The sequence below is a fragment of the Labeo rohita genome, chromosome 2 (assembly GCF_022985175.1).
Source record: "Labeo rohita strain BAU-BD-2019 chromosome 2, IGBB_LRoh.1.0, whole genome shotgun sequence".
NCBI lineage: Eukaryota > Metazoa > Chordata > Actinopteri > Cypriniformes > Cyprinidae > Labeo > Labeo rohita.
The window spans coordinates 19,356,441-19,428,529 of NC_066870.1; the positions used below are offsets into that span (position 1 = coordinate 19,356,441).

The 72,089-nt window shown below is 35.7% G+C and overlaps 1 protein-coding gene across 1 annotated transcript; it reads right to left on the reverse strand.

Moving 5' to 3' along the window:
* Positions 1-9,217: 9,217 nt before the first annotated feature.
* Positions 9,218-49,035, reverse strand: cdh6 (cadherin 6). Its single transcript, XM_051092614.1, has 12 exons — positions 48,940-49,035; positions 32,839-33,175; positions 29,925-30,219; positions 28,081-28,200; positions 25,780-25,953; positions 24,967-25,154; positions 24,576-24,826; positions 21,436-21,572; positions 21,058-21,188; positions 17,008-17,125; positions 16,526-16,777; positions 9,218-11,303 (listed from the first exon to the last, which is right to left on the reverse strand). The coding sequence occupies exons 2-12, from the start codon at positions 33,049-33,051 to the stop codon at positions 10,798-10,800; spliced, it is 2,385 nt and encodes a 794-aa protein (XP_050948571.1). The 5' UTR covers positions 33,052-33,175; positions 48,940-49,035; the 3' UTR covers positions 9,218-10,797.
* Between the last annotated feature and the right edge of the window lie 23,054 nt (positions 49,036-72,089).

Sequence of the window (72,089 nt, forward strand, 5' to 3'; positions counted from 1 at the left end):
CCCTTTTTGACATCAGCTGTCTTCCAGACCACTCACTCTTCGACGTGCTGTGTTGTTCTGATGGGCAGACAGTGATTACCAAATACCTGTCATGTACCCAGATAAGCAGGGTGAAAGGACAAAAATGGAAGGCTCTGTGATGTGTCTAATGCCACAGTATTGTCTGCTTCTAGGACTTTGGTTTGCAAATCACAGTGGTGAAGGAAGTATACAAAAAGTACAGTAACCCTAATAAAATATTATTCCAGTAAACGTATATTTTACTTTAATAAAAATTCAGTCATTCCAACTTCATGCCGTTCCAAACTCGTAAGACCGTTGCTCATCTTCAAAACACAAATTAAAATATTTTGGATGAAATCCAAGAGCTCTCTTGACTCATAGACAGCAACAAGGCCCAGAAAGGTAGTAAGGACATCGATAAAATAGTCCACGTGACATCAGTGGTTCAACCGCAATGTTATGAAGCTACGAGAATAATTTTTTGTGTGTGAAGAAAACAAAAATAACAACTTTATTCAACAATTTCTTCTCTTCCATGTCAGTTTTCTCACTCCCAACTCGTCACATATTGACGCTTGGTCAGGACCCATTTGCGTCATTTTTTGATGCACAAGATACCCCTTTAGTGTCATTTTTCGACGTGCAGGGTCCTACATTGCTTTCAATATCAATAAAAAAAAATCATCAATATGCAGATGTGAAAGGTACTCAGAATTTTATCGCCATGATTAAATTATATATTGGAAAATAATATTGCCATTATTGCATATATGTTGGGGTGTGATTTTTGCTGACACAGGAATCAGCGTTCTGACATAGAACCCGGATGCGCTGACGTAGAAGACGCACACTGTACATAAAACGTCTTCGGAAACATGTCTGAAGATTTCGATAGAGAGGATGACTTGCAATTTTTTGCCCAGCCTTACTTATTTGAACCAGAATATATAGAAGATGAACTAAAAGAGATAGACGTTCTATGTCAGAACGCTGGCTACTGCGTCAGTAGCATCGCAAGCATGTGTTGTGAACACGCGTCGAAGACTGACACGGAAGAGAAGATATTGTTAAATAAAGTTGTTATTAACAATGTCTTACTACCTTTCTGGGCCTTATTCAGGGTCAGAAAAAAAAAAATCTTAATTTGTGTTTTGAAGATGAACGAAGGTCTTACAGATTTGGAACGACATGAGGGTGAGTAATTAATGACAAAATTGTCATTTTTGGGTGAACTATGCCTTTAAGTAACAAAACAATGACTGATGAAGCATAGTTTATTTTTTATATGCTTACTCCTACATGGCAAAAATTAAATCTGTAGAAAAATGGATACTGTTATCCATTACCAGTGCATTTTCTGTTAAGTTTTCTGTTAACAGACATTTTCCTCAACCTTCAAACACAACACAACGCAACGCACAATTCAAAATATGGGTAAAAAATAAACTACAACACCTGTAAAAAATCAGCATGGAAATTCCATCCTAGTACAGTGAGCAATATTTTTACAGACTTTACTTATACTGCTCAAAATTCAAACTTCTTATAAAATAGTTAGGTTTCCCTGTGAGATCAGATTGCAAAATTTACTTGAGAGAGGGGTCTAATGTCCTAAACTCATACATGGGATAGAGCTTAAATAGGTTTTATCTCAGTCTGACATTACTGTGAGTTTTTATAAATGGAAATAAGTACTAGAAAACTACCACAGTTGTCAACATTTAAGTATTTCAAACAATGAAATAAGTTGTTTGACCTCAACAGCAGATTTAGTTCACATAACTTAGTCATGTTGTAACCTAAATATGATTTTCATTTACAATAAACATTACATAAATTCATATTAAGCATCTTTTTGTACCATCAGTCTAGTTACAGTGGTTAACTAGAGACTTGCTTCATCCAGATCATTGAATCAGTTGTTGAGAACAACTTAAATTAGATCAGTTCACATATGAATTGTTTACTGCAATTTGTGAACCAATTCAATAGATTTGCCTGAAAGAATCAGCTCACATGAGTGATTTGTTCATGACTCAGATTTTAGTGTTCCGCCTTGGAGCTTAATTTAAAAAGAACAAGGAATGAGTCAAAAGTAAGGTATATTTTGGAATGAAGTAAAACTTTTCCAAAATGAAAATGCTGTCATAAGGGAAAGTCTACCTGCAAAAGGCACTTAGATAAAATTACTTTATCCACCACTGGCAATTCATAGCCTAAAAGCTATGCAACACCTGTCATATTTTCATTATGCGTTTTCTAAATGGTTTAATTTTTAACAATTCATCAGATTCACATACAGTTTCGTGTAATTTTCCCCACTAGCTTTTAATCTAATCAGTTTTATGTATCCGATACCAAAAAAAAAAGAAATCGTGGGTGATAAAGATCATGTTGCATTAATGCTGACAAGATTTTTTTGCTTCAGAGACTCAAAGGATTTTTATTTTATTTTTTATCTATGTAGGCTTATATTAGACTGAGAAGTTCAGAAAGTTTGGACACTTTTGAAACATGAAATGTATTGGACTCTGAGAAAAGAGACTTCCCATCAGTACCATTCGGAGAAATGCGCAAGAGTCCATATTAATTAGAATAATCCATCAAAAGCACTCACTGTATCCGAGTCTAATGATGGCTACGTAAAGTTTTAACAGTCACTGTTGCTTAAACTGTTGAACGATGGTGTACGTATCACTAAACATGCTGTTCGGGAGATTATTTTGAGCCATAGCTAAATGTCTTTTGTATGGCAAATAAACAGCCTATTGCTTGTTAAATGAGTCAGAACTACAACAAGTAACCAAAATGAGTGTACAAGTGACTGGGACTCATTCGGTGAATGACTGGAAAATAGGCCATGACACAACGCATTCAAAACAAAATCAGGAGCTCTTAGATAACACAGACAACAGACCTTTCAGTGCACTTCACAACATTTGCAGCTTGACAGATTGAATATAAACATCATTTTTGGCACAAAGGGGAAGCGGGAATGGTGCTTTAGAACTCTCTGGAGTATAGTTAATCTGAAAAATTGTACATGATTTTGTGAATAACAATAAAAACTTTGCTTGTCAGCGATGATGGCAACACCGGAGGATACGACGTATGCCCCATGAAAGCGTCGTGTAGAAAGAGAGGGAAATCAAAGCCCAAGATGAGGTAGATTGGTGTTTAGCATTTCCCCTAACATGACATGCCCATTAAAGATTAAGGCTAAAGAGACAGGCGAGGCTAATGGGAAGTGACGCAGCGTTTTAAGCCTCGGCCATGATGAGTTACAACCCTCAGCAGCCGCACTGCTGCGGTGACATGTTGACTTCCCTTGAATCAGGCAGCTCCTTCTCCGAGTCGGCCGTGAGCGCGGCGGATCCCCAGCGTACATCCAGCGTGGGCCTCAAGCACAGCTAACCTTTAGTCGGCTTAACGTTACAGAGATTAAAACACACTTGAGTGTACATTTTTCTTCTGCTTTGTGCCGCCCTTGCTTTCATTACGGCGCAGTTCATGTAATCTTGTCTTCGGGGCTTATCCTACGATTACCAGCCGATTCGAGATATACGCTTGTAATGAACTCAAGTCTAAAGGGAGTTTGCAACATCTTAAGGCAGCATAACTTCATGTCTTATCCATATCAGGTAAAAGCTGTTTAAGTTTTACACAGGCTCTTTCATTATACAAAAAAAGCTGCACATGAGGACTGAGCACATATTGTGCACCCATTAACATCACCTGTTGGAAAAGTGAGCTTCAAGAAGAAAAAGAAAAACAACAACAAAAATTATCACTGGATGTTAAACAACATTTGGGTCTGTTTTTCATAGAAAGCTATCATATAGGATAACACAGATAGCACTGCAAGATGTCTGTTACAGATCACTTGATCTGAAAAGCATCTGCTGTTCAAACATCTGATGTCTATCAGATGTCAGTTTTACATACATTCTGAATCATAAACATCTTAAAGGAGAACTCCACTTCCAGAATAACAATTTACAAATAATTTACTCACCCCCTTGTCATCCAAGATGTTCATGTCTTTCTGTTTTCACTCGTAAAGAAATTATGGTTTCTGAGGAAAGCATTTCAGGATTTTTCTTCATATAATGGACTTGATTGGTGCCCCAATTTTGAACTTCCAAAATGTAGTTTAAATGCAGCTTCAAAGGGCTTTAAACAATCCCACCCGAGGAAGAATGGTCTTATCGAGCGAAACAATCGGTCATTTCTTTCAAAAAATAAAAAAAATATAGTTTTTAAGCACAAACGATGCTCGTTCACAATGCTACGAATTAGTGATGGGTCATTCTTGAACGATTCGTTCATTTTGAACAAATCTTTAATGTGACTCGGGAAGAATGAGTCGTCTCGGGGAGTGATTTGTTCAGTCGCGCATGCGCAACATCCTATTAGGTTCTGTACTGAAATTAGTTCACCTGTTTCGAGTCTTTGGGTTTTTCAAGTCGTTTATCTTATGGGGCTGTCACGTGATGAACGAATAACTCAAACCCGAAAACCCAAACTCCATCTTATTTTCTTTTAAGAGTATGGAAGTGGACTTCTCCTTTAAATTATTTATTTATTTATTCAACTAATTTTTTATAAAACATTTTAACAGAATAAACAATATAAAAATTAGATTAGCATAATATAAATTCTCAACATAATTTAACAGTAGGCCTATTCATGTTTCCATCCAGTTGTTTGTATGCATACATTCAAAATGTGCATAAAAACATCTGGAAACACTGCAAATTCATAGGTGGAGGTGGAAAAGCTAAGGTATGACTAAAACCTAAATATGACTAAGGTAAATGCGATGTAGCAGCTGCCCTGAGACTGGTATTCCTGACTGATAGGCTTATGTCCAGAAACGCCCTCTCATGAACATGTGGCTGACCTCTGTCTGTCTTTCTGACCCTCACTCTTGGCATATTCTTTGGTATAATACAACATAAACATTTATGATAAACGTTTTAATAAATGATGCAAGACACAGAAAGTCACCAAATTAGCATGCTGCAGGACAAAAGAAACACTTGTTGTTACTGTAAGAGGACAAAAGTGTTACTTTCGTCCCGACAGGAACTCCTGACATTTAAATCCGATTTACTTCTATACTGAAAAACTCTGAAAAGCCGAACTTCAGGATGTATTACAGCACTACATGTAGATTGATCACTATTGAGACACATGAAACGAGAAACACAACAACTAATTTGAAAAAAATTACAAGCAAATTAAAAGCAAATTTAGTCCGGGATCTGAGAAAATAGCTTTGTTACTTTCAACAAAAAAGTAACAAAATAGCTTGTTACTTTTTTTGGTTACTTATAGGACGTTTCCTATCAGATGTCAAATCAACATCTATTAGATGTCTTTAAACAATTCAAGTTTGTACGTTTGAAACATTTGATGAAACTTTTTTTTTTTTTTTTGCGAAGATTAAGGACAAAATATGTTTGCAGTTACATATTAACAAGGTCATAGTCATGTATATTTAATAAAAACAAGAGTAACACATAAAAAACATCTTACTTAAAATGTTAAAGTGTTAAAGTGATCTTTAACAGACATCTTGCAGATGTACATGTCCTATCTGGGATTGTGGCCTCAAAATGTAGCACCCCAGGTAGCACACGTACATCTGCAAGATGTCGGTTAAAGATCACTTGATTTGGAAAGCATCTGCTGTGTACAAACATCTGACAGACGTCTGTAAGATGTCAGTTTTACATACATACTAAACCATAAACATCTTAAAGACATCTAATAGACGTTTATTTGACATCTAACAGGAAACGTCCAATAGACATATTGCAGATGAGCAAACACTCAAAAATACGTCTTGCAAATGTAAATGCAGATGTCAAATAGATGTCTCTGAGATGTACTTGTGCTATCAGGGACAGGGTCAAAGTGAGACAGAATACTTTTTCCTCCAAAATTGGTTTCTCGTCATGTTTCATCATAAAAAAAAACGTTTCTTTTTGCATGCATTTCTTTTTTGCTTACTTTTCTTATTTAGCTGCAGTGACAGCTAGATATCTTTGTCCATATAAGGGATTTCATGGCAAGTCATTTTGTTTTATTACTCCTATAAGTGTCGCTTGTGGTCTTTCTGCGCGAGGGTGTCCTCTGGTGTAGAGTATGATTGAAACATCAAATGTGAGAGTTTAACGCTCCATAATAATGCTGCCGCTGGATTAGGCTATGTGTATCTTATGTGTACATCCCTAATTAACACGAAAGGTATATTTCATTTAAATATTACGATTATTGTCAATAGCGGTATATCGTGACACTCCAAGAAATGTTCCCCCTATCTTTTTTATATACAACAGACAAAAACATATTTTTTTTTTGAGCATGCATATGAAACTGCATATAGGTTTGAACTGACATGTGGATTGATAAATCTAACTATTCCTTTAAACTAGGAATCCTTTATATAGTTTTTATATGCATTCATTTTTCTGCTTTTTCAGTAGTACATAAACCTCAACCAGTTTCTCTTAGAAGCAAAAGCACTTTTGCTGGAGTACAATTTTTCCATTTTCTTTCCAATACATGCATACTGACCCTTCTAAATGAGGTTAGTGCACCTGAATCCTGAAGTGCTGCTTTATATTTAAGCCCTTAATGGCCTTGTACAGACACACAGAAAGACCAGATGAGACTAGTGTTTACGTACATATTTGCAGAGAGCACTGGATGGCAGGGTGATTGAGTTAACATGGGCATTGTTTGAAATGTCACCATCTGCCTCACAACCGCTGATCCCCAATCAATTTAAAATTAATACTGTTTCCTCTCCCTCCAAATCCAGTTGCGAGCTTTGAGATCTTCATTATAGATTGGCCTAATGAGCTGACGATCTGGGACAGAAACTGGAAATTTTCCGATAACAATCATGACATTTGGCCTCTAAGAATCATGTTAAAGTCATGCCCATATATTGAGCCTCAAAGGAAGTAATACTATTAAATACGTCTTATCATATATGTAGGATATATCTATACTAAAATATATTAAAATATATAAAGATATATACAGATATTAAAAAATGCTTTTGATTTTTATACTTATAGTGCTTTGCAAAAGTATTCATACCCCTTCATCTATATGTTAATTTTTTTTCCACATCAATCTACATTCCATACACCATAATAACAAAGCAAAAAACAGGTTTGTAACTTCATAAAAAACTGTAATGATTCCATTGCATAAGTATTCATACCCTTTTCTGGGACACTTGAAATTTCACTCAGGAGCACTCATATCACTGGTAGATGTTACTACACTTTGGGTGAAGTTAACCTGTGGCAAATTCATTTGAATTAGTATGATTTGGAAAAGCACACACCTCTCAGTAAATGGTCTAACAGCTTAAAATGCATATCAGAACAAAAAACAAGTCCTGAGGTTAGAAGAACTGCCTACAGAGCTTAGAGATTGCATCAAGGCACAGATCTGGGGAAGAGTTCAGAAAAAAAATCTGCTGCATTAAAGGTTTAGAGAAGCATGCCTCCATCATCTATAATGAAAAAAGTTTGAAACCACTAGGACTCCTCTTCTTAAGAGTTGGTCTCCTGGCCAAACTTAGCAGTTGATGGAGAAGTGCTTTGGTTAGACACTCAGGTTCAGGGGTGACAAAGTTGGTCCTGGAGAGCTGCAGCCCTGCATAGTTTTGTTTGAACCCTAATCAAACACACCTGAACAAGCTAATCAAGATCTGAAGGGTTACTAGGAAGCTACAGGCCGGTGAGTTTTTATTAGGGTTGGAGCTATACTCTGCAGGAGTTCGCCACCCTGCTCTAGTTAATCTCCATGATCATATATGCAGATGGGAGAAACTTAGCGAAGGACAAACATCACTGCAACACTCTACCAGTCTGGCCTTTATGGCAGTGTGACCAAACTCAATCCTCTCCTCAGTGAAGACACATGAAAACCCACTTGAAATTTGCAACAAAGCACCTAGATTCGTTCAAGATTCTGTGGTCTGATGAACTTCAATTCCAAGCATTATGTTTGCAAGAAACCTGGCACTGCTTATCACCTGCACAGTAGTATCCCAGCAGTAAAGTGTGGTGGTAGCAACCTCATGCTGTTGGGCTGTTTTTCAGTGGCAGGGACTGAGGGACTCGTCAGAGTAAAAGGAAAAATCAATGCTCCAAAAGATAGAGATAGCCTTAATGAAAACCCATTCCAGAGCATTCAGAACCTCAGACTGGGCAGAAGGTTCACCTTCCAACAGGACAATGACCCTAAGCACACAGCAAGAGTGGTTTATAGACAACTCTGTGAATGTTGAATGTCTTGAGTGGCCCAGCCACAGCCTGAGATTGAACCCAATCAAGCATTTCTGGAGAAACCTAAAAATGTCTGCCAGATGTGAAGAGGTGAGAAGAAGAATGGCAGATAATTGCCAAATGCAGATGTGCGAAGCTTGTCATACCAAAAAGACTTGAGGCTGTAAAGGCGCTTCAAATATGTACGCATTAAGGGTATGAATACTTATGCAACATATCTATTTCATTTTTAACATTGTAGTAAATTTGCAAAGATGTCACAAATCCGTATTTTGCTTTGGGATTATGGTGTATGGAGCATAGATTGATGTGTAAAAAAGATATTTAAAACAGTTGAACTTAAAACATGAAAAAATGAATACTTTTGCAAGGCACTGTTTATGCTATAAATTATAAATTATTTTTACTTTTTTTTTTAATTTGTTTTGTATTTTTACACACACACACCACACACACACATCCATGCTTGCAACATATTTTAAATATATGCTACGATTACATTTATATGTATGTTTAATACATTTAAATCTGTTCATTTTAGGTTCTATGACTGAAGTTATCTGTGCTCACAAAATGGGCAACAGCCCAACAGTCATTTTCAAAATAAATAAATAAACACAAATTGCTTGCGATAAGTCAAAAGCTTAACGCAATGCATTTCTAAGTGTTTCTGGGTGTGCAAAGAATTGCTCATGATTTCTGTAAAAGAGAACATTTATTTTAATGAAAGTTTGATTCCATTTGCACGTCATCAAATGAACTGCAACCAGCTCACGTTTACAGTTGAACACGTTTAAAACACAGAAACAATAATACCGAATGTACATATTTCAAGAATATTTAGTCATCATTGTGGTATATAAATATTTGGTACAAAATTTCACAAGATATAAAGCAAAGTAGTACATGGACATAATCTACTCTCCCAAGCCACTGGTACAAAGCACTGTTCATTAAACCAAGTTTTTACAGCATGAGTAACCACCTTTTTCTTTTTACAGCATATCAGTGATGAAAAATGGAAATTCTGCTTCTAAAACACAAATATTTACCTGCCCGAGTGCCGTTCTGAGCTGACTCACCCCTTCCTAACTGAGGAGGTGAAGGCAATCTCAGGCTCATTTTGTGGTTTTGAAGAGAGGGCGCAATCATTGCGGAGTGATTTACTTTAAGATTTGACTCACACCTCAATACAACACTATTGTGGTTAACATTCAGCCAGAGGAATAAATCAGCCGAGCTTTTATTACTTCCCTGGTTATTTGACGCTCGCTATTAAAAGCAGAAGGTTGTCAGAGGAAAGGTGAGAATTGCAGCTTCAAACTGTGATTAATTAACAATTTTGCTTTCGATCTCTTGATGCACGAGGCCGTAATTCTATGTATAGATAATAATGTTTCATTCTCTTTCGGTTGGTTTGACTACTGCGGTTCATGTCAAGGTCTCATCTGAATGAAAAGACAGAGAGGAAAAAAACAAAACACGCATACAATGTTTAAAGGTAACAGTACGGAATGTAAATTTTGCAGCATGTCATTAAGGGACCGTGTTGAAGTCTGTTTCTCCCATGGAGAAAGTCGTACTAAGCAGTTCCAAGTTCAACCAAACGTTTGTCAGACTGCTAAAGGAAGCAAAACACATTTAGGTCCAATGACATAGCAGATAATTGTAAGCTTCTGGCTTTTTTTTTTCTTTCATGTGGATGATGAAAACCAGTGCCAACCATGAAACATCTTCTGACCCATTTTCTAGATGGGCTTCGTACAATCCCTCTTGATTCGGGTTACAGGACAACACATCTTTTCTTGAGTGCGTAAGTAGATTAGTAAAATTATGCAAATGGTTAATAGTAAGGGTTTGAAAATTCCTCTCAGTTATTAGACAACTCCTATGATGTTGAACTGTTTGATTCTGAGCTGCCCGCTACACATTGAGGTCTGATGGTGAATTCACAGGCTCGAGTTTGGCGGTGGTTTCATTACTTTCATGAAGTCCTCGGCCTCGGCCTTGGCCTTTTTTTTTTGTGTTTTTTTTTTTGTTTTTTTAAAGTCAATGACCTGCTTAAGTTTCACTTCAAGTGTTTCACAGGCTCACAGTCAACTGTTCTTTGCAGCAGGATTTGAAGAGCGCTTCTGCATTAGATGCTGGACTTTTCAAAAGAACGTTTTCAGCCATGGTTACAGATATGAAAAACTGCAGATGTTTCCTGGGATTGTGCAGGAAGATGTCACCGCAGATGATCTTTCTGATGAGAAGTCGGTGTTACAGATACGTCCTCCTCGCCAGAGCGTGAAGTTCGTCTCCTCGTTTGAGAAAACGCGCAGCCAATCAGGACAGAGAAACCGGCTGCCTGATTGTAGGACAAAGAGAAGGATAAAAGGGCACTTTGTAAAAGAAATTAGGCTGCCTCATTCTGCCACTCCAGTTTTCATGTAGAGGCAGATCAGCAAATGAGTCTCGCTCCACAGTCTGTCCGTTAGGAGTCCCAATCGCTGTCCTCGCCGCCGTACATGTCTGCTAGCTTCCTGAAGCGTGGCCCCCACTCGCTGAGGTAGTTATAGTCCTGCTCCCCTTCTGAGGAAACGGACCCCAGCGAGCTGAGCGACTCGGCCACCGATCCGTTACCTTCGTACGCGTAGGTGGCCAGCGAGTCGTAAGGAGGAGCCGTGGGGTTGCCGTCGTTTTCCTGCACGCGTTGATTGATAAAGTCTCGCACGTCTGCGTTCTCTCGGGACGGGACCACGGTTCTGCGGAGTGGCGGCGGAGGGTAGAGCGACTCGGAGGGCAGGATGTCCCTTCGCAGTTTGCTCTCCTCCATCACTTCCGGATGCCGAAGCGCTCCGATGTCAAAGGCCTGCGTGTCCTCCTCGCCGCCGCCCTCGTCATTGTAGCTGACTACGTTGTCCCTCACGTCCTCCTTGGAGATGATCAAGGGCTCTTTCTTCTTCTGACGTTTCATGGCAGCAAACAGCACCACGATCACTACAGAATGAGAGATGGAAAATGTAATTAATAGTGATGTATCAGAATGAAAAGCTCCTATATATGCTTATAAATGTATCAAAGGTTTGGGGTCAGTAAGATTTTTTTCAGCTTTTTTCTTGCTTTTATTCAGCAAGGACATATAAAATTGATCAAAAGTGACAGCACATTTGTAATGTTACAAAAAAAAAAAAATCAAATGCTGTTCTGAAGTTTTATTTATAAAAGAATTATAAAAATGTATTAGAGTTTCCATAGAACTATTGAGCAGCACAACTGTTTTCAACATTGATAATAAGAAATGTTTCTTGAGCACCAAATCAGCATATTGGAATGATTTCTGAAGGATCATGTGACACTAAAGACCGGAGTAATGGCTGCTGAAAGTTCAGCTTTGCCATCACAGGAATACAGTGGCATGCAAAAGTTTGGGAACCCCTTGCAGAATGTGAGTAATTTCAACAAAATAAGAGAGATCATACAAAATGCATATTATTTTTTATTTAGTACTGTCCTGAGTAAGATGTTTTGAACCCTTTCCATCAGTGACTATGATTTTGAGATCCATCTTTTCACACGAGGACAATTGAGGGACTCAAACACAACTACTAAAAAATGTTCAAACACTCACTGATGCTCCAGAAGGAAACACGGTGCATTAAGAGCCGGGGGGTGAAAACTTCTGAACAGGATGTCCAAATTTCGCAAGTAAAAGTTTTCACCCCCTGGCATTTAAAGTATTGTGTTTCCTTCTGGAGCATCAGTGAATGTTTGATTTTTTTTTTTTTTTTTTTTTTTTCAGTAGTTGTGTTTGAGTCCCTCAATTGTCCTCAGTGAAAAGATGGATCTCAAAATCATATAGTCACTGCTGGAAAGCGTTACACCGTGACTTGTAGCCGGCACGGAAGTGGGATTCGAATTACTAACGAATCGTTCAGGCTGCTCAGAGTGCTATGTTCTATGTTTGTTGGCTTTTCTAATATCGGGAAGTTCAACGTGGGATTCCCAAAATGCTTGCTCTTGAAAGACGGGTCAGGACCCAGTTTATTTAAACCAGCTGGTTTCACTGAATCACAATCTGTAAGTATGATAATAGATTTTTAGGTTTTCTATCAAGTGTTCAAAATACGGAATTATGACACGTGCTGTACTTGGTAGACCAATCACAACAGACTGGGCCATCTGACCAATCAGAGCAGAGTAGTCTCATGAAAAGGAGGGGTTTAGAGAGACTGAATCTTAGAATGGCTTCAAACGAATCATTCGAGAATTGCTGGAAAATGAGGTGATATTAAATGCATCTTTTAGAAAACAATAACATTGTTTGATCTTGCATGCATGTAAACCTTTTGTAAGAGACTCTTAAAACAATATTAGCAACCTTAATAGGGGCACTTAAAAAACTCACTGCTAAATAGCGGTAGCTAATACCACCTTCAGAAAGCAGGTGGTAAACAAAATGACATTGAAAAAGATTTTCTACTGATCATTGCAGAAGATATGCATCACATGATGAAGAAAAACATTATAAATGGCCATATATACAGATGTGCAGTGTAGTCGAGTGCACTTTCAACATTTTGAAGAAGCAATTCAGATGGTGTGTGCAAATAAAGTCCACTATCAGTGTGCAAAAATTCGTTTTTAGTAACCCCCACCCCCCCTTAGTGCCATTTGGTTGCTTTTATCAGTGATCTTTCACTGTAAGAGTTTCATACATGATGCATGCTTTTACCCTGTGGGTGACACCTAATGTAGGTGTCAGGTCGTTAAGAGAGCCACAGCATGCAGTTCACAGGTGAGATCTAGCTGATGTCTGATGTTAACAGTTTTTCTACAGCAATTCAAATTCTGAAACGGGGATTAAAATTATTACAATGTTGCTTTTCATTCTGGGTACGGTTCGCTTTCACACAGCAAAAAGATTCAAAACTGACCGAATGTGTTAATACAAGTAACACGCAAGTAAACTGTCCTCTCATTGGTCAAAGTTCCAAGTTTTTTCTCCAGGATTCAGCTCAGCTGTTATCCGTCAGGATGGAACAACAACAGCTCGCGGGCTTATTGTTGCATTTTTTGTAGCTATTGTTATATTAATTTATAATTTTCAGCAGGAGTCCAGAATTCGTAAGGAAAACATTTTAAAACACACCAACTACAAAGAGAGCAATAAGACGGCATTATAAAATGAAAAGGCGCGCTTTGATTTTGAATAGCGCAGACGTGCACACAGACATTCACAGGCTCATTTTAAGCAGTATTAGCAAAACAACAAAGCTACTGCTGTTCACGGAACTGTAATTACCCATTATGCAGTGTGATAAAGCCTAGTTCGTTGGTCCGATGGATCGGATTTCTTTCTCACTACAATCGAACCTCTCCAGAGTTCGTTTTCAATCGAGCCGAGACCACCTCTTTCAGGTGATCTCGGACCGCTTGTTTTGGTGTGGGTCAGAGTGAGATTGCCGTGTTCACTAGGGCTGTTCGATTCAGAAAATTTTGGAATCGAGTCCGATTCCGATTCCTGGTTCTGAAATCGATAAGATTCGAGATTCGAGCTAAGGGGGAATCGATTCCTCACTGTTGTTTTCGACTCTTGTATTTTATAGAGTGCAGGAACCTAATTTCGCCATGACTGTAGGATATAAAGGTCTTAGATGGTAGCCTAATCATAATATAAAGCTTTATTTTTAACCTTCTACTACGGTACGCAATATGATATCAATGAGGAAAAAATTATTTGTGATGTTTTTCCAGCTTAAAGTTGGACACTATAACAATATCAATAAACATTTTTGTATTTTTTTTATTTATTTAATTTTTAAAAGTTTGTTGCCTCAAGGCAACATTGTACCACAATGGACAAAATTAAACATTTGATATTTTCATGCAGAAAAAAATTAATCAATTTATTTAAATCAACAGTTTCTTTAATCAAACATTTGAAGGAATAGATTTATCACACTTTTGATGTTTTGCACATCTCATATTTAACAGAAAGTAAGATTTCATACCTGCATGTTGCTTTCAGGCAACACTGTACCATCGTGGATCACAAGTATAACCAAACTATCATATCTGTTATCATACCAAAACATTATAATTAGTGTTGTTTCAAAGTAAATAAAAATAAAAATTATCATAACCTTATGCTAATATATAACTTTTCCTTACAAGCATGCACATACGCACACAAGCACATGCATGTAAAATCTCCTTCCTCACTAATGACTCCTCACTGCTTGTGAAAGCTGAGGAAGCACTTCCTCTCAACAGAATATGTGCAGATATTGTATATGAATTACAATTTTTATAAACGCATTACAATATCATGCAAAAATTCAAATACATTTAGATAATTCTAACTTTTTTCTTACAAATATCATATACATGTATGCTATGCTATATGCCTGGTATGGCCATATGTGATTCCATTACAGTACAATGTTGCCTTGAGGCAACATGCAGTTTTTTGTAATTTCCTATGATATATTTGATGATATATTATGAAAAGTTTTTGAAAATACTTCTTTACTAATCAGTGAAGGTGATTCAGATTTTTTGTTGGCAATTATATAAATGAAAATTGATGAAAACTGCACCTTTCTCTGGACAAAATATGGAGTCATGTGACATGTGCACATGTCCTGAAAGAGGGAGCAAAATAGACCCCTATGGGTCATGTGACCACTTTTTTTTGCAATTTCATTTGTTAGTATTTGACTTCTTCTTTACTAAGATAGCACTGATTCATTAAATGGGTGGCTCATTTTATTTAAAAAAAACAAAAATAGGCTGTGTTGCCTGGAGGCAACACGGTACCATAGAGGGTTAAACATTATGATACATTTCTGTATTTAAATTGTAATTTTGTCTGCATTGCACATGAAATTAGTCATAGCCCACAACGCAGCGGTGGACATGCATTTATTGCATGAATGGAACAAGGCACAGTTCAGCTGAATGATGTGTAAATCAATGGTATGCTTTGCGCAAAATTAACAAACTGTACACTGAAACAAAATAACCAGAACTACAACACTGATATAAGAGCTCGTGGGTTAATCTGTCAAATCAAATGCACTCTCAGCCACTGATCTGTGCTCTTGGCGTTTTCTTTCAGAATTATCATTGGCTGATAGAAAGGTTAAAAATAGCATTTTATTTGACGTCATGATCTATTCTGTCGTGCAGCACTCAAAACTGTGGACAATATAAAGCCGTTTCACTGTAAAATAAATTTTGAATCGTCTTTGAACTGGTTCATTAAAACGATCTATCCGAAAGAACCTTTTCTTGGAAACGAATCAGACTTCTAATCACTATTAACGAGCAAGGCTGCATCCTCAAACTTAGACGTGCTCAGAACTGACTCTTTTCATTCAGTCTATTTTCGTGAATTGATGTTCAGCAACGTTTGATGACAACAGCCAAGATATGCAGCCTTCGTATGATGCAGCCTTTCGTTTGAGTGGCGCCCATAGATAAGCTTTGTTGAACTGAAAACGGCTATGAATGGAAAGTCGAATCCCCTTGATGGGACTGATTCCAAACTTTGGAATCGACTCTCGATTCCCAACACCCCAGAATCGAGGAATCGATTCTTTTTGGAATTGACTCCCAGCCCTAGTGTTCACGTATGCCCAAACGAACCGAGCTAAGGGGGAAACGCGCCAGGTTCCGAAACAAAGTGCCAGGTGTGAAAACGCCCTAAATCGATCAATTACAGAAGCATGGTACTTGTATGAAGACAAATCTTTTTTAATTAAAATGACATCTAAAACTCAGAAGTGATATTCCTTTTTTTGTGAAATATATCAGGAGTGAGTTTAATGGAAATCTAGCCCTTGTTCCTCAGTTTCCTGATTAAATAAGCAACAAGTGTGTTTTATCAGTTCAGCCATCTGAGCATGTCAGAAATTGTTTTTCTTTATATTCCCTTTCCCCCCCCATAATTGCAAATTATTTTACATGCAGATCAGGCGTACTCACTTCAGACCACTGGAATTGTAATTAATCAAATGGCAGCGCAGACAAAAGCGCTAACTGACAAGAAGACAGGTGGGAAAATGAACTGAAAAGTCTCACTAACAAAGGGCTTGAAAGATGAACAGTCGGATTCACAGCAGACAGACGGATGGAGGAGGCGGCCATCAGACGGATGGACGTAGGAGAAGTGATCGGATTGTTAAAGTCAAAAGAGAGAAGCGAGGGCCACTTACAGAGCAGGATGAGGATGCAGAGCAGGATGGCCACCAGCGCCCCCGTGCTGAGCCCCGCGGAGCTGCTCAGAGCCTCGGCGTTGCACATCTCCATATTTCCCTCTCGGTCGCACGTGCACACCCGAATCGTGAGCGTGCCCGTGCTGCTCTGCATGGGAATGTGTCCGTCCGAGATCACCACAGCCACTAGATGGGTGCTCTTGTGCATTCGGTCAAATCCGTTGCGTCGTGTGAAGATCCCAGCTGTGTTATCTGTGGAGAGTTGAGCACTTAGTTTATTAAGAAACGAAGGAACTGCCCTCTCTGCGGGCCCGGGCTGACCTAAAGTTATGGCTACTGCGGAACGTGCTGCCTCAGTTTAAACAGCTAGACGTGGAGAGGCGGTGTGTTCTAAAGATTTCTCCTGTTTGATTGGTCTGTGTTGTCATGAAGAGAGACAGTGAGCTAGTTAGAAGGCCAGACAATGTGAGAGGGGCACCCACCTCCATTATCTCGGACTGAGAAGTTTGCTCGCACTGAGCTCTCTGGTGCTAAAGTGAACAAGAAGCGATGTCCACCGACCGGCTCGTCTGGATCCACTGCACTTATTGTCTGGATTTTCTGTGGCAAAGAAGCAAACCATGACAATCACATATTTAACAAAATCTATACATTACATACATTACAAATTGGGTTGCATATTTTATTATATGTGACCCTGGACTACAAAACCAATCATAAGGGTCAGTTTTTTTTAAATTGAGATCTGAAAGCTGAATAAATAAGATTTTTTTATTGATGTAGTATATCCAATATTTGGCCGAGATACAACTTTGAAAATCTGGAATCTGAGGGTGCAAAAAAAAATCAAAATATTGAGAAAATCGCCTTTAATGTTGTCCAAATGAAGTTCTTAGCAATGCATATTACTAATCAAAAATAAGTTGTGATGCATTTGTGGTAGGAAATTTACAAAACATCTTCATGGAACATAATCTTTAATTAATAGCCTAATGATTTTTGGCATAAAAGAAAATCGATAATTTTGACCCATACAATGTATTATTGGCTATTGCTATACCTGTGCTACTTATGACTGGTTTTGTGGTCCAAGGTCACATATTCTATTATATAATATTATATTATATTATATTATATTATTATACTAAAACATTGTTTTTTTCAAGCATTTGTCAATTCTGAGATTTTGGGTTTTCAAAAATAGTTGTTTTTCTTCAGTCTAGTGGAATTAAAAACAACAACAACAAAAAAAAAACATCAAAAATAGACTTTCAAGTGTTTATTTTATTGCACTTTATCTTTCAATTAATTAAAACAAAACTTTTGAAATTTGTTCAATGTTCAGATTTTTATTCTAAAAAATATTTGCAAATTAGTGCATACTTAAATAGATAATGCCTAATTTAGATCAAAATACTGACAAAATCACCTTTAAAGTTGTCCAAATGAAGTTCTTAGCTATGCATATTACTAATCACAAATTAGGTTTTAATATATTTACAGTAGGAAATTTACAAAACATTTTTATAGAACATGATTTTACTTAATACCCTAATGATTTTTGGCATAAAAGAAAATCGATAATTGTGACCCATACAATGTATTGTTACCTCTTGTAAATGAGATTTTAAATCTCTAGACTAGAGTTTCAATTCCTGGTTAAATAAAGGTTTAAAAAAAACAAACAAACCAACAACAACAACAACAAAAAGCTCATTTTAGCTAACTTTTGCTCTGTATTTCCATCCGGTTAGGCCTCCAGTTAATTCTCAAATTGTGTGAAGTTCTAATAAATAACATTTAAATGCATGAGCTTGACCAGCACATAAGTCTGCAAATACTTTATTACTTGCATATTTGTTCATTTTTATTCTAGGTAGAGAACTGGAAAGCTACTGCATAATAGGAATGACCCATTCACAATGTTGTCTTTCAGACCTTACAAGTGTTTACATGTAAATACTATAAGCATGTTTACAGCGAGGAAAGATGTTGGCTCAGTGATAGAGGCTCATGGTTATCTTTAGTTGTCACCAAGGGCAATTTTAGTTTAAATGCATCTCTCAAGGGTGCACTGGCAACACGCTGTGACAAAAATGTAATCATCCATTGTGTGCTTGGTGTTTTTTTCTCTACCAGGCTTACGTACTGGCCAGATTTCTTGTGTTGCTGGCTGGCTTCCCTTTCCTCTGGGCTTTACTGCAGTCTGTTAGAATATAACTGCTGAAGAGAACCAAAATCCCAGCCTTATCTTTCACTGCCGTCACTTAAATATAGCTAATAAACACTGTAATAGCTAATAATTGTTTGGTTTCATCATAAAACTGCACTGCCACACAACTCTGCTGTTTTGTAATTCTCTTTTACCTATATGTACTTAGATGGGAGGCACAGTTTGTTTAATGATGTATTACTCTTATCTGTACAACCAAAAATGACAGAGGATTGTAAGTTCTTTTTGCCGTTATCAGGAAAAGATGCAGCTGAATGCACCAACCTCTATACTATACTATTTATATACTAATACTGTTATTGTAGCATAACTAACATATGCACTTCTTTAAAAAATTAAATAATAATATAATAATATAAATATATATAATAATATAATTATATAATAATACAATTTCTTTAAAAAATAGATGTTCAAATATTACCCATCCATCCATCGTCCAAATCAATTATTCTTTGTAGGGTTGCAGGTAAATTAATCAGTTTTTAGGTATTTTGTTTTTGTCATATGCACTTGTATAAATATTATATTCTAATATTAATATTAAATTGAGAATAAATATTAAATTATTATTATCCATCCATATATATATATATATATATATATATTATTAATTTAATTTAATTAATTTTATTATATTTTTTCAGATGGTTTGTTCTTGTTTTAAACAAACCTCACTAAACAGTTTGAATTTTGAATTGTTTAAAAAGAATTTTGCTTCACGTAAATTGTTCTGACATTTTTAATGATAGATTTTGATAGATGTCATTGCATATGCACTTGTTTCTGTAAAAATTGTGTAATTTACATAATAGCAGGACTTTTTTAGAGAATAGACATTAAATTATTATTAGTGTCTAAATATTATTATTTAGACATCTAAATATGTCTAAATGTCTAAATATTATTATTTAGACATCATTATTAATAATATACATTATTATTAATAATGTCTAAATGATTAGACATTATTATTATTAATTTTTATTTTATTTTTCGGATGGTTTGTTCTTGTTTTAAAACCTCACTAAATAGTTTGAATTTTGAATTGTTTGAATTGAATTTTGCTTCTGACATTTTTACTGATAGATTTTGATAGATGTAGTTGATAGCATATGCACTTGTTTCTGTAAAAATTGTGTAATGTATATAATAACTTTTTTTTTTAGAGAATACACATTAAATTATTATTATCCATACATCCATTTTCTAAATGACTTATTCTCTGTGGGGTTGCAGGTAAATGACTCGTATTTATTTACTTTATTTTTAATTTATTACTTAATTTATTTATTTGGATAGCTTGTTATTGCTTCAAATATAAACCAGACTAAAATGTGTTAGATTTATGCTTAAAATAAGAGAGGAAAAACTGTAAAACTTAATATCTTATGAAATTTCACCTCTCAAGTAAAGAAGGATGTTGACATTTTTACTGATAGCTATTGATAGATGTAGTTGATAGTACATACACTTATTTCTGTAAAAATTGTGTCATTTATATAATAAGACTTTTTTTAATAGACAGAATAGAGTAGACATTAAGTTATTTTTAACCATCCAGCCATCCATTTTTTAAAAAGCTTATGTGCTTTTAAAATTAGAAAATCATTTCCTGTAACACTTAATATCTTATGATATATATATATATATATATATATATATATATAAAAATCATATTTATTTATATATAAATATATAAATCTAAAAATATAAATCATATTTCTATATAATTTTAGTTACTTATTCATTTAATTTTGAACTTTTCAGCCTTATTAAAAAGTATTCATTTATTGTGGATTAACCCTACGTAATGTATGCTCTTAATAAACAGTCTTCAGTCTTTTTTTTTTACCCAGTAATAACTAAACCGTGGCATACACCAGGTTGAACAATTCTGCCAGACGCTGAGGTGGGCGGGTCAGTGAGGTGGGTGATGACGGACAACGAGGGATACAAGAAGAGTCAGGAAATGGAGGAGAGGTGGACAGTTATTATGAAGTGCCTGTGATATGTGACAGCCCCTGTCATCCACCATGACACATAATCTCATCAAGCCTGACAGAAAAAGGCTCTGCCGTCTAATCCATGAAGGAGAAATACTCATCACTGATCTCTATCTCGCTCCGGAGGTGTGAGTTCTGTAGAGGTCACACACTGTTTAACAGACGCCCCTGCTTTAAATCGACACATCCATCCGCCGGCCGAACAGGAGAAGTGGACTTATTCCCCCTTATCTTACATCGAAATTGACAATGTGGCAGATAAAATGAGAAAGGTATACTAAAATGCTCTTTACCTGACCGACTTTGGCATTTTCACAGACGAAGGTCTCGTAGAAGGATGCCAGCACGGGGGGGTTATCGTTGACATCCAGTACGCGGATGTACACAGGCACTCGGCTGGTCTGCTCGGGGTTGTCTAAGTGTCCTTAAAAAGATGTGGCAGATGATGGGTGACTACTTGAGATGATAGAAACTCACATTATTGGAGTTGCAGGAGGAAACTGGATTTCTAATTTAAAAAAGTAAACTAATATATTTAGTCAATATAAGCTGTCATGGCAAATGAAAATGCGTAAATCTTATTGGGGAAATTTAATGCTGGATGACTTGAGCTTATCAGCCTAAATTCATTCCAAATGAACTGCGGCTGTGAGCCGCGTGGAGTTACTTACTGAACTCGGTTGCGATCACTGAGATGTTGTGCCAAGCGAATTCCTCTCGGTCCAGAGGCCTCTGCAGGAATATAGATCCATTCCCAGCATAGACGCCAAAAACTCGGTCCACATCTGTGTGCCGATCAATGGAGTACCTGTAATTCAAACCATTTAATAGTATATGTTAAATAGTATAGTTCTACCAGTAATTACCTCCTTTTAAATAGCACTTTAGCATGACAAAACATGTCACGTTTCATAGGGTAAAACAATGTTACTGCACATTTTGATTGCAATTGCGTCTTTTAAATTAAGACATGACCTGTGATAAACAGGTTTGTCTCATTTATGCCCAGGTAAATGGAGTGTGAAAATCATTAAAAATTCAGAGGAAAAAACGGAAACCTTTTTTTGTAAGTGTTTTCATAATTGTTGTTTTGTCTTCGCAGGGAAGAATAATTAGATCCAAACTGCTATACTCACCTCTTTCCCTCTCATATCTAGTGCTGAAACCCTAATTCATTCAAATGAATCAGTTTGTTTATGATGGTTCATGTACATGTTCATGAATCGCTGATTTGAGACCATTTGCAAAAATCATTGTGCCAGTTCAGGTCTTCTTTATTTATTTATTTATTTTTTCAAAATACAAAAGTACAGTTTTTAGTTGCATTTAGCATAAATGAACTGGTTTAAGTTTAATACCTTTATTCCAATGAATATCCATTACATTTCTAAAAGGGTTGCAATGATAAATCGATGCATCGCCAATCTAGAAATGATTCTGAGATTTTCTGAATGATCACAATTCTCTCTCGAATCGATTCTGAGCTTGGTTTTTAACAGTGGATGGCGCTGGATGCTCCCAATTCCTTAAACACACTTGAACCTAAAATAATCATTCATAAAGTTTGAAAAGGTTGAAGCGAATTACAATCGTAAAAGCATTCTGAGATGCAATTACATGACGCTCTTCAGCGCTCTTCTTCGTGAGCATATAAGTGTGTGGTTAAAAACTACATTAAAGCGCAGGACTCCAGACTGCGACCAAATGGTTGCAAATAGTCGAATGTTACTACATTATTGATTTCAGAGTTTGTACAACCTCTTGAGAGAGATCTTCAAGCACTTTTTAATGACTTTCGAGCATTTCACAAACTATTTCCAGCACTTTAAAGCTTTAAAATGATCCAGTTTGAATCTTATTTTTAATGGAATGACCTTAATATACTTTGTGGTTATCAAACATGTATGTAAAATTAAAAAAATACATCAAATCACCATTATAACCAGTAGGTGGCAGCACAGAAGCACTTATTGTCTTATTAGTCATTCATTTTTTACTTCTTGCTTTATATTTTGAAATTACAAAATCACCATTATAAAATATCAAAGCATTAAGAAATCGTATTTTGTCAGAGTTTTATACTTTTTTGTTTATAAAGTAAGAAAAAGTCACAAAGTGCTTTGAAAAACACAAACTTGTCTTCAATTTGTGACTAAATCACACATAATCACTGAAGTTGTTGGTCAGTTCCATATAGTACTATAGAAGAATAATGGCATTTAAGAAAAAATAAGAAAATATATACATTTTCTATATAAAAATTTGATTTTGCACATTACTCTTGTTAATAAAAGTAAATTTTGTATGCTTTGTATGTAACTCAAGCTTAGCGCTTTACTGTCAAATCTGTATAAACATTAAATAAACAAGAAATGGACACGTAACATTATGAATAACTGCACTGCATTATTAATGAAAAACAACAGTAATTTTATGATTAAACTGTCTATATTTTTAATACTATTCAGCGCTACCAAAACAACTCCTGGCGCCACCATTTGTAAAACTGAAATGTTAGTCTGGAGCCCTAGAGCGACCATCTGCTGTTAAAAACTAAGCTCAGAATCAATTCCAGAGAGAATTTTATTCGGAAACTCGCAGAATCGATCCACGTGCATCGATTTATCGACGCAACCCTTCACAGAAAACCTGGAAATGCCAGAAAATGTTAAATTTGGGTTTTTCAGCTCTGGAAATTAATGAAAAAATAATAATTAAAATATTCAAAATTAAAAGTCATGGAAATATCAAGATCAGCTATGTTCATTTCATTAGAATAAAGTTGTTCTTTATGAATGCAATCTCTATTAAATGCTTATTCAATAAAAGTAAAAAGTGTGTTGACACACTTTTTCCTTTTATGTTTGTGCCAGAAAAAAAACAACTCTGATCAATTTGATCAAAAGGATATTATTAGCTAGTTGTGCATATTTCAAAAGATATTGTACCTTAAGAAGTTTTCATGTAGTGAGCTTCTTTTTATTAGTCGCTTGTATGGAGCATTAACTAGTTTGACTACTTAAAATTCTAATTAGCTTGTAACTTGGCAAAACAGCTTCCCCAACACTGGTTTGCATAACGTTAACAAGACTGATCCTTTAGAGCGGGAGACACTTGAGAAGGCTTGATGCACACCACAGCTTATAACTGCATGAAATCCCACTGCCCTGAGCCCACACATGCCCAGTTCCCATTTGTTCTTATTTCAGCAGAAGATCACAATATTGCTCTTTCAAATGCAATCAATCAGTGGGATTGTTCAATTTCCTAATTAGCCTCCTGATGTTCAGAGCGACAGTGTTGCTCGTGCTTCTGATGTCCCTGATAATTACCAGCCCTGAAGTCCTGTTGTCTGCTGCAGAGGGCTTTTTAATTGCGCTTCCATTCTGCGTTCTTATTTACTGTGGTCTCCGGAGGGAAAACCATCCATTTATTGTCCTCCTGAGCCTTCCGCATCAGCTTTATCATTAGGGCGCTTTGGACAGTGATAATATCCTCATTTATTCTCATAATTGTAGTTTATTACAATTATCTCATAAAGATGCCGCGATTGAAGGACCTCTTGAATTAAATGTGAATTTAATAAGCATGCTCTGAGGAAGCAGTCCATCTAAGCTCATATCGCCACAGCTTCAGATAGATTAATCAGGGTTTCGCGATTACCAGAAGGTCACCGGAAGAAACGGGCAGATGTTTAAGAGGCTTGCAAGCTATTGTGTGCTGGGAAATGTGCATTTAAACAGATTTACCGCAATCTTGTAAATATAGATGATGGAAACAACGTGGGATGATATTAACACAAAGCTCTTACTTGACCGGACTGCGGCGGATGTCAGGATCCACGGCGCTGACCGATCCTATCACGGTACCCACAGCCGCATCTTCTTTCACCTCCAAAATGTAGCTGATTTTCTCAAATTGAGGGGGCTCATCCACATCCTCAACACTGACCCTGACGGTCGCCATGTCCTTAGCGTCCATGCTCAGAAAGCGTGTGTCCGGATGTGTGTTTTGGACCTGGATCTGAAGCACGTACGATTTCTTCTTTTCATAGTCCAGAGGCTGCAACAGAAATAAATTCCCAGGAATTAACAACCCACACAGGGTCAAATTTTCAGTACAAAAACCTGCATTTTATTCCCGAACTATCCAAGTTTAAACCTTTTCGAACCTGCATGAGTGAAATGAAAAATCCTCTGTACCTTCTTAACGGTAAGTATGCCTTCTTGGGTGTTCCTGTCAGTGCTGATGTCGAACACATCCAGACCGTCTCCGCCAACAACGGTGTAGTCCATCTCCGCGTTTCTGCCGACGTCGGCATCCACAGCCTTGATCCTGCCAACTGATGCTCCTACCTTGGTGAGCTCTGGAACGCTGAACTGATATATACCTGAGGAACATAATGTTAACGTCAGGGTTTGTGCTTAAAACCGTGAATTCTCAAGACTCCTCTTTTTTTCTTGAGAGAGAATCTATAATGTAAACGCTAACTACAGCAAAACCAAAAGATAGGTTTGGAGGAACAAATCGCGTTTGACAATCTACATTCGAAAATCTACATATCTGATCCCTGCTTCTAACTCTGTAGCCAATTAAAGTGTCTTTTTTAAAGCGGAGTCTTGGTGTTCTCTTTACGGTAATAAACGGCGAATGTGACCGATACTGTGCCGCCTGCTATAAATCCGCTTTGTGCTCATACCCTGCATTTCTCTGATTAACATGACAGAAATTCCAAGCATTTTCTATTTGCATGCAGGCTAAAAGAATAGATTATATTAAGAGAAACACAAAAGAGTAAGTGAGCTGAGCCCACTCTGTCCATTTAATCAGGATTAGCACACGGACCTCACGCAGTTGCTAAAGCTTTGCCACTAACCATTTTCTTTCACACAAAGATAAAAAGTGTTTTTTGAAGTTTGTGTATTGTATTTCTTGGAATTATGGAACAAATGTCTTGTGCAAATATTAGATTGATAATATTTATGCATTTACATACATATATGATGCATGCTTACTCTGTGTGAAGCGAGGGGGGTTATCGTTGACATCGGTGAGGCTAATGTTTACTGTGGTGGTGCCAGTTAAGCCCCCCTTCTGGCCGGCCATGTCCTTGGCTTCGATCACCACCTGGTAATGCTCCCTCTGCTCTCTGTCCATATCGGAAGGTCCCAAAGCTGTCCGGATTATACCTGAGGGAAAGATGGTTTATTTTAATTTGTCAACATCCGATTCAGCCCAGTTCGCAGTGGCAGCTGAGTCTTGGTTGTGTTTGAACAAAGCAGAACTAATTGTGTACATGCATTGAGACTGACATTTTGCCGTAGAGATTATTATAGGCAGCAGCTGCTGATTGAGAGATCGCTGCAGGTTCTGAAGAAACAAGACCTTGGATTATTAAAACTGGTGTTTTACAAGCTAAACCAATTTGATCGCAAGCAATTTCAGAGTAAGACAGTGTTGGACTTGTTTGGCAGTTTTGGACCAGCAATTCTTTGCAAGAGAAGTGAAGTTATTTTTTTTTTTGTTCCACAGCAAGAAATATAATATCATACAAGACATAATGTACAGGTATGTAAATACAGTATGTATACATTTGAAATAAATGATTAAATAACTAATAAAAAAAAATTCGATTTTAAGACAACATGTAATCACATATCCTTAATCTCCATCATGCATAAAAAATGCATAATTATTACATTTTTTTTATATTAATTGTGTATTTACATGTCACACGAATAAAATAAAATAAAATAAAATAAAATTAAATTAAATTAAATTAAATTTCTCAGATCCTCTTCAGACCATGTTGGCAAAAAGTTACGGAATTCAAGTTGATTAGTCAATCTGTTCTCGAATAATGCGTGAGCGAATTCGACAAAGAGTATGCAAAAATGGATGTGAGGCTATATCTCTGGTTTGGTGTATTGAGACCAAGCTTGGTGTGTGTTATAACAACCATGACCTGAGGCTACCTGCATAGTTTCGGTGCAGTGCCGCAGAGTGGTCAGGAGATATGAAAAATGGCTATTTTTGCTTTTAACTTCTGAATGATTTGGCCAAAAATTGTCTCCAGCCAAAAAAACAAGTCTCTTTAGATCCAGAGGAGCATGCCGAGATGAACCATACCCAGTTTTCCCATGTCAATAATTTTGGGTGTCAGCCATTCATGCCGAGAACATAGATACCAATTATGCCCAAATTGGCCGAAATTCCTGTCCACCATTTTGATTGATGTTTAAAACCCACTTTTTCAAAGTCCTCCTTGAATGTTGGTCTGATTTTCACCAAATTTGGCTCGGATCATCTTCAGACCATGCTGGCAACAAGTTATGGCTTTCACATCGATTTACGAATCGATTTTCGTTTAATGCATTAATGAATTTGCTGGAAAGATGCCAATCAGCATTTTAGGCTGTATCTCTGCAAAGCTTTCATATATTTACACCAAACTTTGTATGTGCCACCTTACACTGACCACGCCACTTCATTTTGGTAACAGCGCCACCTGTTGGCCAATAGTGATAAACCATTCATTAACCATTAATGGACAGGCCGAACTTCCTGTCCACAATTTTGATTTATGTTGAAAACCTATTTTTTCTAACTTCTCCACAACCGTTTGTTCTATTTTCATTGAAAATGCGAGCTACTGGATAGTGTTAACCAATAGCCAATATTTTTTTATGGGATTGTGGGATTGCATAGTAATTTTACTTTCTGGTTTGTAACTCTGTCAGTCCCATCCTAATTTTTTCTCTTTGCAATTCCCGTTACGTCATATTACAGAAGTAAAAGGCTTTCAAACAGTGATTCACGTTGACTTTGAACATGAATACGCCTGACTTCTCGGTTAGGACCAAAAAAGGCGAAAGGCAAATCCAGTAATTCACGTAGAGAAGAACCCAGGCCCTGCTGCTTCTTTGAATGGCACAAATGTTCCCAGATTAACCCCCACCTCTAATGAATATCCCTTTTTTTGGTCTTAGGATTTCATGTGCTCATGGACATCATCGTTCGTGTCCCATCTGGGCTAAAGCATATCAGTGTTAAGCTGGACACTAATCTGCCATGGGAGCTTTTGTGTTTCTATTTCTCTTTTGTTTAAACAAAGACCTCTGCGGGAAATGTTCCAGGGCACACATTAGCAATGATTAAACTCGCTGGGCGAATTTTCTCAGCTAAAATGCTTGAACGGCAGAGCTGCAGTACAACCCTTGCCCCATATCAAATTATACAGATACACACACTCTCTTGGTGTCTTTCTGTTTATCTCGCCATCTCTGTCTGTGACATAACAGTTCAATGGGACTGACCTGTATTTGGCTCTACTGAGAAGTATGGATGACCCTGGCTGATGCTGTAGGCCAGCTTTGCGCTGTAGCCAAACATTTCATCATCTGCATCCTGGGCGGTAACTTGGGTGACATAGGTGCCTGAAAAACAAGAAATCAGTTCAAGGAAAAGTTCACCTACAAACCCGAAAAATCTGTTATTATGTAGTCACATTATGTTTGTTATGACTTTTGTCCTTTGGTGGAAAACAAAAGGAGGAAATATGAATGTGCTTGTTACTCTTGTCCATGACTAATGAATTGGGACTGAAACTTTCAAGCTTCAAAAAAACTACAAAATACTATTGAACCATTTCAGTTTGTAAAACTTGATGAATCGGACTGATTTGGTTCTCAAGCTCAACTCACTGATTCAGGAATTCAGCTGCAGCAGTTAATAGTTCTCCAGGGTAAGATTATCAGTGAATAAAGGCTAAAATAACTAATTTGCATCCTTTTTAAAGCTTAAAAAGCTCTAGTCTGCAGTTAATTAAAATGCATGGACAAAATTGACAAGTTTTCAGTTTGGAATTACATGAGGGAGAGTAAATAATAAAAAAGGATTATTTTGGGTTCAATTTTTCTGTAAAGTGATGCTTTACATATTAAAATATGATGTTACCCCATGATTTACTCATCCTAGTTTTATGACTTTCTTCTTTCAAACGAATACAATCAGAGTTATATTAAAAAAGGTCCTGGCTCTTCCAAGCTTTATAATGATAGTGAATGGGTGTTGAAATGTTGAAGACCAAAAAACTGCATCAATCCATCATAAAAAGTGCTCCACATGGTTCTGGGGAGTTAATAAAGACCTTCTGAAGTGAATTGATGCGTTTTTATAAGAAAAATATCAATATTTATAACTTTGTAAACCATGATCTCTAGCATTCACGAGAGAGTGGTGTTCCAGTGGATGACGTAGGAAGTAGACGTAGCGTAAACAACTGAGAGGTGACAAACACGGTAGCATAAGGAAGCAAAACAAAACAAGGATTAGGCTGCGTTTACACTAGTGCTTTTTCATTTTAAAACGGTGATGCCTATCATTTATACTAATCCGGCGTTTTGACCCTCGAAAACTGAGACTTTTGAAAACGTTGCTGACTCTGTTTTAGTTTGAAAACTCCGGGGTTGCATTTCAGTGTAAATGGACCAAAACAGACATTTTCGAAAACAATGGCGTGACTGCCCTCATTCTCTCTAACATCAAATCGTTGTACCCATAGACATGTATACATATCTATGGTTATACCTGCACAAATGGTCATATAACATGTGTTTTCGGTTGAGTAGTGTAGACCCAGATTGTTTCTGGAATGCAGTGAAAATACCAGTGTAGATGAGAATTGTTTTCAAACGCGCTAGTGGAACAGGGCCTTAGACGTACAAAAAGATATAAGCCAATATAAGCTAAGAAGAGACTGGTTTTCTTTTGCTGTAAACAAAACTTGGTTCTTGCAAGACTAGCATACTCTCACAGGAGCTTACGCTACACCTACTGTACATCCTACGTCATCCGCTGGAATGCCACTCTCTCAGGAACACATGTACGACAGCTTGCGGAAGCTAGAGTTTACAAATTTTTTAGAAATTAGCTTCAGAAGGCCTTTATTAACCCCCTGGAACTGTGTGGAGTATAAAGCTTAGAAGAGTCAGGATATTTTTTTTATATAACTCTGTATTTGTCTGAAAGAAGAAAGTCATACACAACTTGGATGGGCATTTTTGGGTGAACTATCCCTTTTGTTCTGTTCTACAGTATTTATATAACTCATGTGTGCTCATGAAACCTTCAATCTGTTTTCGAAGCTGCCGAATCTTACCAATGTGTGAGCGCTCAGGTACGGACGCTGTATAAATCTCCTTGTCAAACTTGGGCTCATTGTCATTGATGTCGTGTAGTTTGACAATAAACTCTGTCTCTGGCTCCAGCGGGATGTTGGTCTTCTTGTTGACAGCCTGGGCTCGGAGCGTGTAGAAAGGTTTCTCCTCCCTGTCCAGGCTCCTGGTAGCATGCAGATCTCCTGAGTTGGCATCTATCACGAAGATCGTCCCCGCACCTTCACCACTGAGAACGTACTTCACCGTGCCGTCTCCTCTATCCATATCAGAGTGAAGCTGTTGAGAGGAAGCAATTCAAGCATTTCATCAGCACCTCCGCTCATTCTGCTGTTGATAGGGCTCATGAATATGTATTGCATTCAATATTCTGAATGTATTCAATATCCGTTGATTTTGAAGGAATAAAACAATGAAGAAATACTACAGGGGAATGTAGCAATAGACAGGTACTCCATGGTAAATATGTGAAAATGAGGCCTTGTGGAATTGAATTCTGATGGCATATCAGATGAAAGTACAACACGTTGAATGTGCAATCAAGCTGAATGCACATCTACTGCTAACGATGACGCTGCCACATGACATCTCTCGGTGCAACCGCTTTTGTCTGATGCTCACAAGGTAAATCAAACTTTTCTGCTTCTCGTCTTTCAAAGATGTCTGGCTGTTTTTGAATTTGTGATATTGACTATTGTTAGAAGAAATGGCTGAATTGATTGATAGGAACATCACACTTTAGAGCTGAAGGTGTGATGTGATTAGCTTCGACAATGACATCTGATAGAGGAGTGAGTGAATGATTTGACATTTCTTTCCACTTGAATGAGCCGCTTTGTTATAGTAAAATAGGGTAGTAAAATACAAAAGACCATTCAAACACAATGGCTCTTTTGCTCTTCGTCATTTTCCCTCTGAACATTTTAGAAATAGCTGCTTCTACTCCACATTGACTGCTACATGATCCAGACACATAATGTCCATAGCAACAATGAGAGCTTTGTGAATTCTGCGCTTACAACATCCCACATGAATAATCCAGTGGTTGGTGATCCTTTGCAAAGCTTTCCAGTCTCTAAGTCAGTGGTTCTCAGACTTTTCAGGCCAAGGAGCACCTTTGATCAAATCAGAACATCCAAGTACCACCTAATAAATTCTCCACTCTGGGAGTGCAAGCTTAAGGACTGCATAAAAAGACAGTGCCTTATTTTGATTAATATCAATATTTCTGTAAAAACCCTTATCATTGCCTTCCCTTGCCTTATGCAGAAAGGCATTTACAAGAAAAACTTTAAGGATTTCAGGTTTTGTTGTTGTTACTACACAAATCAAACTTATTGATACTCAGTACAGTATAGTATACACAACCATTTCATAAGTTTGAATCTGTAAAATGCTTTAATGTCTTTCATCCTTTAGAGGTCAATCATTCTAATATGCTAATCTGGTGTTCATTTTGTTCATATTGGTATGGTGATTTTGGATATTTAATTGTGAAACGCTCGTAAAATGCACATTTTCCCTGTTTTTATACACTGCCATTCAAAAGTTCGTGATCAGTACGATTTTTAATGTTTTTTAAAGAAGTTTCTTATGCTCAAGGTTGCATTTATTTGATCAAAAAACCATAAAAAACATTATTTTAATGTAAAATAACTGTTTTCTATGTGAATATATTTTAAAATGCAATTTATTTCTGGGATGCAAAGCTAATTTTTCAGCATCATTACTCAGTGTCACATGATCTTTCAGAAAACATTTTAATATACTGATTTATTATCAATGTTGAAAGCAGTTGTGCTGCTTAATATTTTGTTGGAATCTGTGATACTTTTTTCAGTAAATTAAATAAATAAATAATAAATGCAAATAAATTAATACTTTTATTTAGCAAGGATGTTAAATTGATAAAAGTGAACTTTTTTATTAATCAAAGAATTGTGAAAAAAAATCACAGATTTATATTTATATATTCAAAAAAATATTTAACAGCTGTTTCCAACACTGATAATAAATAATAAATCAGCATATTAGAATTATTTCTGAAAGATTCAGCTTTTTGCATCACAGGACTAAACTATATTTTAAAATATTATTATTTTCTACTATTATATTTTAAACTATTATTTTAAACTGTAATAATATTCACAATATTACTATTTTTTCCGTATTTTTGATCAAGTAAATGCAGCCTTGATGAGCACAGGACATGTGAAAAAATTTCTGATCCCAAACTTTTGAACGGCAGTGTATTGACTTTACATTTGCCATCATTTAATCTTTAATAAAGTGAATAATTTAATAACACTGTTAAATGTATTCTTATTAATGTAACATTTTCATGTTGTACATTAATTTTAGCTTTAAAGTTAAAATTACGATCGACTTATCTGTAACAGTCAGATTTTTAATACTTGTGCGATTTTTCATATACATATTGAAGATTTAATTTTTTTTTTCACTAATGTGTCGCTTACCTCGTTCTTTTTTATAACATTTTTTAATGAATGAACAGGTTAAACTGATGACCTTATCTTTTTAGTATTGTAAATTCTGAGTTGTCGCCTACAAACAGAGGGCCACAGTTTGAGATCTTCTGCTATAAGCAACAGTATCAGGCTGTTATATTTTATTCTAATCTTTGATCCTCAGCAGCTCTGAGCTTCAGATGAAGTGTGAGGTACCAGGGAGGTCAGATTTCACCCTGCTCCTTATCTCAAATCCAGCAGGCTCTATGCTGGAGATCCCTACATATGACATAGCCAGAGTTTTGATCATTCCCTGTTTATTAACCTCAGAAGACAGGAGTGATGAAACCAAATGTATCTCTGCAATCGACTCCATCAGCATTACTCCAGCATTGCTCATACCCTGGAAAAGAAAAAGCCCATCTCATACCTTGCCGATGTACTGGTGCTCCGTTCCTGTGTATTCCTCTTGCAGAAAAAACTGTTTCCACATCCATCCTCTTTTCGAACGTCTGAGCAAGTCTTTGTCTTGCCGTCCTTCAATTTCTTTGGTTTTCCTTCGAACTGGCCCTCTTGAAAGGGCAACTGCATTCACACTCTGGTGTGCACATGCCCACAGAAGAAGTACAATCCAAGTCCTCATCTTTTCCGCTCTTAGGGTGTCTTACAGGGGGATAATGATCCTATCTGCCAAAGTTACAGAGCTCTGCAGTGCAGGCGGCAGCCACCCTCATAGTCCTTCCTGCTGCCAGCCAGCCACACAGTACCTGTAATAAGAGAGAGAAAGGAATTGAAAAACAATCAGTTATTGGGCGAAGTCTCCGAGTGTTATCCCAAGGCTGCTGGCAATGCTTCCCTTCCTAATTAAAGGCAACTCGAGCTACTGTATCATACGACAGCCATCCCCTTATTAAAGATATCTTTGAAACATTCTCCATAAGACACCGATTCCACCGCAAGTTTTGTGGCCGAGGCTCTGATATCTATATAATTGGCGTCCCACATTCATGAAGTATAAAGCCAGAGGCCATTCAAAGTGCTGCAGCCATCACTATAAAAGGCAGAAAGGCTTTTTTCCACCTAGCCATTAACCTCTGACTCTTAAAATACTGCAAAGCGGGCCAATGGGCGAGCTCTCGCAAATCTGTAATCAATGAATCAATACGCATGCTCTCTAAATGCCCCGCTTTAAAGATCTAAACACTCGCAGCGCTATTGAATTCAGCCGTCCCTCAAAAAAAAACCCAACAACCAGTGCGCGTTGGGTTTTATCAGCATGCGCGGTCACAATAGCCTGCTGGCTCTGGACTGACCTGCTGGAATGACAGTCTGAGAGACAAAAACATCCTGCCACCACATAATAATCAGCAATCAGCACGTTTCCTGTTTCCACATCAATCTGCGGCTTTGTCTGCGACCGAACGCCTGCCCTCGCTCCCTCTCGCACTTTATCAAGCAGATTGCAAATGTGATTGCGCAAAGTGGCGAAGGGGAGACGCGGGCCTCTCAATGAATCGCGTCTAAGTACCTCTGGTTTTTTGATTTACAATATTGCTCGCGACATTCGCGCACCTCTCTCCGTCGGCGTAGAAAATGCATCAGGTCAACATCGCCCTTCATCCGGGACGAGAGACCGGCGATTCAGATGGAAATGCACAATTGCAATGCCGAATTGACTTTCGTAGTTCCTGTGCGTGACTTAAATGGTGCCGCTGTTCGCCTAATAGTGCTTTCCATTAGCTCCATTATGTTCTGCTTTATGAATTGGCCTAATTGAATTAGGTAACAATAGATAGCACGGGATATTGATTTGCTGTCAAAGTCAATGAGCCAGAAATTATCATGGGAGCTCTACGTATGTATAAATATAAGCGTGGCATGATTCCATCTGTGTAGTTTAGTGCGGGAAACGGGAAAGCGAAATGGGAAATGCGGGCCCTGTTATGTCCAACAATCATGGTTTATGGATGCTGCTCTTTAATGAATTTCAGCCACCCAAAACTCCTGGGCAAAGAGAGCGGGCTCCTGGAGCACATTAGTCAAACTCAGGCAGCCATTTTGCTCAGCTCTGTGACCTGGCAAATCCCTTGACACAGTCCTGCCGGGGGAACTCAGCTGGATCTAAAGCGGTTTTGTTACATGGTGTGTCAGAGTGAACAGACACAGTTTCCAGCACAAAATGTCTGCTCGTTCATTTACAAGTCCATCCTGCTGAGAGGGAGATGGATAGTGAAGGATGAAAATTCCCCTGCTGTCCTTAAATGTAAGCACAAACCTCGGAGAACTCAATGGGACACTATGGTTTCACACAGCACTTCATTTTACAGACTCACTGTTGTGTCATTTTGATACATGCTGATCCACAACTACGGACTCTTTATGTCAGTCTTGCACTGTGAAAGTCATGATTGAGTACCTTAAAAGGATAATTCAGACGAAAATGAAAAAATCTGTCATCATTTACAGCTCCAAACCTAGGAAAAGCCAACAAACAATAACTGTGAAAACTTAAACTAAATAATAGTTTAGTTTCTGCTGCTGCATGTTCTGAAACCCCTCAAACCCACCATTATCATAAAGTAAAGGTGCCACTAGAGGGTGATAATACAAATGTCTATTAACCTCATTCTGCATGACTGACTTTCTTCTGTAAAATGCAAAAGAAGATAATTTTGAAGAAGAAAAAATTTAATGTTAGACACCAACGATCCTTAAAATCCCACAAGAAATAGTCTATGATATAAAGTTAATTAATATTTGCTTCACTTGATGAGTCTGTGGCAATAATGTAAAAAATAACTAGTAGAGGGACCAATTCTTACTATTAACTGCATGACCATATTCTATCCCTAATCCTACCCAATATCTAAACTTAACAACTACCTCACTAACTATTAATAAGCAGCAACTTAGGAGTCTATTGAGGCAAAAGTTGTAGTTAATGGTTTATTAGCAAGAACTGAACCTTAAAATAAAGTGTGACCAAAATAACATTTTGACACTGAAACATAAACATATATATATATACACACATACATATAAATAATACCTTTTATTGTCATTGCATGCATCATACAACGAAATTGCATCTCTCTCATAAAAAATGTAACTATACTCATCTACAATGCACACTCATAAAAAAACACACATATAAATAAATAAATATACATTAAAAAAAAAAAAAAAAACTTTAACCAATGTTAAGGTGACTTGTGCATTTCATTGCAGTAATGTGGCACAGTCCATCATCCTTCCAAAATTGTAAGGATAACTATGAAGAAAGAAAAACAGGGAAGAAAGAAAGAGTTCAGTTCGCATATGGCTGTTGGGTAAAAACTGTTTCTAAATCTGGAGGTGATATATATATATATATTTAGAAACAGTTTTTACCCAACAGCCATCTTCTTATTTCTTATTCTTCTAAATTCTGATTTTAAATTAGAACTTTACTTAATTTGTTTGCATTGGAGTGACTTCCGTTTTTAAGCATGCTTTGCATGGTGAAAGTAAATGCTAAAAATAAAACTTATTTTTATGTAGATTTCGGAATGAATGACAGGAGAATGTTAGTGTGTTATATTCTGAGATTTAGAAACTGGTTATTTTATTATTATTATAACATGAACATGATCAAACTCAAAATAAGATTTTTGTTCATTACAAAATTAACACATGTTGGCAATTAAAGAGATAGTCAATTTAAAAATGAAAATTCTGTCATTAATTATTCATCCTTATGTTGCTCCAATCCCGTAAGACCTTCGTTCATCTTCAGGAAAAGTATTCTAAAAAAGTATTCTTGTAGCTTACAGTTGAACCACTGATGTCACATGGACTATTTTAATGATGTCCTTACTACCTTTCCTGATCTTGAACACGTCAGTTGCGTTGCTATCTATGCAGGGTCAGAAAGGTAACAGATTTCATCAGAAATATCTTAATTTGTGTCCAGAGATGAACAAAGGTCCTACGGGTTTGGAACGACGTGTGTGAGTATTTAATGACAGAATTTACATTTTTACTTGAACTATCCCTTTAACTGAAGCTTCAGTGTTTAATTTCACTGTCACTAAATAGAACTGCAAAAATAATGAGTCTTCCCAAACATTCTCGCTGTCAGCAATTGGTCAAAAACCAAATAGCCCCGCCCTAAACTTACACCACTGGCTGAGCCACTGTTGCTGTGTCAGGTTGGTGTGGAAGCACAAACAACCAATGTTTTGAAAGCACGCCAGACCACAGCGTTTCTGTAGAATACATTACACACATCACCTTTAAACTGACTCTGTTACACTAGCATGTTTACATTTTTCATGTTTCAATTAATGCAACGATAAAGTAATTAACTCACCGGGTGCCTGCCATAAACAGGGCCGCGGTTGTCTGCTATCCAAAACACAGACAAAACAAATTAACCTCAATGGCACCTCACTTACGTCTGCCTGAACGTTATCTGCTGTTATTTTCAGATCAGGCAATTTACCATGCAGTCTGACCTTGAGACATCAGATGTCCTATTTTTATTTTTTTTTTTTGGTTTTGTTTTTATTTTTCTTTCAAAGACACAGTCCCCTCAGAAGCCCTTCGGGAGCACGAGCGAGGCGGGGGCTGACAGGTGAGGGAGGAAGACACCTGTGGAGGACGCGGGGAGTCGGTCAGGCGGCAGGAAGCGGGAGAGAGAAAGCGAGAGAGAGGCGGGGCCTCGAGCGCGGCCCTCGCTGAAAGCTCTGCCACACTGCAGACAGCCACAGCAGCCCTGATAAGTCCCACAGGGGCAATTAGGAGTGAGAGAAGGAGAATGTCAGCCACGGGCAGCGAGGAGGGAGGCGACAGGTAACAAGTCTTGCAGCAGGAACACAGACCAGCAGAGCAGAGAGAAACAGAGCTAGCTAATGCCACACACTGTCTCCGGGCTCTCTATTAAAATGAATAAGGCACCGGACCACCACCCATTAACTAGAAAGACTAGACGCTACGGCTCTTAAATAGGTCATTCTTGTTTGCATAGCCAAGGTACATGATATAGCATCTCATGATAGCGATAGCATAAATGTTTGATTTTTCTGAGCCGTGCGAATCTCGTATTTGTTTATTTATTTTTTTCTGGCCTCCGCTTAGAAATTCTCATGTAGCTTCTGGCTACATCACATCTTAGTGAAAACACTAAGAGAAAACTCTCCAGCTAGTACTCATCTCGCTCGAGCAAATGGTAGGAGACATGTGCCATGTTTGATTGCGGTTCTCTTCCTACCGCTGAGCAACAGTGCATGAGAGGCAAAGTCGAGATCAGGTGAACACAAATTCAGTCAGGGTGGCACACTTAAACAGATTCAAGCTTCTCTTCGGTCCGTTCAGTGCACTTGCCTGCCAAGCAGCGTATCCGTGTCATTCCCCAGGGCATGGTGGGTAATCGATATATATTGATTTGTCTGTTTGGGGGGAAAAGGGCTGTCTAGACAGCTGGGTTTTTGAATGCTAAGGTATCACTTATCCTGCAACACTCTAGCTCAAGCTCAAGCGATGATTGATTTATTCATTTTAGACATACGTTTTTTCCCATATCTGACCTACCCTACATTTTGCCAGGGCTATTTATACACATCACTTGAGGTTTAAAAGCAATAACACATTTACCTGACGGCAAAAAGGCTAAGATGTGGAATAAATCGGTGATGAGAAGGTAAATACTGTGCTGTTTCTGCAGCTGACACAACTGAAAGTACTAGAGTATCGCATAACGGCACACAATCGATTGATATACTGTTCTTATGATCAATAGTGAGGGATTATTTTAATGTTAAGAATTAAGTATCCAATAACTGAAATTCAAAACTACATTTGAACCATTGTTTTACTTCTGCTATTTGACACAAGTGAACTTCAACTACAATAGCAACATATACATTATTATTATTATTATTATTATTATTATTATTATTATTTATTATTATTATAATTATTACTATTATTATTGTTGTTGTTGTTGTAGCAGTAGTGGTATTGCTAATAAAAATATGATATAATATAACAATATATATATATATATATATATATATATATATATATATGTAATAGCCAAATTATATTAATTATGTGTTTATGTGTCTGTCTAATATATATATATATATATATGTATAAATATATGATAAAATATTATTATTAGTTATTATCATAACGCTAAAATATAATGCATATTATTGCCATAATAATACATTTTATTATTTATATATATTAATATAAAAAAAATTATTTTTGCACTGCAATAATAATTATTTCAATAAATATCATAATAGTAATAATATTAATAAAAATATGATACAATGTAATTCATATAATTTAGCTATCATATATATATATATATAATCATTTTTAAAATATTTATTACTATTAATAATAGTAATAATAATAATAATAATTATTATTATTATTATTATTATGCAAAAATATACATATGTATGTGTGTGTGTACATACACAGAAAACCATTTTAATTATTGTCATTACAATCAATGATAATAATTATATATATATATATAATTATTTTGTTTTTAAAATCAACATAATTTATATTTTTGCACCATTATTATTATTATTATTAATGATAATAATATGCTAAAATACAATTTATATAATATTGCTATTATATCTTTTTACACAATCAACATTTGTTATTATAAATAATTTATAGTATTATATAAATATTTATATATTTGCACTATAATAACAATAATGATTATTATCGTTACTAATTAAAATTATATATATATATATATATATATATATATATATATATATATATATTAATTATAAATAATTTATATTTTTGTGCCATTATTATTATTATTGTTATTTTTATTATTATTATTACTATTATTAATGATGATAATAATAATAATATGCTAAAATACAATTAATATAATATTGCTATTATATATTTTTTTATAATATTATATAAATATTTATACATTTGCACTACAATAATAATAATGATTATTATCACTAGTTATTAAATATATATATATATATATATATATATATATATATTTCAACATTTAAATTAGTGATAATGTTTAAAAGATTATTATTAATAATTATTACAATGATAAAATATATAGCATATTATAGCTATAATTTTACTATTTATTTTTAAATTTATTATGATAAAGAATTAATATTTTGCACTGTAGTTTGTGTAATATTTTTTAAAGCTACAAATTTCAAACTTAAATGGCTGTTATTTAAAAAATGTGATAATGCATAAAATTTCAGTACCTATTGTTGGTTGCTATTCTATAGAGACTTGCCAAATAGACCCATTGTTAAAGAACTCCTATATGATTAGGTTGAAAAGTATGAAAAGTATGAATATCAGTCAAAACGGATTATTCCTACACATAAAAGGAGCGACTTGTTAAGACACAGCACACGCAGCATGTGACTAGATGGCTGGAAGTACTTAACCAATAGGGTTACCAAACCATAGACTTAATCCTCAAGCCCCGACCCTACAAGACACAAGCGTCGCTCGACCCTCCGCCATAATCTCCCCGGCAACATGTGCGCCTTAATCTGAACAGTAGGAGATAATGGATTCAAATGTTGGAGGTCTTTTTTTGCTCAATGGGACGGCCATGTGCACACCAACACAATTAGTGTCAGGGAGCGCTGCCCGTACCAGATGGGTCCTCTTAATTACGTAACGAGAGAGGCCATAATGTGATCTGGAAGCAATGTTGTGCCACTGACTTCGAATCTGCTTTTCCTGGTCGGCCATAATGACGGTGAAAGCGTGTGTTTTTGCTGCACAAATTGCCTGGAGCAGACCGCACTGTGTGCTGAATTAAAGCAATTTAGCCAAACCTGCTAAAATCAAATGTTCCTCAAATCCCCATTTAGTCGCATAGCGTTCATTTGTTCACGAGAGCGTCGCGTGATAGACTGCAGCTTGCCCTTCCTTTGTCGATTCCTGCAGACTGTTCAAATAGATAGCACAAAACACCTGTTAACCTTTGTGGCAGTGTGGGCCTAGCGTTTACAGCGGAGCTGGAAAGGTTTGCCTGTAATCCCATAACAGCATTGTGGGGTGTTTGTTTAGGGTTCCCCTCACGAGGCACAGGAGAAGCCGTGGGAACCGCAGTTTTACGGCCTGTGTAAAGAGCTCCGCGGGAGCCTACGAGACAGCAACCTCCCTTCAGCATTGTGATTCAGCCCTGGAATGCAGCTCCCATTGCAATGCAAATGCCTCCACGTCTGGTTGTTTTGTGCGCGCGCGTTTACGTGCGTGCTTGTTTACTTGTCACTTCCATGACTGACAAATACGCAAATCACAAACACTGTGCTAATAGAGTTTGCAGAGGCTGTCAAAGTCAAACAGACTCTTTCTCGTATCATAGTTGATATTTATTGCGTGCTCTACCCTGAAGGCCCTTTTACAACTTGACAATGCCATTAACTCATCCTCAGACTCACAACATCTTGTAAGTGTGGCACCTTTACCTTGGTAAACACTAGAGACTTGTGTTCCAGACAGCCTGTGACGTGGTTGTTTAACCCCCAGACTACGTTTCAATTTACGGCCGGGATTTACATAAAGGTATCTAAATGGAACCGTTCCTGGCTTAGGTCGTAATTCATTGTGTTGTTTAATGCCTCTAACCCCTCGCTTTGTAGAAGAAGCCTTAAAGTTGGGATTTTACAATCAAGGTAACAATGCTTCCATTTCAAAAGGTCACACCAAGTCATCTTGATTGCAATCACAACAAACTCTGACATTTGATTCGGCTTCTTTGTTGATATTATAGTTCAGGCCCCACACGACAAGGAAAGAAAAAGTATATATCAACAGGAATAATCGATAATGACATTTATTGACATTAACAAGCGCAGCAATACAATTGAAAATCCCAATGCTCTGTGACCACAAATAAATAAACCCTGTGAGCGGCAACTGGAAAATTCTTCGTATTAAAAGCCACCGTATATGCCAAAGGCAAACGGAGAGCAAAGGTTAAAGGCTGTTGATTAAAACTGACTTCTTTTCGTTTTTATTTTCTTTTTTTCGGATTTGGCTATAAAATGGATCGACCCAGGATTTTTCAGCGCCGATAAGAATATATATATATATATATATATATATGTATATATATATAATGGTATGGGTAATACACAACAAAAATGCTACAATAGTTTGCCTAAATAAATTCAAAATAAAAACAAAAAACTATCGTTTTAATGCTACAAGTGAATTTACTAATATTGTGTATTACAATGAATATGAAAAATGGAATTGATGATTTGCTTAAGATCATATTTAACAGTTTTATCAAAATATTAGTATTTTAAACATTCATTTTAAGTAAGTGTTAAGTGATGGCAAGGATGACCTTATAATAAATAAGTCTGAGAATTCAGCATTCTCAAATTCAGTTTCAAATTCAGTTTTATCAAAATATTAGTATTTTTAAAAATCAATTTTAAGTCAGCATTAAATAATGGTGAAGATGACCTTTAAGTTTGAGAATTCAGCATGCACAATTATTTGTAAAAAAATAACTGATAAATGTCTGATATTAAAATTCTATATAGTTTCTCTAAATTACTTAAATAGTTTTAGTTTATTAATACTGTCTTGAATATTATAATGAACATGGAATATGTATATACAAAGTAATATTTGATAAAAATGTACTTGAGAATTAGATGATGGCAAATGTATTTACATGAAAAAATATGAGAATGAGCATGAAGAAGCATGCACAATTACATATCCAATATCAATTGATAAAAAAATGCAAATAAATAAATACAAGAATAGGCCAAAGAAAGAAAGAAAGAAAGAAAGAAGCTGATAACTGAGTTCCAACATATTTCGCATACCTACTTCTATTATAAAACAAATTAGTTTATCCTTTCCATAAAACCTAATAGGCCAAAAAACAAAAACAAAAACAAAACAAGAAAAATAAGCAAATAACTGATAAAGTTTCAAAATGTTGTGCATACCTACTTCTATTACAAAACAAATTTGTTTATCCTTTCCATAAAAACTGATAGGCCAATAAAAAAAACAAAATACAAAAACAAAAAATCCTTGTCATACCAGGCTGCATCTCATTTACCATTTAATACATCAGCCATACAGTAATCTGTATGTGGTTTGTATTTCTTGCTCTTTGCTCTTGGGGTTTGTGGCCTTTCTGTGACCACATTCTGACTGTGTCGTCTTCCAGGTAATAACTATTTGCTTTTGGGCCATGCTGCTTGTATGATAGTTTGTTTTTCCAAGGGTAAATATATCAGTATCGCTGTTTCGGTGCGAGATGTCACCGGCGGAAAATATCCAGGCTAGATTGTCTGACCAATCTAGGTTTGAGACAAGCGTGATTCCTCAACAGAATGGACATTTTCGGTGCTGGTGTAATTCATATCACACACGTCCAGGGCAGGTTGGAAAATTGGAGAGCTGTAGCACATTCTGCCTCATTTTGGACTGACTCGTACGTAATAGGAGAAAGCAATCAATTGAAAGAACCATGACAACTGAGAGGAACATTAATGACATTAGGCCTATTATTGTGCCTGAAAGTGGACTACATGATTGGATGCTGCCTGCGCAGATAGCCAATTTTTGACAACCCGGCTCTGGTGAGTAATTAGGTGCCGCCACATATTGTGGACACAGTTTCAACTTCCAAAGGGAGGAAGCTCCTCAGTTATGCAAATTTAGACTGTATTACAAGAGGCTATGCTGAAGGAGATACATGAGCGCTAGAGTTCAATGGGCTGTATTTCAAACACCAGCCACCAGATAATTAGCAACACGCAAATTTCCATGCAACTGGGACTTGTTTTCTCCTCGTGTAACATGGTGGACATCTGGAGTCGGTTAGAGATGTCTTATATATGACTATAAAAAATTGATCGAGAGGACTCGTGTAGCCCTGCGTTCTTGGGTGGAGAACTTGCCTTCGACATGTACCAGCCACAGCGGATCACATCAGCAGAGACAGCCGAGCTGAGCAAGTCACTGCAAACATGAATCAAAAGTCACTTCAAACACGAATCAAAAACTTTGAGAAGGATTTCCGATTAAAGCCTCTCCCGCCTCGTGAAAACACATTCGAGCTGCGTTCCTGTGCTAATGACAACACTAAAATTAACCTAATTGGTAACACTTTACAATAAGGTTCCATGTTAATGTTAATTAACTAAAATGAACAAACAGTACATTTATTACAGTATTTATTCATCTTTGTTAATGTTAGTTAATGAAAGTTGTTTATTGTTAGTTTATGTTAGTTCACAGTGCATTAACTAATGTTAACAAGCACAACTTTTGATTTTAATAATGCATCAGTGAATGTTGAGATTAACATTAAGATCTATAAATGTGTTAGAAATATTGTTAATTCTTCGTTCATAAAAACTTAAGTAGTTAACTTATGTTAACTAATAAACCTTATTGTAAAGTGTTACCACCTAATTTTAATGATAAATGATTGTAAAAAAAAAAAAAAAAAAAACACGTAATTGGATAATAAAAAGGTTCTATTAGGTAATGTTAGCTAATGTATTAACTACCATGAACAAACAATGAACGATACATTTATTACAGTATTTATTCATCTTTGTTAATGCTACTTAATGAAAATACAGTTGTTCATTGTTAGTTCATGTTAATTCACAGTGCATTAACTAATGTTAACAAGCACAACTTTTCATTTTAATAACGCATTAGTGAATGATGAAATTAACATTAACTAAGATTAATAAATGTGTTAGAAGTATTGTTCATTCTATGTTCATGATAACTAAAGTAATTTAATTATGTTATGAACCTTATTGTAAAGTGTTACCGCTTAATTTTAATGGTAAATGACTGTATAAAAGCTTTCCTTACCCTGCAGTAAGTAATATGGTGATACAGTTCTTGTAAACTTACAGTTTTTGGAAGTGAAAAAGAGCAAGTACTTTTATAATTTACCATGAAAAATGTAAATTGAAATTCAAAATGTTTCAAGACAATGGTTTTTCATTTAAATAACTAGGTTTCTTAGGTTGTTTCTTATCAGTTACGTACATTAGGGTTTTATGTTGCATCTTATGTTGTTAAATTGTTGCATTTTTTTAAGTTTTGTGTGTGCTGTTGTCACATATTACCTATTTTGGATTTTTACGTTAAAGTTTGGTTTAGTTTCCTGTTCTTATTTGGGAGTTGTGCTCAGTTTCAAGTATCTTGTATTTTTTTTTTGTTAATTTTGTTAATAAACTTTTAACTTTTACACTGTGCACCTTCTATATATTAAAATTTTAAACCCCAATTGGTGGAAAATTTGGGGTACTTGTGAGGAACTTTAATTCATCATGTAGCTTTCTCTTTACCACCTGAAGGTGGTTGTCAGTATATTATAGATTTTAGTATTTTGGTACAGTAACACTATTTTAAATGAATGAAATGTGAAGTTTTTTTAGGTCAAATTTTAGTTTGGGGACCAATTCTCATTATCAACTAACTATTAACTATGACTTTTGCCTCAATAAACTCCTAATTTGCTGCTCATTACGTAGTTGTTAAGTTTAAGTATAGATAATGCAGAATAAGACATTAATATATGCTTTTTAAGTGCTATTAAAAAGCCAATATGCTAGTAATATGCACGCTAATAAACAATTACTTAACAGTGAGAATTGGTCCCTAAGAGTTACCCTTTTTTACTTTCAAATTATTTTGGTATAGTAACACTGTTTAAATGAATGAAATACAAAGTTTTTAGGCCACACTTTAGTTTGAGGACCAGCTGTCACTAACTAACTACTAACTATGACTTTTGCCTCAATAAACTGATAATTTGCTGCTTATTAGGTAGTTGTTACGTTATGGGAGATCTAAAATATGGTCATGCAGAATGAGACATTAATATGTGCTTTATAAAGTACTAATAAACAGTCAATATGCTAGTAATATGCATGATAATAAGCAGCTAGTTAATAGTGATAATTGGTCCCTAAACGAAAGTGTTACCGCTTATTATTTTAAATGTAAGTGATCTATATAACATATAGCACTGCCACCTATTTTACAGATTTTTTTTATGGTGACTATTTTGTGAAATATTAATGACCAAAGGATCCAAAAGCACCACAAACGTTTGATCCAAACCACACCCCACCCTTTTGACTAACCGTACACACTCAGAAGACTCAGATTTGACCTGAAGTTTCCCTAATTCACCAGGGTCACTGTGATTAAGATGGAGGGGAGTCACAGGTCAGAGCAGTCATGTGCTGCCTGAATAAATCATCTTACATAAACGCAGTCATGGCAGGACCGCCAGCATGGTGTCTCTGTCATCAGCATTCTTATTTCACACTGCACTCTGCACAAAGAGAGCAAGCGATCCTTATTTATTCTAAAGCACCAGCCTGAATGGTAGAAATATTCATTGTGCATAGCGAATTCCGTTTCAAGTTTGTTTTTCATCATCAATGCTATTTTTTCCCCCCAAATTCCCTCCAACTCGCGCTCTCTGTGATCTGCCCTGTCATCTTACACACTGAATGATGTGAGGAGTATGCTATGGAGGACGTCCAGAGCTTTCATATACCAAGGCTATTTCCTATAGGGACGTGTGGTTGAAAGAAAATAAAAACACCCTGCTGTAAGATGTAAACTTATTATCATAGACAGAAACCGAGGAGAACGTATTTTCCTTTGTGAACCCATTTAAAGATTCACTTGAGACGCTGTTTCATTCGTTCGCCTCCCTCCATCCCCATCTCTACGAATTAGTAAACAACAAGACCGAACACGAACAAGCCAGGAAACTGAAAACAGATAGCGGACGATGAATTGGTGAAGAAAATCAATCGTCTCGTATTGGACTAAAGCGGGTGTAGATAAACACTGTTCTATTGATTTTGGAAGTGTTCTACACATCAGAACAGCAAATTACCCATATCTTGGAAAAATAAGTTTAAACTCCAGTCGCGCTTTTCTCGATCATGTTATTTCGCAGTTCAATTGTCTGAAAGTGCTTAATTTTTGGCGATATTTATGAGGGGGCTCCATTATCAAGGTAAAAGCAAGATGGAGCTCCATAAATCACTCTTGGGTGAAATTAATCACGTGCATGTGCTAATCAATGTTATCCTGCTTCATCTCCTGCGAGCAAACACAGCTTTTGCTGGGCCTTTGTCATGTCAGGTGACAGATAGCTCTGATCTAATTATCATACAGAGCCTACTGAAACATTTGCATACAGGCATCCTCACAATCTCAGAACTCTCAGAACTTTTAGAACTGTCAAAGTATAAAACTTTTGATGAAAAAGGACACTGTTGTTTGCCAAAACATCATATTTTAAAATCTGTTTGTTTGAATGTAACACAACAACTACGACAACTGCCATTAAAATGCCTTTTTTTTGTTTGATGTTTTTAAATAAATAAAAAAAGCTCTCAGACAGCCTCTCAGTTTTAATTAAAATGCCCACAATAAAAACAACAAACACGCATGTAATTCTCCATTCAATTGCGATGTGGCTTGTTGTCAACAAGTCAAAGGTCATGTGGCCTTACTATCATGCAGACTTTGGCAAACTACTCTGAACCCAAACAGAATTGCAAGTATTTTCTAACCCTTTGATTATTAGGTGACATGTTTGTCAAAATGCTAACATTTAAATGACAAAACATGTTGTATGTGGTAGGCACCTACATTTCCTTCCATTATCTTTTTTGGAAATTCACATTTTGCATCAAATCTACCTTTAGAAATAATGTATGAGGGTTGTGTGAGTCTTAGGGAAAACCCTACTGCATTGTAAATCCATAGATAACCACATCAAGTGTTATTCCTTTAAAAAGGAGAACTGAAAATTGCAAATCTTTGCAGCCAGGGTGCTATTAACTAACATCAACTTGAATAAACCCAACTACCAGTTTCCTTATCATTTCTCAAAAAAAAAAAAAAAGGATCATATCTAGGAGGTCTACTGTTTGTTACGGCCTAAAATCCGATCAAAGTCCAAGCAAAACACTACAAGACAATCCATATACCGAAGACCACAGTTGCTCAACCAATATTTGCCAGACTAAGATATGTTACAACGTGTCAAATCCAGCAATTTACGGGATTAAAAACAGCATCGCCACAAAGGCCGGAAAGAACAAACATGAATATCTTTTTGTACTCGTATAACAAAATAATTACATAGACAAATTAAAATACCTCACAATATCTCACACATTTTAGAAACGCTTGCAACAAGTGTGGTTCTTCCTCAGAATAAAATCTGAAGGAGAAGTCCTGAATTTATGAATAATTTACATAATGTAGAACAACTTTAATCAATCCACCCAGAAATCTACAGGTGCCTGACATAAAAGGGCTCAAACAGAGCTACAGTCTGAACATGTTCCCACAGCTTTTGATCAGTGAATTTCCATGACTTCTCCATTACTTTTTCAGTCATCCTTGATTACTGGATAAGACTTTTTAAAATAATTTTATAGAGACTGTACTCACAGAGTGGTGTCTAGCCATTTCCCTTTTTACATAAGTAGAAAAATATCTGTATATTTATGATTTCATTATCTCGCATGACTCTTTACAGATATGGTCAGTTTGTCCACAAATATTAAAGGTAACGTCTGTTTTAACAGGCCTGATACTAAAATACAGCGAATGCTGTAACAGGGTTTAACACGGAGAATCTCTGTCATAAAACCTCTGATATAACAAGTACTGATAAAAATAGCTGTTGCATATACATGCTGAAAACTGCAATTATTTTCAGTGTTTTCTCTGAAAAAAAGGCCTTGAAATGTAAATAACAAAGGATGTTCTGCCCCACTCCACACAGCAGACGGACAGTGAGCACACTGAATAAAATGTCAGCCCTCTAAAACTAGAAAATTAAGTTTAATTGCAATTTTAAATTGTTAGTGAAATCATCACATCACCACCTGCAGTGATGCAGTTATTGCACTTTTCACTCCTTTGAATTCAGTTACTGATGAAGACAATTAAGCTGAAACTATAAAAACACTATTAAAAAGTTATTATTGTGGCAAGTTATTGATGGAAACAAACATTAAAACATTTTAGCACCAGCTTAAATGCCAACTGTAATACTTAAACTTGTTTTATTAACATATTAAATTCTAATATTACGTTTAGCATTAAAAACAAGAATAAACAACGCTATCGCGTACAGTATTATAAAAAGCCGTATAAAACTAAAGCGCTCTGAATAACAGGAAACTGCCTACACGAGCCATAAACATTAAACACGCAGAAATAACATCATAGACATGTTTTGCTATAATAAAAATCACTTATATGTTGCTTAATAGTTGTAGTTTAAACAAGTATCCGGGCCAATTTTGACAGCCATCATCCAGGCGCATCCACGAAAGTCAGTCTACGGCATAAGCACAGGCTGTAGGGGTCAAACAGCGTGTGCATTCAAAGCACATCTGTTTAAATAAACGCAAAATTTAGATAAGTCTAGTTCATTTCCCTCACTTACCTCAATGCTGAGGAGTCGAGAGTAGTCCTGCTTTCGATGTGTATCCGCTGAGCGCTGTGAAGACACTGTACTGTGTGGACTCCCTGTCTCTCTCTCTCTCCCCTCCCCTGTGCGCAGCATCACCGCTTGCTTCACCTCTCTCTCTCGGTCTCTCTCTCTCTGAAATCTCGTACGGTCTAAGCGACAGAGCCGCTGATTGGCTGTCACTCGTAGCGCGGTGACTGAGAGGGATCATGAACATTAAGGGATGCGAAAGTAGTTTGAAAATTAAGCCTGCGTTATGTGATATCGTCGCGTCTGTTCAAATATTTGGGTCACTACTATTAACTCTACTTTGATTTAGTTTATCATTAATCTATTTTTGGCTGTGGAGGAAAAAGGCAGTGGCGGATTTAAAACAAACGAACAAACTAAACTTGTGTGTGGGATATTTCACTCAAGAACTACATTTGTGTTATGTTAAACCTGTATGACTTTCTTTTCTGAGGAGCTCAAAAAGGCAGAATATATGGACTGACAGCTTTAGTCATCATTCACTTTCATCTTTTTTTCCATACAATGACTGAAGCTATCATTTTTACATCCTCTTTTGTGTGAAGAAAGAATAAAGGCGTATGGGATTAGAACAACATGAGGCTGAAGTAGGCCCACATGACAGGGTTTTCTTTTTTTGGGTGAACTATCCCTTTAAGTCTTCAGAATCCTGAACATGTTTTGGAGATGGAGAACAAGCTTTTTAGTTTATTTTTCAAAGACTCTGACTTGGTGTCATAAATCTATTGACCCCGTGTAGCTGTTGTGGGCATGAAGCCTACCATTTTGCACTGAAGTTTTGCTGTCCATGTATTTTTCTGCTGAGAATCAAAACCCCCTCAAGACCCCCGCCTGGCTTCTTTTGCACTGTGATGCTTTAGCACTTTTCTGACTAGTGATAAAAGAATTACTGATGTACGATCTCTGGTTATAGAACCAGCTGTACAGTTAGATTCCATAAAAAGAGAAATGCATCAGGCCGCCTACATCAGAAGCTATTATGTTCTTGGGCTTGTTGCATTTAATGGAGCTCTAAACGAAATTTTGGGAGGAGCATGTTTTTCTACTCCTTGTCAGTCATAAGAATACATAAACAGATGCTCCCATGACAGTTGTTCTCAGACATTCTTTATTTTGTAGAATCTCTACTGAATATTAAATTATATAGTCAATGGGGGAAACTTAGCACTTGAGCCTTCCATTACGGACAGCAAGCCAAATCAATTTACTTTAATAGTATAATAGTATCACTATCAGGATTAGATCAGCGGTCTCAAACATATATATATATATATATATATATATATATATATATATATATATAGCTAACAGCTAAAAGATCATTGTCAACATATAAGTATACTATATCTCCATATAATAATTCTGCCTTTATGATGATATTTAAAATAGCTTAAATAGTCATTATAAATGAAAGGGGTTCTTTCTCAAGGAGATTGTCATATTTGGGGGTCAAAAAATTTTAAAACCCCTAAACTAGAAAAAACAATCCTTCTAACAAGAATTAGAAAGGTGTTCAGTGTCTATAAATCATGTTGGAGAGCATGTATTCTACAAAAAATACTCATAAGTCCAAGGCACTCAAATAATGTGAGAAAATATAAAAAAGCCTGCGTTCACATGGCTTTAAAGTTTTAAAAACAACACTTCTGTGGACCGATGCGTTGTGGCAAACTCGCTTTCATCAGGATGTCACATTAGGACATATTATTCGAGTGCCTTGGACTTGAGTTTTTTGACGTTACAAAAGAATCCCGCACCCAAAGAACACCGATTTATGGATTTTTGCACCCCAGCAGCAGTTTTTTGCATTTTTGTATGTATTCTTTTATTATAATATATAAACAATAATATATAAAATATCAGTAAGCGTAATATATATAAAACCATAATTTAGTGAGTACTTTCAGTTGGGAGGTGGCTGTCCCAAACCCTAACCACTAAATTTCAACTTATGAAAATGATATTGAAAAAAAAAAAAAAAAAAAAAAAATATTTATATATATATATATATATATATATATTTTTTTTTGCATTTTAGTCCATTGCTGTTGTTGTTTTTTTTCAAAATATCTTTTTGATTTTTTTTTTTTTTTAAAGTTAAGTTCAAAAAAAGTATTTATTTTATATTTTCTTTGTAAATTATGAAATTTTATGTTAAAAAATGTGTCCAGCATTTTCATGTCACTACCAAAACAGTTTATGTCTTAGTCCATTGGCTGAGACTGATTTTAACTACACCCCTACATTTATGACCAGGAAATATTTATATGTCACTCTCTCTCCTAGCTACAAGGTGTGAATAAATAGGCCCCACCATTTTGAGGTAACTGTGTTCAAAAGTATGAAAAATCTGCGTAGAACTTTAAAGAATGTCACTATCGAACGTCATATTTCCATAATTAAACTTTTTATTAGGAATTATTCTATAACATTTAGTGTTTATATGAACTCTGCTAGCTAACCATGTGCTGATTAGCATTTTTAAGCTGGATTCAAACGTAACTAAAATTGTCACTCCTGAAACATGTCATCATTGTTTCAGTAGTGACAAAAGGGAACACATATACACAGAACTTTAGTATACAGTTTTTTTGGATTTTAGTATGTTTTAGTAGTGTTTTAGTATGTGGGCTAAAATGTAATGTGATGTGGTCGCTACCAAAACATTACTGTCACTACCAAAAATGTGCTGTCATGACCAAAACATGGGATGCAAAATAATATATACTGAATTATCAATGTTATTATAGTGTTTGGTTCAGTGTATATTCAAAATAATGAATGCTTTCAATTGCATTCAAAATACAACAAATCTCATAAATCACACTTGAAATATTGTTAAAATTGTAACTGTTATTGATTTACATGTGAAATATATGATATATGATATGATACAGGCATGCTAATAAGCAACTTGTTAATAGTGAGAATTGTTCTCTATATTAAAGTGTTACCATATATATTTACAAGGAAGATGTAGAGGACAAATATTCCAAAACTTTCTAAAACAATTTACAAATAATTTACTCACCCCCTTGTCATCCAAGATGTTCATGTCTATCTGTATTCAGTCGTAAAGAAATTATGGTTTCTGAGGAAAGCTTTTAAGATTTTTCTCCATATAATGGACTTCATTGGTGACCCGATTTTGAACTTCCAAAATGTAGTTTAATTGCAGCTTCAAAGGGCTCTAAACGATCCCAGCTGATGAAGAAGGGTCTTGTCTAGCAAAATGATCAGTGTTTTATTTCGGAAAATAAAAATTTGTGTGCTTTTTAAGCACAAAAGCTCATATAGCACTAGCTTTGGAATGCGTGTCCACGACACTGCGTACTATTGAATGACGTCGATGGTCACACCGAACGTAGGCGGAACTACAGAGCCAGTGTTTACAAAAGAAACGCGCAAAGGAAGTGCAAGTAAGTCACACGCTGTTTACAAACAAAAAGGTACAACGATGTCGGACGTTGTAGGAGAAAAGTTGTAGGAGAAAATTATATTTTCGCCATACTCTACCTTTTTGAGCCGGAGTAAACAGACGATGAATTTGACGTAATTTGTAGCGTCGTGAACGCGCATCCCAGGGCTAGTGCCACACAAGCTTTTGTGCTTAAAAAGTATACAATTTTTATTTTTCGAAAGAAAAAAAAAAAAAAAAAAAAAAAAAAAAAAAGGACAGAGCCCTAGACTGAGTTTAGAGCCCTTTGAAGCTAGATTTAAATTGCATTTTGGAAGTTCAAAATCGGGGCAACAATGAAGTCCACTATATGGAGAAAAATCCTAAAATGCTTTCCTCAAAAACCATAATTTCTTTACGACTGAAGACAGAAAGACATGAACATCTTGGATGACAAGGGGGTGAGTAAATTATTTGTAAATTGTTGTTCTGGAAGTGGAGTTCTCCTTTAACTGCACAATTACTAGAAATGTGCACCTTGGGTATTATACAGACATAGAAAATCTGTGGAAGAAAAATACATTCTTTCCAACTCAGACTTTAAACCATTTCTTTACAATGGCCCATATACACTAAAAAATATTTGTTTGAAGCTGTAAATAAAACAAAGATTACTGGAGCATGTTTATGCCTTTCTTCAGAAGCTGTGTTATTTCAGTGTTACTTAAATGTTTGTAATCATGTGAAATTTGCTAGCAATTTCTGAGTGAACATTTTTTTTCCAAAGTAAATATAACACCACTTCTTTTCAGTGTTAGATTCAGTTAGATTCAGCCGAATGAACTAGTAGTTTAAACTCATGAATTGAGTTTGTTGTGATAACTTAAATAGTTAGCTATGCATTAAAAGTCAAGCCCTAAAGTCAAAAGCCACATACCATGCTCAGTCATCAGACAGACACCCCATGAAACCTGGTCACACTTTAATGAAGCAATCCCACTTCCTGTCGACTCCAACCACTCCTAAACACAATGGGAATTCCTCCAGGCCTGATGATGCCTCATTAGTGGTTCTGTTTGTGGGGACACAGAATAAAGTTATTGTTTCAGCAGATTTATGACTCAGCATTTAGGAGTAGACTTGAATGATGTGAAATTTTTATTGCTTTGCTCACAAGACCCTGAGACATTTCACAACATCAGAAGAAATTCTAAAAATTGTCTTCACAATGTTTTTTTTCTTTTTAAAGAATGACAGAAACTGTATTAATAATTCGAGTTACCAGGAATGTGACAAGTGCGCTCACAGGCATGATGCTCAAAACTGGAAATGCCATGCGTTTACACACACCAGCTGAATTCCAACTGATGAAATCCTGACATGACCTAAATGTATTCTTTGACATGGCTGATGCACATTCCACTTGACTGCTGACAAAGCAGAAAGTCTTGCTCAAGTCAGCGTGAATAAATCTACAAATGCCTGTACAGTATGTGAGTAAAAAATGGAAAAATGGGAAAAGTGCAATATCCTGTCACACTGATAAATACACTGATAAAGTTGTACATACATGTGAATTAAATAAAATGTATATATATAGTATATATAGACTATTGATAATAATTCAAATGGCCTTGATTCCAGTAAACCTGCATGATACTGAAAATTCTCATCCTTGCTTTCTCCAGTCTCAATCTGTAATGTGAAGATGAGTATAAATGTGGTGGCGGAGGACGGAACGATAGCGCACATGCTTTATGTTAACAGCCAATCACTCAGCAGATGTTTATGTTTATGCTGCATTAAGCGCTATCTAATCTTGCAAGGATACAACACATACTCCATCACACATTAACTATGAAAATACCATTAAGGTGATTGTAAAAAAGCTGAGATTCATCCAAAGTAGTGTGTTGATTTAAATTTAAAAAAAAAAAAAAAAAAAAAAAAAAAAAAAAAAAAAAAACATATACCGATCTACAGGGGTAAAAAACGTCTGTTGTTTCGTTTTCTAATCCAGGTCTGCCAATATGAATATTTTAAAGGATTTTACTGAGGCTTAGGACAGCAAACGATAATCCGCTTTAAATCAGTAACAGCATATTGGCTCAGGCTTATACCTTATACCACCCAAGACAGAGTCAAGGAGCAATAGGCGCAATGTAAAATAATAAGCAGCCCAGATATGTCATGCAATGCCTTCAATATTTCAAAGAAAAAAAAAAAAGATGTGCACGGAGCAAACGGCGGTTTGTATAACATACATAATTATGCTGATGACTTCTTGTCACATCCGAGTCTCCGTATCTCCATGTTTCCGAATGCAAATGTCTGAATTTCTTTTAATGAATGTGAAAACTTCAAGGGCATCTTATTTGCATGTCCTGTAAGCCTGGTGTGTTAAAAGATGAGCTGTAAAGTATCTATTCCCTAAGGATTCAAATGTGAGTCACTGAGGCCTAAGAGAGTAGTCCCGAGCTCTCTTGCTGAGCATGGAAAATCGCAGGGGTTGACCCGTCTCCGCCACTGGAATGTGATTTCCACCCTCAGCAAGAGAGCAGATCCCAAGGACCCAGGGCAACATCACTACAGCAGGGGGAAAAATTTATTAGACGTGCTTCTCAATAGACTTTGTCATGTTGCATTTATAGGGCTACTGTCATGGGGAAACAAGAGTGAAAGAGACAAACATTTGCCTGAAGAATTCTAGAAGGACATACAAGTACGAGTGTGTATTTTTAAATGAAACTAAGAAAAAAAGAGGGTAACTTTGCAATAATGTACAAGTTGCTAACATTGATGAATGCATTGGGCACACTGTAAAAAAAGATTGTAAAGGTAACACTTTACAATAAGGTTCATTAGTTCACATGAACTAAGAATGAACGATACTTCAGCATTTATTAATCTTCGTTAACATTTACTAAGCAGCATTTACTAATGCATTATTAAAATCACACGTGTTTGTTAACATTAGTTCTGTGAACTAATGTGAACAAACAGTAAATGACCGTTTTTATTAATTAACATTAAATAACAAAGATTAATAAATAGTTACAATACATGTATTGTTCATTGTTAGTTCATGTTAGTTAATACAGTAACTAATGGTAACACATGACACCTTATTGTGAAGTGTTACCGTTGTAATAATTGGAGTATTATTTAAGTACTTTTTTTTTTTTTTTTTTTACTAGGAATTGCTTTCTACTTCAAAATGTCATGTTTAAGTCAATGTGTTATGTGCAGTTTCTTTGTAAGTAATTATAAATTTACTAGCAATTATTAAGTTAAATTGTTTCAGCATTATAGTGTGTGTTTAAAAAAAATACAAAAAAAACTGGGTAACTTTGTACTAATGTACAATTCATTAACATTAATGAACACACTGCAAAAATGTTTTTATTAATAATGTTTATTAATAATGTTATTATTAAGTATTATTTTAAAATTTCATGTATGTGCAGTTTTTTTTGTAAGTAATTATACAATTTACTAGCAATTATTAAGTAAAATAGTTTCAGCATCATTTGTGTGTGTTTTTAAATAAAACTACAAATATGTGGCTAACTTTAATGAATGCATCGGGTACACTTAAAAAAAACATTAATGAACACATTGGGCACACTGTAAAAATGATTTGCTTGAAGTTGTAAATATTTGAATACGTTTTTACTAGGAATTGCTTTCAACTTCAAAATTTCATGCTTAAGTCAATGTCTTATATGCAGTTTCTTTGTAAATAATTATAAAACGTACTAGCAACTATTAAGTAAAATTGTTTCTACCATCATTTTTTTCAGTGTGTAATAAACTGAATTGAACAATGCATTACAGCATTTTAGATTTAAGGTAATTTCCACATACTAATATATATGTTTAACTTCTCTAGATGTATACAACAACTTAAATGTATTGTAAACAAACTATGAATTAATTAACATAAAACAAATCACAAAACAAATATATTAATATTAATGATATGTAAAAAAATATTTGAAATGTATCATTATAAATAATAAAAAACAACAATACAAACTTTTACAATTAAGTATATTTTACAGTGCCCTTATTATGCCATTTCCAGTATTGCCTTTCATGTAGAATGTAATGTAGCTGTATGTGAATGCAAACGATCCGTAAAGTTGTAAAGCTGAAAGTGCACGATAAATAAAGTTACGGCCTCCTGAAATAAAAAAATAAAAAAATTGACTCTGAACAGCCTGAACAAATCTGTAGTAATTCGAATCCAACTTCCGTGATGGCTGCACATCACAGGGTAACACACTTGCATAATTCCCACCAATGGCCAACTGCAAACAACTTGAGTCGCCTTCAAACACATAATTTTACTGACAAGTGCTTCTCTAATCATGAGGAGTTCATTGCGGGGTTCACAAAATGCTTGCTCTTGAAAGATGGCTCAGTACAGTATATTTTGAACTAATAAAGATTGTACCATTTACATGGTAGACTGGACCATCTGACCAATCAGAGCAGAGTATGCTCATGGAAAGAAGGGGTTTAGAGAGACTGAATCTTTGCCTTTGCTTTAAATAAATTGTTTGAGGAAAATGGGGTGATATTAAATGGATATTTTGAGAAAACAAAAGCATTTTTGACCTTGCAAGAGACTCAAAACAATGTTAGGAATCTTAAAAACTTCATAGCGACACTTTAAATAAATATTAACCCTGATAGTTCATTATACGTAATGCATTAACTAAAATTAATGAATTAAACCTAATTTCAAAGTGTTGCCTAAAAGAGTAACAGTAAAATAAAGTTCACAAAGCCAATCTACACTGCATATTTTTCAGTTCACACATATCACAATGCAATATAAATATATAATCAGTTCTAATGACGCTTAACACTCAAGTCAGTGGCGGTGACAGTCAGAACAATTCTCATTGTTCGTTTAATAACATATTTGATCTGTATGTAACATTAGCATCAATTAGCTCTTGATTGTCTTTCAATGATAAAGATGCTGACAGGTGATAAAAGCTGTCCAAAAGCGAATTAACGGGCGATTACGTTAATATTTTGAATGAGATTTTCTGCTGAGGTGTTGAGCTAATCTAATCTTGTTTATATTCTGAAAAGGCATCTCATGTGGGTTGAGGAAATTACCATTTGAAGGGCGGAAGGCAATCAAATCAATCATATTTTGAGCCGTAAGCTGTTTCGTGCGAAATAAAAACAGTTCTCTCGGCTTTCATTGTATTTAGACAGGTCCCTTTTCAACTGTCCATTCTTAATATCCCTCATACTGCACAGAGCCACGGATTAATCAGCCCCCCCTCGCTGGCCCAGATGGACAGAGCCTGTTCTCTGTTATTAAATCCCCAAGTGTTTTGTACTCAAATCATCAACACATTTCACAGCCCCTGTCTTCATCAGATCACGTATATATATAGCGTCTGCATGCATTCTGTAGATTTCAAATGGAAAAACACGGAGCGACGTATATGTGGTGAGGAAGACGGTCCGGCGATCTCTTTGTGGGTCCTCTGACGATCGCTCAGAAATCTGGTGTTGGCCCACTAATCTAGCTGCATTACTCTTTGCCAAGGGATTACGGAGTGACAATTTCAAGAGGAAGGAAAGATGTAATGCCGCGCTTAAGCCTCTGGTCCTATTAAAAGCCAAATTGTGCTGTGACATCAACACAAGCGCTGCTTCACAGTTGCTAAACATTTCATAAAGTTGATGCATTCTCTAAATGCAAATAAGGATATTTCCGTTCCGTCCCTCAGGAAAATCACTTTTCACACTTGCGCGGTTCCGGCTGTCTGAAGACTACCCTTAAGCACTTGGCATTTTTAAAGCTTTAGAGACTGTTCAGTCGATTAATCCAAGAGGTATGTTTAAATCCATCTTCAAATTAACAAGGCAAAAATGAGAAAATCTTTAGCCAGAGTGTGGCCCGTTAAAAGGCCTTTTCAGGTGTTGGTGGTTTACAAAGCCAACGGACGTAATCCTCTTTTTTTTTTTTTCAAGTGCCCCGGAATCTGCTTTTTCCAACTGGTAAGGACCAGGTCTGAGGTTTGAAAGAGCCAAAGGGTGATGACCCACAGAGCCTTTGTCTTGACAGAAGAGAACATAATGAAAGGATTAGCCAAAAATACTGTTCAGGTATAGGGCTACAATAAGCAGGAGCGAGGATGGCTGAAAACCTACGGTAACATTCACTGGAGGTCGTTCCTTTTACAATGAGGTGGAAGGCTGCAGGAAATGGCATGAATTCACAAGTTACCGCTTTATTTTTGCACCGTGGAAATCCCACGGGGAACACAAAATAACTTCAGTCTACGGTAATTAACTTTGGTGCAACCTTTGGTTGGAGAGTGCACTCGACCCTGCAATTCTTTTTGCCACGGCACTTCAGCAGCTGCCTCTGACTAGACCTTCAGCAGTAATGCTTTCATACCAACTAACCACACTTGCCCATGCAATTTGTAGCACACATCTCATATCTAAAACACATTAAAGTTGTACAAAGATGAGCATTAATAAAAAGTTAGATGAAATCTCTTAAGAGGAACAGTAGCTTTTGCTAATTCATTTATTTTCTGTTCTTTGAACTATATTAGGCACAGATTGCTTCACTGAAGGAGGATCTTTTACAAGAGCTACTTGCTCTTCAAGCTGAGTGATTTAGGACATATTTTGTTGGTTGTCCTGTATATTGTGAAAAGGAAGATGTATATTTATTTTTTTTCAAACATGCTAAATATATGTTGTAAAGAGCACAGCTTGAGGAAATAAGTTTGTCAAAATAGAAAAAAACAAAAAAACAAACAAAAAGAAAAACAAATAAAATGGACAATATCAATATATTCCGAAAATACATGTAAAAAGACACGTGTAAGGAAATAGTAAAGCATACCAAAATGTATGATTTGTACAGTTTGTCTTTTCTTTTTTTTTCTTTTCTTTTTCTTTTCTTTTCTCTTCTTTTCTTTTCTTTTCTTTTCTTTTCTTTTCTTTTCTTTTCTTTTCTTTTCTTTTCTTTTTTCTTTTCTTTTCAAATCTTTTCAAATCTTTTCAAATCTATTCCAGCAATATATATATATATATATATATATATATATATATATATATATATATATATATATATAATATTTATTTCAATTATTTAATTATTACATTTTTCAGTTATTTAATATTTAATTATTTAATTTATTTCAATTATTTTGATTTATTTATTAGAATGTGTGTGTGTATATATATATATATATATATATATATGCTAGACAAACAGGGACAAAAATCCAATCAAAAAGGACAATATGAATATATGAAGAGTTCATTTGCAAAAACAGAGTTATCTACTAAGAGTATAAATTTTAATTTTTTTTGAGCTATCATTTTTTTGTGCTTTTTACATGTATTCTCTTTACGTTCAGACTGAAAAAATGTATAAAAAGACACATGTGAGACAATAGTAAAAAAGTTTTATTCTTTTATTTATTTATTTTTTTCAACTTTCAATAGTTTGGGATCTGTAAATTTTTTTCCCCTTTTCTTTTAATGTTTTTAAAAGAAGTCTCTTATGCTCACCAGAGCTGCATTTACTTGATCAAAATACAGTAAACACAAATAATATTGTAAAATTATTACATAATTGTTAATAACTCTTTTCTGTTTTAACAGATTTTAAAATGTAATTTATTCCTGTGATGATGAAACTAATATGCTGCTTTGGTGCTTCAGAAATATTTCTTAGCATTATCAAAGTTGAAAACAGTTGTGCTGCTTAATGTTTTCGTGGAAACAAAACATCTATGTTTTTCTCCTGGTTCTTGATGATTAGAAAGCTCAAAGAATTTATTTGAAATTTATTTTTGTTATTTTTGTAACATTATAAATATCTTTACTGTCACATTTGGTGCATTATTGCTGAATAAAAGTAATAATTTCTTAAATATGTATCTTACTGACCCCAAACTTTTGAACATACATGGAGAGTCAGGTCAGAGTAAATTGAAACCTACATTTCCAACACATAGTCGACATAATTAGTATGATTATGCTGATGGAATCACCAATCATCCGGTGAAATGACACCTGTGGTTTGGATTAGATGTAAATCCTCAGGACCTCATTAAATAAAAGACCAGCATCTGTAGATGACCACTGAGTTCAATTTAAGAAACTCTGCGTTGAAATTAAAATAAGTTTAATTTCATGTTACGGTCTGATTTTACTTCATACAGAGGTTGGATTCCGTTTGAAGGATTTCTGCTTTGATTGGTACCTCATTAGCAGCCCGGCAGGAATGTGAGCCTGCAGAACTCCACAGAAATATCTGTAGATGTGGAAAACCAGCATTTACCAAGTTCTACATGTTCCTGTTTGTTTATGAAAGATTTTGTCTAATTTGATTACATGCAGCTAGCAAAAACGTCTAACACTCTCAGCTTTTTAACAGATTTTTACCATGTTTAAATACATCCCACAGACTTTTCCCCAAAATCAGCAGGAAAAATATGAAGAAAGTCCACAGTTTCCATGTGGCTCTGCTCATTAGTGAGAGTGTGATCTGCAATGCTGAGCCAGCCATCTTACAAATGAGCACTAGTTTAGGACCAGTTACCACATTGCAGACAATCACTCTCATGTGCCTCTCTGTTGAAAAGGCTTTAGGGCCTGAAAAAAGACGAGAGGGGATTGTGAGATGTAGGGCTTTCATTACATGCAAAAGATAGCAGAAAACCGCCTAAGATGGAAAAAGACATGTAAACATTAAAAATTGAAGACGTCTGAGGTTTGATTTCTTCATACCACTCTGTAACATCTGCTGATATCTGTTTCTTGGCTGCCATTTATAGGGGTGGTGATGTAAAAAAGTCTCAATACAGTATTTATGATTTAAACTCCACTGTTTTAGAGATTTGTAGAGGTCTTTTGTTAACAAAAGGTTATATAACCCTAGTGAAACATACATTAAAATACATTTATTTCAAGCTACGTATACTACAAATACATTTAGATATTTATGTACTTAATAAAAGTACCCTGCAATTGTACTTTTAGTATACTAAACTGGTATACTAGTCTGCTAAAATGGAATAACTAATTTTGCGCTTATATGGAATTCACTATAGATATACTTAAGTGCTAAAGTGGAAATATTGCTAGAACACTTTAAAGCGGTCATCGGATGCCCATTTTCCACAAGTTGATACAATTCTTTAGGGTCTTAATAAAAAGTCTGTAATACACTTTGGTTAAAAATTCTCAAAATTCTCTGCAAAAATCATTCCATTCTGAGGAGATTGCTTCTTTAAATGTTAATGAGCTCTGCTCGCCCCGCCCCTCTCTTCTCTCTGTGGAGTGACGAGCCTGTTTACTTTAGCCGCATTTAGCCACTAAACTTGCTAACTAGCACATTATTAGGAAAGGTGACTGCAGAGATTCATAAAAAAACCTTATACTCACTTCTGCTGTAGGTGAAGCTGGATCACGAATGATTTGTGCGAACATAGGCGCATTTATGTAGATCGGGAGGCGCATTCCCTTCACAAACAAACGTAATCCACTGCATCTTCAGCGGCCCAGATGTCGGGAGCAAATGGTGACTACTATGTTCATTTTTACATCCAGCAACACAACACCTCAATCGCTCAATCAGAAATATTCTTGTCTAACTTACATCTCTGCTTTGCCATCGAAACAATGGAGGTTGGACTGTGACAGCTGATCTGAGGTAAGACGCTGATGTCAATCAACTATCGTGGGAGCGGCCTCTGTGGGTGTGACGCCACAACGACAGGCATCTGAGAATGGCTCGATTTGAAAAAGGGGATATTATTTTTACAGATTAATTAAAAACCACTGCATAGATTTTTATCATTATAGGGTAGATTTGTACATACACTGCCAACACACATTAATGTTCAAACAAAATGTAAAAGTGAACTTTGCATCCGATGACCCCTTTAAAGCTAGCAAGTAACATTTAAAGACCGATTTTATTCAAAAATCAGTTTTTATATCAGTAAGTCTTGAGTTATGTGAAATAACTGAAATAAATTTATTTTAAATATATAACTTTTTTTTTTTTTAACTAGGGCATAGAAATGTTAACATACACAGTGCTGTTCCAAAGTTTAAGGTCTGCAAGTTTTTTTTTTTTTTAAGAAATTGATTTTTTTATTTAGCAAGGACACATTAAATTAGTATCAAATGGCTGTCATTTCTATTTAAAAATGAATGATGGTCTTTTGAACTTTGTATTCATCAAAAAATCCTGGCAAAAATGCATCACAGTTTCTACAAAAAAAAACAAAAACAAAAAAAAAACTGTTTTAAACATTGATAATAATATGTTTTGAGCACCAAATCAGCATATTAGAATGATTTCTGAAGGACCATGCAAAGAACATTTAGCAACATTGTATAAGCCATAATAATATTTAACATTATTATAGCTTTTACTGCATTTAACAGGTTGGGGAAAGTTACTTTTAAAAGTAATGCATTACAATGCCACTAATAATCCATAAATCCATAAAAAGTAACTAATTACGTTACTTAGTTTTTACTTTTACGTTACTTTTTGTAACCTGAGCTAGGCCTGCTTGTTTGTTTTTTAATAACAAAAAATCCAAAAGTTATATTTTTGCAACTGTAAAAGTCCTTTCACATCAAAAGTGAAATTAATAAGCCTCAGGCTAAAGAAAGTGCCTTTGCACCTCACTCCAAATTTCTCAGGAGAGATGTCAGTGAAAAAAAAAAGGGAAAATGAAGTAACTGGTGTTACTTATTTGAAAAGGTACATTTTTAAAGTAATGCATCACTGTTAGTTACTTGCAAAAAGTAATCTATTTACATAACTTGCATTACTTGCAATGCGTTACCCCAACACTGTCTTCATTCATATTATTATTTATTTACTATTCATATTTGTTGATATTTCTTTGTGTATGGTTCAACACATTTACCGCTAAACAGTTGAAAGTTTTCTTTCCTCTACTGATTGTGCAATGCAATGGACCTTCGCTTTGTAGACAACAGTTCTCTTTTTTTCTTGATGTTACCTTGGTACCTGAACTTTTTTTCTGTTTACCAGGTTGAGACAGGCTGATTAATCTGCTGTTATGTGGTTTAGGAAAAGCCAGTGAAAGATCCTCTTGTTTCCCTCCACCTGCACATGTGTAGATATGGAGGCCGGGAGACAGGCTGGGTGAGGACACTCTGTGTCTGATGTCCACCATTATCAGTAGTGGCGTTCTGATGTCTGTGTACTTTTGTTCTCTGACAGGTGATTAGCATTGTTTCACTTATCTTCACTTGATGACTGAACAATGGGACCCTAAAATGGGGAAGATAGATGAAACATAGTTAGGACTACAGGGGGTTCTCCACTATCTAAATGAATCCTAAGCTAAATTTAACTGCTGTTTAGTGTGGTTTAAAGAGTAACTCTTCTGAAAGACTTCACCATTAGCTATCCAAAGCTACTTTATTAGCCACATAAGTCCAAAAAAGCTAGTCTAGCATTACCTACTAGTAAAACAATGAGGTATGCAGAAAATGTTATGTTTTTAGCTCTGATTACACATTTGTACCAAATAAACCTTTAACTCAAATAAACCCTTACCAGATGAATGCAAATACCCAGCAGCAGATTTTTGAAGCAATGTGTCTGATTTGTTCTGTCAAAGTATTCAGTGCAGCAAGTTTGATTTAGCTGGTCTTGGTAGATCTAAGCTGGGTTCGCTGGCCAATCACCAACAGCATCAGAAATGGAGCCGGCACTTTCAAGGAACTTCAAAAAGACGGTTCAATGAGAGTGCGCTTTAATCAAGCACATCTCTTAGGAAGCTGTTTGTCAGGAGAGAAACTTTACTGATGTTAATTTTATGGTCAATATTTTACATCAGTTGCCCAGTAAAATAACAAGATTTACATCTTGTTTTGTGGAAAAAGAGGTCAAGTATTAGTGTGGCAGTAATAGCAGTAGCATTCTATTAGTTTTAGTATAATGTGTTGGTGGATTAACCCGCTGTCCTTTGGACATTTTACTATAAAAAAAAATGGAATGTGATATTATTAAGACAAAACAGATAATTGGTTACAATTAAATATTTCACTTTATATTTTATATACAGTTTTATGCTAAAGTTTGAGAATTGCAGAATGTGAAAATGTGAATAATTTTAACAAAATAAGAGAGGTCATACAAACTGCATGTTATTTTTATTTAGTACTGTCCTGAGTAAGATTGCCCACAAGACAAAAAATAGCTGAAATTATTAAAATAACCCCTTTCAAAAGTTTGGGAACCCTTGGTTCTTAATACTGTGTGTGGTTACCTGGATGATCTGCGACTGTTTTTTAGTTTTGTGATGGCTGTTCATGAGTCCCTTGTTTGTTATGAACAGTTAAACTGAGCACTGTTCTTCTGAAAAATCCTCACGAGTCCTGCAGATTCTTCAGTTTTCCAGCATCTTTTGCATATTTAAACCCTTTCCAGCAGTGACTATATGATTTAGAGATCTGATGGACGCTGAGGACAACTGAGGGACTCAAACACAACTATTAAAAAAAGGTTCAAACATTCACTGATGCTCCAGAAGGAAACGCGATGCATTAAGAGCCGGGGGTGAAAACTTTTTGAATTTGAAGATCAAGGCAAATTGTATAATTTGTCTTCCGGGAAACATGCAAGTATCTTCTGTCGCTTCCGAAGGGCAGTACTAAATGGAAAAAAAAAAAAAAAGAAAGAAAAGATATTTCAACAAAATAAGAAAAAATTGGACATCTCCATCCTGTTCAAAAGTTTTCACCCCCCAGCTGAAGAATGGCTGGAAAACTGAAGAATCTGCAGGACCTGGGAGATTTTTCTGAAGAACAGATCTCAGTTTAACTGTTCAGATCAAACAAGGGACTCATGAACAACCAAGACAAAACAAAACAAAACAAACAAACAAACAAACGAAAAAAAAACAGAAAAAAAAAACAGTCGTAGATCATCCAGGTAATCATACACAATAGTAACAACCAGTGGTTCCCAAACTTTTGAAGGGGGTTATTTTAATAATTTCAGTTATTTTTTATTTGGTCTTGTGGACTATATGTAAACATATTTTAATGTAAAATATCTGATGCAGAACAGTCCTAAATAAAAAATAACATGCATTTTATATGACCGCTCTTATTTTGTTAAAATTATTCACATTTTCACAGATTCTGCAAGGGGTTCCCAAACTTTCGCATAAAACTGTACACTACAGCAAGGTTTTAAAACATTATCTGGAAGAAATACTGACCTTTTCACCTCACAAAAAAAGTTGTTTCTCAAATGATTCACATACACTATGCACTATGTACTCAGCTGTACACGCTGTGTATAAATTAAGGTTTTCTCTCTCTAGTATGTAATTAAAACAGTAACAGTTAAAGAGATAGTTCACCCAAAAATGAAAATTCTGTCGTTAATTACTCACCCTCATGTCGTTCCTGCATCAGTAGCACCACACGCATGTGTCGTGGTACTCCTGTGTAGAAATTCTTACAGTCCTTATTTATGTTTTCTTTGCGCAGAAAAAGTATTTTCGTAGCTTTATAACATTATGGTTGAACCACTGATGTCACATTGACTATTTTATTGATGTCCTTACTACCTTTCTGGGCCTTGAACATGTCAGCTACATTGCTGCCTATGCAGGGTCAGAAAGCTCTCAGATTTTATCAAAAATATCTTAATTTGTGTTTTGAAGATGAACAAAGGTCTTATGGGTTTGGAACGACATTACGGTGAGTTTTCATTGCAATTTCATGACATTTTAGGAAAATACTTGTACTTTTTAAATTAATAGCTTTCCGTATTTAAAAGAAAAGTTCAATTTAAGTATTGTTTAGCATGTAATTAAAAAAACTAATAGTTTGACGTATGTGTGCATTGACACATTGAACACTACAGTGGTAGACCCATTTGCCTTTCTCAGTTTGAGGTGTGAAAATTAGCTCACTTGAACTGTAACAGAATGTGTGAATGACACAAGACAATGGCTACAGGGGTAATACAGAGATATTTTTAATGACTTCATGTTGTGCTGTCACTTGGAGTAGCATGAGCACAAATTTATATCAGCACTGAATTTATGAATGAACCACTTGTTTTAAAATCTTCCTGGCCTACTGAGATTTGTTATGACATTCACTTCAATACTCATGATAACTTTTGGTAACTCTACAATATAGCTAAATCCACTTCACCAGATAATCACTCTTTAAAGGGTCATCGGATGCCCATTTTCCTCAAGTTGATATGGTTTTTTAGGGTTTTAATGAAAAGTCTATAACATGCTTTGGTTAAAATGTCTCAGTGGTAGTGTAAAACAACACCCTTTTTTACCTTGTCAGAATCAGCTCTATTTACAGCAACCTGTTTTGTTGCATATCTCTTTAAATGCTAATGAGGTCTGCAAACCCCGCCCCTCTCTTCTGCGGGGTGATGAGCCGTACTGTTTACTTTAGTTGCGAAACTTGCTAACTAGCACATTATTAGTAAAACAATTTGCAAAAATTCATAACATAACCTTATACTCACTTCTTCTGTAGGTGAAGCTGGATCACAAATGATTTGCGCGAACATAGACGCATTTAGGTAGAACGGGGGGCATGTTCCCTTCAAAAACTAAAGTAATCCCATGTGTCTTCGGCGGCTCAGATCTGGGAGTAAATGACAACTGCTACGATCATTATTACATCCAACAACAAAACACCTCAATCACTTAGAAGACATTCTTGTCTTCCCCTGCTCAGGCGTCAATACAATGGCGGACCATTCACAGCTCACTCAGGGTGGGTCTAAGGTAAGACGGTCTTGTCAATCAACTATCTGTTGAAGCTGAGAATGGCCTGATTTGATAAAGGTAAACACTGCCAACACCCATTTATGTTCAAACAACATTGCATCCAATGACACCTTTAAAACTGATGCTATGGAAATACACAGAGCTACTGCAAAAGAAGTTCAAACAGAAAATTCTTTGGTGCATAAGATGAATATACACGATACCATTACTGTAACATAAATAGTGAAAATAAAACTAGGGTGTCCTCAAAATGTATCAGCATTTCACAGATGCTGACCTGAGTAGACCTACCATTATATTCTAGCAACAAAGCATTTGCAGAACCTTATTTAAACGTGTATTCCCTCCCTATTTTACCAAAAACTATTGACACATATAATGTTTGTGTTAGCAAGTGTACAGAAGCAGCCCTCTCTAGCTCATCAATGCCAGAGGTGTACATTCAAAGCATATACCGTAAATAAAAGCACAGGCGCTCTATTTTTGGAATAGATTCTTCAAAGCCTTGTGGATAATATTGTGTTCCAGATCAATTTAGAGAGAAAAATGAACAGCATCACAGAACTGAAGCAAAACAATGCTAGTTCTCTGAGTGACTCCAACCACTCTGCAGCCCAATAATGAAGTGTGAAATTGAACTGTCAGTACTCTGTGATTGTGTGTCTTCTCTTGCCAGAGGGATCACATTGTGGCTGATAAAGCTGCACACAATGCAGGTTCTGACACACGGTCGCAGAGAACATGTCCTCCCAACCTCCACTTATCTGCTCGTCATTTGTGGAGCTACAGTTGCAACAATGACGGCCCCGACACAAATCTACTGTCACATCAGGCGTGGTAAAAGGGCGATAATTCTGATGAAATGATGATAAACCACTGAGGAGCTAAGTGCTAAATGGCACGCTGATTGGATTTTTTTTTTTCCTTCTCTCACATTTCTACGTGTCTCTTCTTGGATTACAGTCACCATAGTGGCTTAATTGCTGAAAGTAGCTGCTGCCACTGTTGCATGGATAACAGCTGCCTGAGCTTGTTCTAGCATGCTGTAACTACCTACACGCAAAGGTGGCATATTTATGTAGCTACTTAATGAGGTGAACCTTGGGAGCTTTAATTAAGGATGAATTAATCATTCTGTTGTACAAATAATATGAAGTCATATGAAAGCATCTTTACATGTTATTGTAATAGTTATCTGTGGGTTCTATTTTTTCTTTTATTTAAGTAAACTTAATTTTTTATCTCTGAGTCATCAAGCTTTGTTTCCTATGTTACTAAACGGAATACTTAATTACAAATAAATGAATACTTTTATTCAGCAAGGATGTATTACATCAATCAAAAATGACATCAAATACATCTACTCTCTAAAAAATGCTTCAGCTTTTTTTTTCTAAATAGAAAACATTCATTTTTAACAGTAATAATATTTCACAATATTACAGTCTTTACTGTTTTTTTTTTATATCAAATAAAACACAGCCTTCACCAGTATAACAGATTTCTTTTAAAATCATTAAAATATTTTATAACCCCAAACTCTTGAATAGTAGTGTATTATTAATAAAACCAATCAATAATAATAATAATAATAAAATAAATAAATAAAGCAGCCACTTGAAGACTAGTGATTTTTTTTTTTTTTTTTTTTTTTTCTGGTTAATTATGATTATTATTGAAATTGATTCTTAAAATTCCAAGATTGACTAATTTGACTTTATCCTGGTGTTTTCTGCACCTCTTTTAAACTTTGGTTAGCACTATTATAGAATCCAAAAATGAAATAATAAAAAAAAAAATCTTGTTAATATTGTAAATATTTTTGTCACTTGACACAAAATAAAAATTAATTGAAATAAAATAAACAAAATGAAAATGAAACTTGATGTACTAAACTAACACTAAATCTAAAACTGAAATAAAGATTTATATAAACTGTACAGACATAAAAAAAAAAATCTAAAAATGATGATGACAAAAACAGATTTCTTGAAATATCATGTGACATAGACGACTGGAGTAATTATATATATATAATCAATCATTACAATATTGTACAACCCCAAACAACAACTTTTGAAGTATCAAATAAATAAATAAATAAATAAATAAAAATAAAGCAGCCACCTGATGACTAGTAATTTTTTTTCCGGTTAATCTTGATTATTATTGAAATTGATTCTTAAAATAATCTTAAGCTACTTTTACTTTATCCCAGTGTTTTCTGCACCTCTTTTAAATTTTGGTCAGGACTATTATAGAAACTATAATAAAAAACTATAAATAAATAAATAATAAATACAATAAAATAAATAAAATGAAAATAAAACTTGGTGTACTAAACTACTACTAAATCTAAAACTGGACATAAAGATTTATATAAATTACCATGTGACACTGAAGACTGGAGCAATTATTTTTAAATGTATTCAAATAGAAAATTGTAATAATATTTCACAGTATTACAGTTTTTACTGTTTTTGATCAAATAAAATGCAGTCTTCGCCAGTATAAGAGACTTCCTTTAAAATCATTAAAATATTTTGCCGACCCCAAACATTTGAAGTGCACTGTATATATAAATGAATAAACCAACCAATACTAAAATAAATAAAGCCGCCACTTGAACATAAAGTGACTTTTACTCATTAAAGGGAGGGATAGTTCACCCAAAAATGAAAATTCTCTCATTAATTACTCACTCTCATGTTGTTCCAAACACGTAAGGCCTTCGTTCAGGCACCACGAAGACTGACACAGAAGAGAAGAAATTGTTGAATAAACTCTTTTTTCTGCACAAAAATATTACTGTAGCCTAATAACATTACAGTTGAACCACTGATGTCACATTGACTATTTTATCAATGTCTTTACTACCTTTCTGGGCCTTGAACAAGGTAGTTGCATTGCTGTTTATGCAGGGTCAGAAATCTCTCAGATTTCATCAGAAATATCTTAATTTGTGTTCTGAAGATGAACAAAGGTCTTACAGGTTTGGAACAACATGAGGGTGAGTAATTAACGACAGAATTTTCATTTTTGGGTGAACTGACCCTTTAATTTTCAATGACAGTTAGCGAGATTCAGTGATATGGACAACAGTGCCCGTCTGTGACTGAATGTGGGCGTATCCAGCAACAAATTGACATTTCTGCGAAGGCAAATTTGATGCGATGAGACACTGAAGCTCACATGATCCTGTCAGCTAATTTAATAAGAAATATTAAAAAAATGACACATGAAAAAAACATACTTGAGATCCTGTATCAAATTATCGTGCCTGATGTCCCTAACTGTTTCTAGGGCAACCAGTACTAAGAATGCCTACAAGTGACCAACCAGTACAGCGACTGGTGACATGCAGAGACAAAGACACCGGCGCTGCGAATGGGGCTTTAGAGAGGGGCGCGACGCCCCATGCTGCTGTAGACTGCAGAAATGTGTCTAGACGATTATCTCGTCTCTGTCAGAGTTACTGATTTGAAGGGAACATAATGCGCAGTGTAAAAAACTTTAAAGGTTGTTTTGACCAAGTACACTCACTAAATGGAGCAATACTGGATCCAAAACTGTACAGGAGCTGACGGGAAATGGAATGGATTGAAAAACAAATCGAATCAAAGGTGCTGGCACACTATTCCAGATCGTTCCGGCCCAATTTAAGCCATAATCCATTACCCAGGACATATCAAATTCCTGAAGATGAGACACTGACCTACATGCAAAGGCAAGGTGTGCGCGAGAGAAAGTGAGAGAGAGAGGACGCGTCATAGCTGGAGACAGAGTGAAAGTGAGCGAGAGAGAGAATTATCACACTTCCTTCTGTCGGCTCATGCTCTCACCTGTCTGATCCCATTGTTCCAGTCATGCACATTGTGCCATTATTCACAGTATGCACCAGTGGCCCAGAACCACAGGTGAGGTCCATCCGTTGTCCTCCACCCAAGAAAACACCACCGCAAAAGTCAATTTCCTCACACAACCTCAAATGCGGTTAGGCCTGGTAACAATTTTGAAGGAGAAGTATAAGCAGAATTGATCAGCAGTGCTGCTGCTGCTTGCGGGTGGGGGGACGAGGCGGTGTTAGGAAACCTGTCTCAGCCCGAGCCATTACCGCCTGTACACGAGAGGCGTAGATACATTCTGCCGAGCACGTCAGCTGTCTCCTGTCGTTTAGTGGAGACAGATATGTCTGCAAACACTACGGTTTGGCTCAGGGGTCTCGGTGAAGCATAGGGATGAAATGAATTCTGCCTCTCACTCCTGCTTTAAATTGACTGTGACATTTAAAACGCTGCGTGAGACAAGATGTTTGCATTAATAAGTTGCGCAGGCTCCCGATTGGAGGGTTCCCGCCGGAACAGCTCTCATTTGCACCCCTTTTCCACAGCTCTAGGGAACCTCTGAGGCCTTCTTGCTTTATTGACAGATGTTGTTGTTATTGTTGGTGTTCTCATGTCAGCTTTACTTCTAATTTAACATTCTCTCCTATGATTAGAACAGGTTCGAGACAAAGTGATTGCTGACGCTAAAACTGACTCACTGATATTCATAGAAATGAGGAGAATTTATATTTACGTTGTCATAAATTTTTCCAAACACATGCGCAAATACAGGACACCCTTTAGTATACAGAAGTAAACCTCATATTCTGATTAATTACTGCTAATAAGTTCGTTAATATAGATTTTTGTCAAGTTATTTATGATTATTATTGAAATTGATTCTCAAAATCTCAAATGAACTAATTTTACTGTATCCTTAATCCTTAGTTTTCTGTACCTCTTTTAAATTTCGGTAATGGCTATTATAAAAAAATAAAAATTAACTGAAATAAAATGAAAATAAAACTAAACTGAACT

Bases quoted from the DNA above. Each gene is read 5' to 3' on its own strand.
- cdh6 (XM_051092614.1), bottom strand. From the start codon at position 33,051: ATGAGGACTTGGATTGTACTTCTTCTGTGGGCATGTGCACACCAGAGT. The intron at 25,155-25,779 runs GTAAGCATGCAT...TATGTTCCTCAG, and splicing joins CCCCCCTCGCTTCACACAGA to GTATATATCAGTTCAGCGTT. The intron at 21,189-21,435 runs GTAAGTAACTCC...CATCTTTTTAAG, and splicing joins AGTGATCGCAACCGAGTTCA to GACACTTAGACAACCCCGAG.